The sequence below is a fragment of the Cervus canadensis genome, chromosome 21 (genome assembly GCF_019320065.1).
Source record: "Cervus canadensis isolate Bull #8, Minnesota chromosome 21, ASM1932006v1, whole genome shotgun sequence".
In the NCBI taxonomy this organism is placed as follows: domain Eukaryota; kingdom Metazoa; phylum Chordata; class Mammalia; order Artiodactyla; family Cervidae; genus Cervus; species Cervus canadensis.
Window position 1 is genome coordinate 59,476,997 of NC_057406.1, and position 60,948 is coordinate 59,537,944.

Consider the following 60,948-nt stretch of genomic DNA (forward strand, 5'->3'; position numbering starts at 1 on the left):
TTTGGAATCCAAGTAACAAAGGAACGAGCCTTTCTGTACCCCAAAGCAAAACTGTCTTTGAGGACACTTTCCAAATGCCCAGTAACTGTAAACTCCCTAAGCCCAGTGGTGTGGTGGCACTCAGCGGGGTGGGGGAGCTGGGGCAGCCAGAAGGGGGACGATCTGACCTGACCCGGACACTGCTCCCCCTACTCACATGTCCACACTTGGTCACATCTTTGTTTCTTCAGGAATAATAAGAATTTTCCAAGAGAAAAGGCCCATGCTGATGAAGAGAAACCAAGACAGAGCGTCAAAAGAAGGTAGCTGGGCTGGGCTGGGGGACCCTAGGCCAGTCCTGAAATGACAGAGCCTGTGAGATTCCAGCACCTGTTCTCTGAACCCTCCCCCACACACCTGCTCCCTCCCCCTCCACCCAGGGGGCAAGTTACCAGGGAAGCAGGACACAGTTGCTTGAGAAGAGCTAAGGAGCAGAGGGAGACCATGGCCTGGGCTGTGACCACTTATGACAGCGGCACAGAGGGTGTTTGAGGGCAGCTTGGAAGGGACAGGATACAAGCTGGGGCTCCAGCCTGGGCCTTTCCGGGGAGCTCTCCCCCCAGTCCATACCAACTCCCAGGGAAGCAAAAGGCTTCAGGAAAGGCCCACGGGTCAGGAGCCAGGGGGCCCACAGGGAACACGGATCCTAGGTGGGACTGCCGAATGCCTGAGTGTGGCCTCACTCATGGGGAAGAGCTCAGAGTCAGGGAGGCCAAGCTCCCTTAGAGCAACCCAGGCTGAATCCAGGGGCTGCCCAGAGGCCTGGGGTTGCAGCAGTTGGAGAGCAGAGGTCTGGAAAGAGAGCGGGAGGGGCTCTGTCTACTGGGGACACAGGGAGGCTGGGCTTGGAGCTGGGCTCCAGGCTCCCCGACTCGCCCTTCCCAAACCAAGCTTTGGCAGCTCAGCCTGACTCACTGGATGAAGCCTGAGCTTCATGCCTGTCCAGAGAGACAAGGTGCATCTCTTGATCCCTGAGAAGCAGCAGGGGTGGTTCAGAGCTGTGGAGAAAAGGGTAGCAGACAGCTGGAAGAGGCAGGCAGTCTGGAAGTTGGCCTTGGCAACTTTGGCCAGGAGAAAGGGTATTCCCACCATCCCAAACTTCTAAGGACAGAGAGCTGTTAGAGGCAGGCCTATGAGAAAGTGGGGTCCTTGACCACTCACTATAGTGTGTAACCCCCAGAAATCAGCTGAGACTGAAGTGATGCCCAATGCTCCTCCCACCTCTACAGTCTAGATCCAGTGATAATGGAGGCCAGGACACCAGGAGGGGAAGTGGGGGCACGTGGCAGTTGGGCTCCCACGTTCCTAGTGGGATGACACCACAAAGCCCCCAGCCGGCTAGGCTTGGGGCAGGGAAAGTGACCCTGAGTTCCCAGCTGGCCCATGTGCTGTCTGGGGGACATACTTCTTTTTTCCTTGACCATGGGCGAGGACTTGCCCATTTGATAGGCCCCCTTCCTTGTCCCTGTGTGTGAGGCTCTGGTGAGAAAGGGAAATGGGAACTGGCTACCAGAAACTGGAGGTGCTGGGATCCCAACTTGCAGAGGGAGGGGTCGACATTCAACAAAGACCTTGGTCCTATTGTTTTAAATAAGAAATTTATTGCAAATATAGAAATTGATTCTCTCCATACAGGAATCTCCGAGTTGAGGAAAACAATTTCGTGCCATTCAGTTTAAAACAGGAAATAGGGAGGAGGGAGAGGCAGATATAGGGAAGAGAAAATAAATGAAGTTACCCCTCCCCCCACCCCAAAAAGAAGAAAAGGAGAGTTCAGGCCCCGCCACGGGAAGAAAGGTCCACACACAGCTGGGGTTCACAGGTTCGTAGCCCGGGGCCAGGAGCCCAGCTCTGCAGGACCCAAACCAGGTGCCAAGCTGTGGGGTGGGATGGAGGGGCTGGTGGCCCCAGGGCCGGGGTTGGGGGGGGCAGAGGAAGCCAGGGGACAAGAGCGGACCCCCTCGGCCCTGCCCAGCCCTGTGCTTGTTTGGTGAGGGGCAGGTGAGGGAAGGGGAGGCTGACCAGACCCTCTCAAGCCCACCCCATTCCACCCCCTTTCCTCTCCCTACTTCTCGGCAGCAGTGATGCCCTTAATGGGGGACTCGGTGGCAGGCACGAGAACAAGGAGTCGAATACCGGTCCTGTCTTAAAGGTGGGAGGATAGACCAGGAGCACGGCAGCTCCTAGGACTGAGGAGGCTGTGTAGCAGAGGTCTCGGCAGAGAGGAGACCAGCCCTGACGTCAGGCAAGCCCGAACCTTCACTCTGGCCTGGCGGGCAAGCTTCAGGGGGGCTCCTTAAGCCCTGTGGGGCTCTGACACCCCCAGGCCTCCTCATGCCTGGACCACCCATCCACCACCTCAGAAAGAAGGCCCCCCACTCCCTCCTCAGGAATGTGGTGGGATGCTGCTGGCCTTGCAGGGCAGGGCCAGAGTAGTGGAGGTCACCGGAGGAGGTACGCGGGGGCGTCCAGCCCCTGCTAACAACCTTACTTCTCCCTCATCCCATGTCATCCTCCCCTGGCCAGCAGGCCAGTCCTCTGGCTCTGTCGTTCAGAGCTTGGCTCCCCTGCCCCGAGGACTCCCCCGGCCCCTGCCTCACTCTATTCTCCCAGTTTTTGATTCTCTGTGCAACGTCCATTCACTGGGGAGCACTTTGTGGCTGTCCCTTCACTGCATGTAAGCCCCTTATAAGCCGGGACCTGTCACTCTTGTCCCCCATGTCTGGCGCCTCTCCTGGCCTTAGTATGTTTTGAGACCCTAGAAGATTTCTTTCCTTTTCCTCCCTGTACTTCTGCTTCCCCATCTGTTAACATGTCCAGTCCAGGACAGGAGGGGTGCAGGTGGGCAACTCCTTGCTAGGAACCTCAGAGCCCTTCGGCCAGGCTCAGACTCTCCTCCCTGTGCCTCTCTGGGATTCTGCAGACCTCCTCTTCCCCAGGTGGGTCTTTCTACTCCAACCACCCCCCACCCCCACAGACAGTTCCTTCCCAGCCTGGACACAGGCCACCACCATCCTCCTGCTCTGTCCCCTAGGAGGGGTCGGGGCGAGGAGCCTCTGGGGGGCCAACACAGGCCCCTCCTGTGGAGAGGAGACAAGCCTGGGACCCCCGAGGAGGTGGCCACCCCAGACTAAGCTTTCTTCCTGCCAGACCCCCACTTTTCCCCTCTGGAAGGCCATTAGCTCCAGCAGAGGGGTCACTGTCCCTAGTGCATTCTCCAGGAGACCATGGGTGCCCCTTCCCAGGGACAGGTGCCAAGGAAGCTCCTGTGAAGGTTTATTCAGAGCCCAGCCAGCCTCCAGAAGGTCCAGGGTACAGCAACCCCACTCCACCAGGCCCCCCTGTCACCTGCTCCCTGGGACACCCCCCACCCTTTCCCTTCTCTCTTGGTTGCCTGCCCTCCTGACCGGCCCAGGCCATGAACCCGGGGCCCGCCGTGCTCATTGCCATTACAAACACAGGACCCCGGCCAGCCAGATTCCTGGACGTAAATGTTCACCGGTCTTTTGTGAATATTTTTCCCTGAACAGGACACAGGACATAGATGCAGAAAAGCCTCTGGGGTGAGCGACAGTGTGTGCCCCACTCCCCGGAGCTTTGGCCTGGCCTGGGCACCTAGGAGGTCATCTTATTCTGCTTCATAGACCTGTATGCCCTGGGCTGTGAACGTGGATTCACCTCCTGAAGTGGAAGACCCCGGCACCTAGGAGGTCATCTTAATCTGCATCATAGACCTGTATGCCCTGGGCTGTGAATATGGGTTCACCTCTTGGAGTGGAAGACCCTTGCAGTTAAGATGGGGACCTATCCTCTGAAGCCCCGCAAAGCCAGCCTATCTGAGGTTTTTATAGGTCATCTTCAACCAGGAATGACGGAGGATTTGAGGGGAGCTCTTGCTCCTGCTGCAGGATTCCTCCCTGTGGGCAGCACTGTCCCCAGGCCAACCTCAAGGGAGGGGAACCTCTTATGGGTTCTTCCCTCAGGGCCCCAAGCCCCCCACTTGTAGAGCCATCCATGAAGCCCCAAGCTCTTGGCCTCCTGTACTCAGCAATGTGACTGACTCTCCCAGCAAATCACCAGACCCCTCCCTTTTGGGGAGCTCCCACTTCTTCATCTGCAAAATGGGAGCAAGTGCAACAGAGGAGCAGTCCCCCCAGGTGGCCTTCCCTGGGGCTGCCCTTCCCTGGCCAGGAAAAGGCTGATGGGAGGAGGGGAGGCGGCACTTGTGGGCTGGCCTCGACGTCCAGAAAGACAGAAGGTGAGTCGGGGGTGGGGGGTGTTTTTGGTGGCACCTGTTTTGGGTCTTTTGCAGAGCGGGCCCCTCCCTGGGTTTCAAGAGCTGCTTGTCAGATCACAACAGAGGGAATGTGGGAATGGGAGCGCGGCGGGGAGGAAAGGCCAGGGAGTCTGGACAAACTGGCACATACACGACAGATGTTTGCTCAGAAAAATACAGTAAAATCGTCATGCAAATATAACAGGGAATCTGCTTTCTCACATCACTGCTTCTCTGCTTGCTTTTCTGTTTCATCAATCCGGTGTGAGGAGGGGTTGGGGCAGGTTTTGGGGAGTTGGGCGAGGTCTGCTCTGCATATCCATGCTGGCCCCCTCCCCTCCACTCCCCCAGGAGAACAGTCCTTTCTTTGCAAATGTCACCCCCAAAGTGAGCCCCAGGCTTGGTCCGTCTCCCAAGTGGGGCTCAGTTGAGCCCTAAGGCCTCTTTCCCCTCCACTGTCCTCCCCCAGGAAGGTCACTGGTGTCCACCACCCAGGGAATGGCACTAGCTTTCCTGGTCAGAATCCCCTCCACAGTATAGGTCTTGGTCCCATCCAGCACCCACCCTCACCCCACAGTCACACCCCCAAAACTCAAGAACCCAACTGAGTGACAGGCCGAAAGCAGGAGTGTGAGGAGAGCCCAGTGGGCTCCTTCCGCTCCTGAGGTGGGTGGGGCGCCAAGGGGCACATGGGCAGGTGGGCAAAGCTAGAGTCGTCTCACTCCCCACTGGCCCACCTCCCATCCACAGGTGCAGGGGAGCTGACTCTGGCCCCTCAGCACCCTGACAGTGTTCAAGACAGTCTCCAAGACAGTCTCAGGACCCCAGATCTGTCCCTTAGAGCTGACCCCAGGAAGCCCCTAGCTCGTGAGAAAGGCAGCCACCCCATCTGGCCCTGCCCTCCCTCACCGCCCTCTGCCACCCACAATGACAGAGAGAGAGCCCCCAGAAGCCCAACGGTCCCAACTGCCAGGCTCTGGGTTGCCATGGCGACAGAGGCAGGCCAGGGAGGGGGAGGGGCCCCAGGAACCCAGCCTGCTCCTTCCCAGGAGGGGTGCGGGGGGTGCTCACCATTTGTGCTTTGTTCGATGTTGGGTAGGGGTCAGCATGGGAGGAGCGGCCATTTCCATGGAAACATGGGGGCCTCTCAGGCCAGTGGGTAAGGTGGGGATAGGCAGCCAAGAGGGTGTAAGTGGAAAAGCCCCAGAAGGCCCTCCTTCCTCTGGGCAGGCTGAGATGCTGCCCGGAGAGCCAACAGCAGGGGTCTGGCAGGTGGGAGGCCAGGACGTAGGGGCAGAAGCAGGAAGGCCCCCAGTGGACTCCACCTCCCGGCTGCTCTCAGGTATCACAGCTCACCCCTGCCCTTCTGGGATGAGCAGGGGTCTTGGAGGCCCAGAGAGGCTGGGGGGCTGGGGTGTGGAGGCCTGCACCTGAGACGGCGAGGCCGCTGGCCCAGGCACTCTCCTCAGACCCCATCCACAGCTCCCAGGCTACTTGGAAGACACTTGAAGTGGGCTGGTGGGCCGTCCCATGCCTGCACCTCCCCTATGACCAGGACCTCCCACTTCTCCTGGGTGCTGGCATCAGGGGGCAGAGACCCCCCCACCAACAGCCACCCATGATGAATCACAGTTCCACGCCCTGGGGGCGTGGCCATAAGCCTTTCTAGAAAGGAAAAGCACCTGCCTGACCCCTCAGCTCCAGGAGACCACAGCTCTGGAACCGGGTAGTGGATGAGCAGAGGGTGAGGGCCCCAGAGGAGCCACCGGGGGAGTGGGGGACAGCACTGGGCTTGGAAACTGGGAGACTGCCTCTAACCTGCCACATGACCCTGGGGCTATCACTCCCTTCCTCTGGGCCTCGGTCTCCCCATCCATAAAGGGAGAAGACGATGCCCAATGTCCATCTGCTACTAAGTCTCCCAGTAACCTGTCCCCCATCTGGGGGGACCCCCTCCCTGCCCCAGGGGAGCTTGGGTCCATCTCCACCCCAGGCTCCTTTACCCCAAAACCTGTCCCTAGTCCCAGAGCCCCAGACCCCACACCCTCTTCTGGCTTCCTCGTCTGCCCCTCCCCCCGCCCCCAACCCGGCCCGCACACCCCGGCAGAGTCCCTGGGCAGCACAGTAAAGACGACTGGTTTCGGTATCAGTGTGTAAACTTTAAGGAGAACATGTCTTTGTTTTCCTGTCCGTTATTGTCGGGTGGTGGTTGTTCACAGTCAGGTGGTGGTCAGGTGTGTGCGTGGGTGCGTGCGTGCGGGTGTGCGTGTGCGTCCACTCCTCGGCCCCCAGCGCGCCCGGCCCGCCGCCCTGGCCCTTCCCCGCGTGCCCCTGGCCCTCCCCCTCCAACCTCACCGGGGTCGGGGGTGGGGAGAGGGTCACAGCTTCTGCTGGGCCGAGACCCCCTTCCAGTAATCGAGGATGTCATGCAGGTCCTCGTCCTTGGCGAACTGGACCTTCTTGCGCAGGGCGTGGCCGGCGGCCATGTACACCTCCTCCCGGTGGTGCTTCTTGTAGGGCCGGAAGCGCTCCCAGATCTTGTGCGTGCTCTCGGACGAGTACTCAGGGCTGGAGGAGTACCCTGAGTAGTAGTGTCTGGGGGAGAGCTGCGAGTAGGTGGAGTCCCGCTTGGTGCGGGCCAGCGGCTTGAGGAAGGACACGCGCTGGCTCAGGCTGTCGGTGCCCTCCTCGTAGTACAGGGCCGGGAAGCTGTGCCGGTGCTCGCTGCAGTGGTAGGCGGGCTTCACCTCCAGGTGGTGGACGCCGCCGCCACCGCCGCCGCTACTCCCGCTGCTGCTGGCCGGCACCAGCGGGAGCCGGTCCAGCGGGCTGTTGAGGGGGCTGCCCTTCTCGATGTACTTGGAGTCGCCCGTGGCCAGCCCCGGAGTGGCCGGATGATCCGGCACGTCCAGGCTGAAGACCTTGGCGCTCTTGATGGAGCCGCTGGAGGAGACGCTGCAGGTCTTACGAGCCACGGCGGCATCGGCGCTCAGCTGGCGCTGCAGCGGGTGATGGGAGCCCTCCTTATAGGGGGGCGAGAGGAAGCTGGGGCGCTCCAGCACCCCAGGAACAGGGGTGGCGGTGGAGGAGGTGGTGGAGGCTGCAGGGAGGGACTGGCACTCGAAGGCCATCTCGGGGTCCCCACCACCACTGCCACTCCCCAGGAAAGAGGCCGAATCCAGCTTGAGGGCATCGATGCAATTGTTAATGATCTGGTTGACCTTGTCCACCTCTTTGGCGATGGTGGAGATCTCAGCAGCGGAGCCCTGGCCGTTCTCCAGCTCAGGGAGGTCATCCTCTGGCCGCGCCAGGCCCTCGCTGCCCGTGCCCGTGCGCACCTCGATATAGTTGCCCTTGGTGGCCACCTTGGGCGTGTCCAACCCAGCCTCCAGCCCCTTGGAGGTGGTGGGCAGCTTCTCCCCGATCATGGAGGGGATGGAGGACATTCGGGACACGGGCAGCACGGGGGGCTCACCCAGCTTCTGGGTGGCGTGGACCACGGAGCCGGCGTCCACGTCAGCCCCGTAGCGCATCTCCAGGATGGTTTTCTTGACCTTGACCGACTTCTGCTTCTCCTCCTGCATGCGCCGCTTGCGCAGGCAGTAGTAGACGGCTCCCAGCACAATGACCATGCCGAAGAGGCAGCCCAGGATGGTCATGATGTAGTGGGTAGTGGTGGAGGTGCTGGGTGCCAGGTCGCCGGGCACTGGGTCCCTGGTGGTGAAGGTCAGGCAGGTGTGATTGAAGCGGCGGCTGTTTCGCAGTGAGGTCACGCAGAACGTGTACTCGGTGTGTGCCCGCAGCTTGTCCAGCGTCACGATCTCCTTCTTGTTCTTGAGTGTCATGACGTCGGAGAAGTAGCTGTTGTTGTATTGGACCAGCACGTACATCTTGCTATAGGGGTGCGGGATGATGACCACCAGCGTGGCTGAGGTGAAGGTGACCTGGTGCAGCTTGATGGCCGGCCCCGCCGACGCGTCCGTGGTGGATGAGGCCGGCGGCTCCACCGACAGGATCTCGTCGGGGCTGAAGCCTGAGTTCTCGTCAGGCTCCCTCTGGGTGTCGGTGGAATAGGGCGTGGGGTGGCTTGCAGGCCGGGCGGGCAGCGAGCCGTTTCGGCACTTGGCCTGGAGCACGGTGATGGCGTTGAGGCTGTGGTAGGGCCGGGGCACCAGCAGCGGGTAGCCAGCGAACTCACGCGGCGACTCACACTGCAGGCGGTCATAGTTCTTGGTGACATTGTTGAAGACCACGAGCCAGGCCAGGAAGCCGAAGAGGTCGCACTCGCAGTTGAAGGGGTTGCCGGCCAGCTCGCACACCATGAGGCTGGCCAGGCTGGCGAAGGTGGCGCCGTCGAGACGGCTGAGGCGGTTGGAGGACAGGTCAATGCTGATGAGGCTCGGGCACTCGGAGAAGGCGGCGGGCGTCACCACCTCGATGAGGTTGTGCTGCACGAAGAGGAACTGCAGGCGGCCCATGCCCCGCAGCATGCCCTCGGTCAGGTTGCTGAGCTTGTTGTAGCCCAGCTGCAGCACCTGCAGGCTCGACTGGCCCAGGAAGGCGCCGTCCTCTATGTAGGAGATCTCGTTCTTGGTGAGGTTGAGGTCGGTGAGGTTCCCGAAGCGGTTGAGCGAGGAGTAGAGCACGGCCTTGAGCTTGTTCTCGTTGAGCCGCAGGTCGTGCACCGTGCTGTTGATGTGCTGCGGGATGGTCTCGTAGGGTGGCTGGTTCTGGCTGCAGATGGCCAGCCACACGTACCCCTTGTCGCCCTCGATGAGCCAGCAGTCGGCGCGCACGGTTCCCGGCCGGCACACGCACAGCAGCGCGGCTGCGCACAGCCCCAGGCGCAGCATGGCTCCGGCCACGGCCCCCTCTCAGGCCTGGCTCAGGGTGGGGGGCCGGGGCGCCGGGGGGCCTAGTGGCCAGAGGTTGGGGCCAGCAGCACAGTCCTCCCTGGGGCTGCCACCATCTTTGGTGGGACCCCCAGCTCGGGGGCCCCAGGTGACGCGGGCACGGCCAGTGCCAACCGTCAGGGGGCCTTCTGGGGTGCTACCCACAGTCACCAGGCACCAGAGCCAGACCAAGGCCAGGGGGGGCTGCGGGCCCCACAGCCTGCTTCCCCGAGGTGCTCCTTTCCTGCCAGGAAGATGCCCAGGTTCTCGGGGCTTGACTTGCTCCGCCTCTTCCTCTTCCTCCTGGGACTCCGGGCTCAGAGTTTCAGACGATTCCCACAGGAGGCTGGAGACTGGGACTCTGAGGGGGGAGCACGAAAGACGGGGACAGGAAGGAAGGGACCCGTCTGTCACCTGGTTCCTGAAAGGCAGCACCGAGAGGGGGTGACGGATCAGTGTGAAGGCTCAGGGCAGCTCTCTAAGCTCCAGCACAGGCCCCCAGCCCCACTCCCACCCCCTCCCGGGGCGTCCTGTGCCAGCAGCACTCTGGGTCCCTGTTACGTAAAAGAAGGGAGGTGGCAGGGGGGCAAGAGGGGGAGGAGGGGGCCAGAGGACCTGGGAGGAGGGAGATCAAAGAAACAAGAGGGAGGGGTGAGGGGAGTGTCTGAAGCCAGGAGACAAAGAAGGGAGACTGGAGACTTAACAAGGCAGGTGCAGATACACATACACGCGTCAGCATCCTTGTGTCCACACTCGTCCACCTGCCTGCGCAATGACCCACATGCCCCCAGGTGAATCAGAACTGCATGGCAAGCTCACATATAGACAGGTGCACGCAACCACACACACACACTCACAAGCACACCTACAGTCTTGTGTACGACGACAGGCCCGTACACACATGGCCACGTACCCGAGCAGCCACCCTCCAATCCAGAAATGAATTAAGGAGCCCAGCAAAATGCCTCCTCTCCTCCATGCCCAAAGATAAATAATTCATTTGTTGTGTAACTGCTCTTGTTCCAAAAATAATTCCCTTGTCTCGGCTTCCATGGGGGAGGGGGAGCAGAGCAACATGGCTGCGAGCCCCCCAGGCAGGGGGTTGCACAGCGGCTGGGGTCTCCCGCAGTGGGAGGGCATGAGATGAGCTCTTCTTACAGCAAAAGCAGAGCCGAGGGAAAGAGAGGGCGAGTCTGGGAACCCAGACACACTCCCAATAGCCCCTCCTCAAAGTGCTTTCCAGTAGGGGGCACCCCCAACCCTGATCCTGCAGGGGGTGCCTCAGGCAGAAGTCAGAGGCATCTGGAATGCCCAGGCATCTCCTCAGTGGCTGGAGCGTTAGAGGCCCAGAGAGGGGCAGTGACCTGCCCAGAGTCACATACTGCAGCCTGGGTCATGGCCAGGATCAAGGTTCCTGAGCCAGCAGCAAATCAGGCCTGGAGCCCCATCCACCCTGCCCAATTAGTCAGATGGACTGCACCACCTCTTAAGTCTTGTCTCCACATCTGTAAATTGGGGACCAGGCCCCTGCCGGGCCTCTGATGGGGGGAGAAGTAAAGTGAGCCATGTTGCCCATGCTCGACTTGCAGGGGGTCAGGGGAGGCTGTGCAGGGCTCCTGGCCTGCAGACCCTCAATTTCGTGAATTTCAATCTAGGGGGGACCTGCCTGGTCTCCCAGCAAGCCAGACACGGCCCCGCACCCAGATCAGTCTCACACACCCAGTGCTCTCCTGACTGCGGGAAGAACTCTGCCCTCCCTCCCTCCAACCTAGGCACTGGCCAGGGATGTGAAGATTAAGCCAGAGAAACCCATGTTTGGATCAAGGAAGCCAAAGACTGTTCACAAGGGCCACCTCTGCCTCCCGCTCCTCCTCCCGGGAAACTCCAGGAAAGAGAGCGCTTTAAGAAGAAATGTGAAACCTTTGCTGTTAAAAGCAAAACCAATTTACAGCCCTGAGCCCCAGAGGGCTGGAACTGAGGAAAGGGAAGTGGAGAGGGAGAGAAGTCCCCAGAGCAGCACAGGCAGGCAGTTTTCATTGAGGTGGCAAGTGAACAGGACGTCCAGATGTCCCCTCGGATGGAAGGCGGATGCAGCATCAGAGGCTGTGATGATCACGGTCGCCACAGGGGGTCAGCCTCACACCTCCTCGACCCCCCCCACCCCCCCCCCCACCAGCCCCCACCACCAGTCCCTGGGCCAGCTCAGGCTGAGAGGCTGGATGGGGGCAGGGGAGGAGGTAACCACGAGGCTGCGGGTCAAAATGGGGGTCCCCAGGCAGCAGAGAGCATTTTTGTCCTTGGCTCTGCCAAGCACATTCTCAGGGCTGGAGTCAGGAGACCTGGGCTCCCTTCTGACGTGGCAGCTGGCTCCCAGGGGGCCTCAGGCCAGTCCTACCCCTTTGGGGCCCCAGTGCCCCTCCCCGCCAGGCAGGGAGGCTGACCGGGAGGAGGTTGACTTGCCAGGTCTGGCCTGTCAGAGGACCCTTCCTCTGCGCCTCCGCCGGCTGAGAACATCTAGGGACTGCATTTGTATGCAGGTGATGTGCAGGTGTGCGCTGGCTCAGAGCACCGGCTGTGCTGGCGTGTATGAGTAGACGGGTGTGCAGGCCGGCGTGTGCACACGCATGCCCGTGTGCACAGGTCATGTGCCCGCCTGGCCAGCTACAGGAGTGAACAGCGGAGTAAGAAGGGGCGATCTGCGAGTGGAGGGGTGGGAAGGGATGCATGTGGGGCATCTCATGGAAATGCAGGCTTCCGCCTGCCTTTATGTTGACATGTTAATAAGCATGTGTGTCCCACATGAGTGTGTGTGTATGTATGCACACGTGCGACTTTAGCCGCGTCAGCACCCCCCCCACCCCGCCCTCCGCCACCCTCAGATCTGAGTTGCTCAAAGCGGAACCCACTCAGGCAGACCTAGCAGCTAGCAGGCAGGCAAAGCTGGCCAGACTCTTGGAAATCCCAGGCCAAGCTGAGGGTGTGGGAAGAGGCAAAGGGGAGGGGAGGGGAGGGGAGTAGGCGAAGGGGCCCAGGCTTGAGAGAGGGCCGGGGCGGGGCGGGGGGCGCACTAGTCCCTTCCTGCCTCCTCCCTTCCCAAACAGTCCAAGGGGTACGGTGGCACCCGTGCCCCTCCCCTAGCCCCTCTGAGCTCTGCCCACCTCGGCCCTCAAGGTGACCCCGCCCTCTCTCCTGCTCCTCCCGGTGTCCAGCTCCCCCCACCCTCCCCCATGACTCAGAGTGGGAAGGAGGCTCCCCATCACCCCGTCCCATCTTCCCGTGTGCGTCAACCGCCTGTCCCCGTCCCCGGGCTGCCTGCCCACCACCCGTCGAGGCCTGACGCAGCCAGGGAGGGGGGACGGCAAGGCCGCTAAGGCGCTGACAGCAGCACTTGGCCCCCCGCCCGGCTGCACACCCACTCGAGGTGTGGGGAGGGGTGCGGTGCTGCCAGGCCTAGGGCTGAGCGTCCTGGGGGCCGGGCCTCCCTCTGCTCCCGCAGGAGTGATGCCCCAGCCCAGACACTACTGGGAGGAACCAGGACCCTATCCGCCCCCCCACCCCGCCCCGCCCCACACGCCAGGGGCTGGTGAGAGAGAGGAAGTGAGGAGCTGCAGACCAGAGGTGAGAGCTGAGGAGGAGGGAGAAGCCAAAATCTGGAGCCAGCTGAGCAGGGAGAGGCAGAGGAATAGAGATAAATGGAGAGGGAGCATGGGAGACGGAGGAATCGATCGGCAGAGAAGCTCGGCGAGATGACAAATGTGGGGGCTTCGAGGGAGGGCACATAGTCCAGCTGCCCACTCCGCCCACCCACCCAGGGGCCAGGGAGACAGATGAGCTCTGAAGCCACCAAGATGCTGTCTGTGACCAGCCCGAGGCATGAAGCGGCTGTTGGAAGCAGAGGTCTTTACTGCCCAGGAGGCAACTGGTGCAAAACCTGGGAGGGTGTGGCCACCCTGGGAAGCCAACGGTGGGCCAGTGGCCAGGCGCCAGGGCTTGTGCAGCAAGGAGTAGTGCTCCCAGCTGACCTGGACCCCTCCCCTAATGTCCCACCCTCGCCCCACTCCCATAGGTGTGGGGTATTGAGTGACCTCTGGCCAGAGAGGGGGGCAGACCAGCATCTCTGAGGGTTTCTGTCTCCTGCCACCACAGAGATGGAATGCGGCAAAGTTGGGGGGCAGCGTGCCATCGAGGGGTCCTGGGGACCCCAGTCTAGCAGGCTACACACTGCATGATGTCCGCTCTCATGTGGACACCCCTGCACAGAAGGAAGAGTCGGCGAGACCATGAGGGTCTGAGAGGAATTGATGAGGGGCCAGGGGTCTCTGTTTGGAGCTGGGCATGGCCTCAGGACATCCAATCACCCTGGGCAGAGCCCTCCCCTCTCTCCAGGGTTCAGCACCCACCCTCAAGTCACTGGTTGACCCTATTGGATTCTGCGCCCTCCTCCAGTGGCCAGGATTGAAGACCCCTCCATGGACTCGGAATCCTAGAGCCTCTGAGCAACCGGGACGAGGCGTCCTGGCTCTTCCCAACCCCAGTCACTGTCATGGGGAAGCTGAGGCCAGGACTGGGAAGGGCACATCCAGCTGGTGGCAGGTCTGCGCAGGACCCAGGGTTGCAGCGACAGACCCTGATACTCCAAGCTCGAATCCTCTCTGGGAGCTTACTCCCCCGACAGGGGCCCTGCCCCCCAGCTGCCCCAGGACGCTGGGCACGGGCGAGTTTCTCTGCCTGGGAAGTGGGTTTGAATGATCCCTCCCTGCAGGGCTGCAGGGCAAGCACGCTGCCTGGGGCAGAGCAGGTGGCCTCAGAGAATGTTAGCTACCATCCTTCATGAGGCTCTTCTCATGATTTCCTCAGAAGCCCATCAGGGTTCCCCTGGACTCAGGCTCCCTGAAGCCCTCGGTCACATCCCCCCAGACCCTTTCACTTCAGGCCGACCACCAAGCTCCCCAGTCAGAGGAGAGCCTTGACCTCTCCACCCCAGGCTGTGGGGCTGGGAGGGTTAGGGAGTCATTGGGCCACTCCTGCCTGGGCCGGGCAAGAGGATGGACAGGGTAAAGGCCTGTGTGTCCACAGGCTCAGGGCGGCTGGGGTGGGGAATGGGGGTGGGCGGAGGTCAGAAGGCAAGAGGTGGGGCCGCTGACTCTGAGACCCTGGGTCCTTGCCAGACCTCAGTTTTTCCACCTGTGTGGCAAGGTGAGTGTCTCCCATCTTGCAGGGCTCCCACAAAACCTGAGGACACAGTGGAGACAAACACTCTCTACGGGGCAGTAGGTCTGGTGAATGCACAGCTCCCGCCCATAACGTCACACCCTCATGGGTGTTGGTGGGGTCCCGGGAGCGGATGGGGGAGATGCCGTGCGTGTTGGACCTCCCAGGAGCAGGGCGTGAAGCTTAGCCAGGGAAATCTCATTTGCAGCAGCTGATCAGCCCTGGCACGGGCTTCTCCCTGAGCCGGCTGGCCAAGGCTCCCTGAGGTGCCACTGACACTGTCTGTGTCAATGCCATTACCCAGGATTAGGAGAACCGAGGACCCCTGGGGTCCAGCCAGAACTCAAGGGGCGGGCGGCCACCTCACCTCTGCTGGAAGCACAGCACCAAGCTAGGGGTCCCAGAGGTCGGCTGCCACCGCTCTGCCCTCAGGGACAAAGCCTGCCACCCCCTGGGAACTGGATACTGGGTCTTGTCACTGCCTCCACATCACCAGGGCTCCTGGGGCAGGCTGCTCTGGGCCTTGCTTCCTCACCTGTGAAATGGGATAATTATACCTTCGGCCCTGAACTACTGTCTGGTAAATGAACCATCAGGATTTCAGGTACAAAGGGCCCCAGCTGCAGGACAGAGAGGAAAAAAGAAAGCATGGATGTGGGAGGCAAAGGGTCCTGAGAGTGAATGCTGTGCTGTGTGACACAGGGCACTTTAATTAACCTCTTGGGGCTTCAGTCCCTTTCCCATAAGAGCTAAACAGACTCATCTGCATCTGATATTTCACATTCCCTGAATCTCGTATTAGCCCTGCATGGTTGGTGCTGTTGACTTCATCTAACAGATGAAACACCAAGGCCCCCTCCGTCCCCAACTTCCTCCAAAGAGCTGGGTCCATCACAGGGACTGGACCTGTGGGCCATCTTTTGGGTTTCCTGCCCCTTGAGTAGACACCTTCCTCCCGACCAGGAAAGCATGTGAGAGTGGACCAGCCATAAACCGAGAGAGAATTCAACATATCCATTCATCAGGAAGTACTTAGTCCAGGCCAGGTATGCTCCTCCAGTATCCCCAGGCACATGCCCATCTCAGGACCTTTGCACATGCTACTCTCTCTGCTTGGCGTGCCCTTCCCCCAATATCCACACAACCCACTACCTCACTTCATTCAGGTCTCTGCTCAACTGCTCTCCTCAACCTCGCCCTCCCTGATACCAAATCTGAGATGATTCACTTGCTTTGGTTCCTTCAGAGGCCTCAACAATACCAGACACGATTTAGCTCCTTATCATCCCCTCCCCGCCACCATCATAAAATCAAAGGAGGCTTTACCTTGTTCGAAACTGTAACCTCCATGCCTGGAACAGGGTCAGACATTTAGCAGGTGCCAGAACATGATGTGTGGAGTGACAGATCGGGGACAGGGACGAGGGACAGAAGGAGATCCTGGAGTTCCCCGACTCCACTGAGTCAGGACTTGAGCCATCAGCGGGAGGGGTTCCACTACTGATGAGGTGCTCGTGGTGTGCAAGAAACGTGCTGAGCCTTCTCTTTAGCCTCATGGCTCTGCTGATGCCTCCTATTTCTCAGATGAGGAAACAGGCTCAGAGAGGTGCCATCATCTGCCCTAGACCACATAGCCAGGAACTTGAACTGGCCTGAGCTCTTAGAACTACCAGACTTCCCAGGATCCCTGCAGATATGACTTCCCCTGATTTGCATACCTCCAGGGACAGGGATCTCAGCACCCATCTGAGGCTACTGACTCCCTTCTTGAACAGCTCTGACTGTTAGAGATTTCTTTATATTACAAAGCCAGACCTAGCTGCTATACCTCTGTCGACTCACTGGTCCCAGCCTGCCACTGGCCAGACACAGCCTATCTGGAGCCACTGCGGCCAAGAGTCCTCCTCAGAGGTCCTTCTGGTATTTGTTCAACTGTTATCTCATACTTCTGCCATCCGCATATCCAGCCTAAATGGCCTCAAGTCCTCTACTGCTCTCCCTACTCCATGGTGTCAAGTCCCACACCCTTGGGTCCAGCCGTGCTGGGTCATGCTTGCTGTCAGGGTCCCTCCTAAAAGGCGTCACCTAGAGCTAAGCCTCAGCACCAACATGGTTGGAGTGGTGACAAGCACCAGGGACCCTCTGCCTCACTCGCTTCGGCTCCATGCTTGTTAAAGCAGCGTGAACATGCACAGCAGTGTGTCCTCACCTTGTCCGAGATGTCAACCAAACCCCCAGGCCCCCTCGCACATCCTGCCAGGCTGCCCCGATGCCCTCAGAATGTCGTCAGGCAGCTCCGGGAAGTATCTGTTTTGGTTTCACCCGAGGTGCCGGGTTTCCGTCCACTCCCATTCAATCACGTCTTGTTAGTCTCAGGCCTCCGTGCCAGCTGCTCCACATCTCGGGGGAGCTGGCTCCTGCCCCCTGACGCCGTGGCACCCGCTCCCGGCTCCGTGCCCTGGTGCACCAGGGGAGCAGGATGTGCCGGCTGCATCCATATCACAGGGAATCAGGGAGCAGGCCCGCAGCTCAGCGCTGGGGCAGGGAGGGCACGCCGTCCAACCAGCCACACACTCGCCCACGCTCTTACACACCCACACAGCTTCACTGCACACCCTCTGTGTGCCTGTGATGTGTGTTATTGCAGACAGACTTGCTCTATCTTCACCGGGTTTCCAACTTACCCAGAAGAGCTTAGTAAGAACACGGCCATATCAACAGCATCAGTTACAGGGGTTAATTGGGTTGGCAAGGCCTCGATGCACTGTGCACCCATCTCCTAGAGGAGTAACCTCGGCCAGAGAAGGGGGCTGGGCCAGCTTGCTGTGCCGCGCAGTTACGACACTCGGAGGGCAGGCTCTCTGTGTCACCTTGGGCAGGTCAGCGCCTTGCCCCCTCTGGGCCTCAGTTTCCTCATCTGTTTATAGGGGGGACAGCTGAGTGCTTGTCTCTCTGGCTTTCTGGGGCCACCCCCAGCCTTCTGCAACTGATTACTGGGTCATCTCCCAAGAACCCCACTGGGGCCTGGGCTTCCCCTGCTCCCAGGGGTGTGGGATCTGTTGACACCAGTGCTGGGTCCAGACCTCCGTGGAAGGAGGTAGGCAGGAGGATGGAAGGGCTTTTGGGAAACCACCCAGCCTCCTGGTAGGAGAGGCCCTGACTCTGGTTCTATGGGCAAGTCTCCACATGGCCCACTCCCTGGTACCCACCCCCCGAACCTAAGCAACACACCATCCACCCCAGCCACCCCCAGGACTACTGTGTAGAGCATGTGACCCTCCCGCTCACAGCCAAGAATGACCTGTATTAAAAGTCTGTCTCCCAGTCCCACTGCAGGAGTCATCTCTGACTTTCCCAGAATCCTCCAGGCCATTCAAGGGACTGCCTCCTCCATCTGACCTGTGATTTCCCAACTGACACCTGCTTTCCCCCACCTGACCCTTGCCTCCCCACCTTGCCCCTCACCCCCACCTGGCCCCTGCCCTCCCCCCGCCCCGGCCCTGCCTTCCCACCTGGTCTCTGCCGCTCACCTGGCCCCTGCCTCCCCCCACACCTGACTTCTGCCACCCCCACCTGCTCCCTGCTGGCCCCTTGGCCTTGGCTCTGGCACACCCCAGGCCCCGCTCAGCTGCAGCCCCGGGCACTACTCACCAGTCTCCACTGGACCCGCTCTTTCACCAGTGCCTGCGCACGCACGGCTGCCTCTGCCTGCATGGCCTCCATTCATTCATTCAATAAACATTTATGGAGCACCTACTATGTACCAGGCGCTGGCTAGGCCCACCCTCCCGGCTCTGCTCCCTCTCCAGGGCCCCAGGGGGTGAATATTTCCCTGCTTTCCAACACCCTCAGGGCTGTCCTAGGGCAGACTGGCACGGCTGGAGCCCACGGGGAGAAGTGGAGGCTCCGGGTGGCAGAGAGCGCAGCCCCGGGGGGCAAAATGAAAGCAGAGTCCTGGGCTGACACGGGTAGGCTTAAACACTTCTCATGTGAACTCACTCAATCCTCTGCACAACCTCATGAGTCGTGCTGTTATTATTCCCACTTTACAGAGGAGGAAACTGAGGTTTCACAACTGCTACAGAGTGACTTTGACCCTCCATGGCACCAGGCTCTGGGTGGTCAAGGCATACTATGAGTTCCTGTTTCATCTGGACAATGGCTTAAAAAAATTTTTTTTTTTAAATTACTTGCCAATGTTGATAACTTGGGAGATTTTATTTTTAAAATCCCCACTTCTAGAATGACTGGCAAACCTGGAAGAACTGGCTGCCTACCTTCTACATCCCTGTGGAGATAGGGCAGATGGCACAAGCCTCCCTAGTTCTGTGGCTCTGGGACACTCTGAAGGCATAGATCTTTTTGTGGGGATGGCAGGTCTCTGATTACGAATCTGGGGCTCAAGAGTTCTGTAGTTCCTTGATCCTAAAAGTCTACTTGGCCTCTGTGTCACTGATGGTACAGGACTGCCCTGGCCCATCCACAACCCTTGCTCACCTCCAAGCAGGCCCACCGGAGTGGGGACCCCAAACCAGGAGGGCACCCCCACACAGCCCCCTGACCTGCCTGTCGCCCTGCGGGGTCCCTGGCTCTTCAACAATGCTGCTCGGTTTGCTGGGTCAAGTTGGGGGCTCCTGCTGGGGTTTGGGAGTAACGGGCTCCCAAATACAATTCCTACTCCATAAAATGTTGCCAGCCAAGACGGGCTGAGGCTCCCGCCAAGGCTGCTGTGGACACCAGGAGGTCTAAAGCCTTGGCTGCTCAATTCACAGCCAGAGCGGGTGCTGCGGCAAAGGGCTCCGGGGCTTCTAGAATGGCCCCTTGCTCCTGCCCCTCAACCAGAGCTCAGGTTCCGCTTGCTCTGCTCACCTGGGACTCCTGCCCACCCTCCCCACGGCCTCTCCCAGGCCACCACCTGGGCACATAGCCAGCCAGGGCCAGGCCCGTCCCAGGGTGACAGCCCATCACAATCCCAAACCAGGTGGTTGCATGGGGTCCCTCTCCTGGCCCTGAGATTGGCTTCTCTGCAGGGGTGGGGTGGGGGGGGGCGCTGGGTACGGCTTGCAGGGGCCTGCAGCTGTGGCATCAGAGAACAAGGAAGCTCTGTTTGGGCAGGAGGAGCCCTGGAAGTGCCCAGGGGAGGGCGACCCCATGGACTGCCGGCTGCACAGAAACCACAGCCCAGGACACGTGTCCACCAAGTCTGTGTGGCCAACCCATGGAGACCGGCCCTCCTTAGTGTTCTCCTGGAAGGACAGGCCACCTTCAACTCAAATCCCAGCCCTGCCACTGAACGAAGAGTGTGGCCCAGGCAAGCTATTTCTTTCCTCTGAGTCTCAGTCTCCTCTTCTGTAAAATGGGACGAGAAGGGCACGACCTCAGAGGGTGGGAGAACGAAAGCTTCAGAGCAGGTCTGGCACATAGTAAGTGCTCGCAGCTACCTCTAGAATGGTTAGGATGGCCTGGCTCACAGATGTGGCACAGTGCCTGGCACAAACAGGGTCCCTGTCACCCATCGCTGCAGCAGTGGCAGCGAGGAAGGGATGAGGCCTGGCCCTGGACAGTGTCTGCCTTCCTGCCTGTTCCTGCCCCCTCAGAGACCTGCTCCCACCCCTGCCTTTAGCCTGCTCCCCAGCCTCGGTTTCTCTCCCGTTGCCAAAGCACAATGGCTGTTATAATTAACGGATTATCTCAGTGCGACAGCTGTGGTCCTTTGAAAATTGGGTTGAATAACAAGATCCCGGCATATGGTAATTTCTTTTCATCCCCTGCTCCCTCTTTCTCTCTCCCTCGCTTCAGCCTTGTTATGCATGCAAATGTTTCTTCCCCTTTCCCTCCTTCCCAAACACCTCCTCCTCCTCGGTGGTCCCCTCCTCTTCGGGATGGCAGTGGGGGACAGACTACGGTTCTGCTTTCTGGTGACAGTCAGATGGGAACTGACCCTCCAGGGCCCCTCCCATGCTCCTGGCACTGGGCAGATTGCCTGACACATGTGACTCCTGTCATCTCCTGGGCAGACCTAAGTCCCTACACCCCGGGATTCCTCCTACCTGCCAGGCAACTCCCGCTTTGGGCTACTTTGCAGGGACCTTCCCTGAAGTCCTGGTCCCTACCCTCTGATCTTCCCAAATCCACTTTCCCACTCCTACTGCCCAGCATCTCCACCCCTCCCAAAGCTTCTGTTAGCAGCTTGGTACCAACCACCATCTCCCTCCCACTGCCTTCTGGACCCCTCCCTGGCATGTGAAACTCAACTGTCCTCACCCACGACTGGACTCACCTCCCACTGCCCGCCCACTCCCCGACCCCTGCTTCTCTCCCCTGTCCCTGAGCCAGCCAGGAGCATCCCCACTTGCCCACACCTGGATGGTCTTGGTGTATGTCCTCCCACTGCTCCTGTCCTGCTTCAGTCTCCTTCCTTGCCCCAAGTGAATTTCTCAATCTGCATGCTCAAGGGTCTCCCTGCCTCCACTCTTAGCGCCCCCTCCACCCAGCAGAGGAGGAGCATTCTAAAACATACATCAGAGCATGGTGCTCCCCTGCTCAAAAGCCTTCACCGGCTCCCTTACTGATCTGAGAAATTTCCAACAAGAATCATCTGAAGCCCAGCCTCTGGGGTCTTGCGGAGCTGGTTTCCTGCTTTCCTCTCCTGCCCTCCTGCTTCCCTCCACCAATCAAAATGGTCTGGCTGGGGTCCCTCCTGTGGGTTCCCACAGCACCCTGGGCTTCTTCCATCACAACCAGAATGAAAACTGCTGCTCTGACTCCTGAGCTGAGTTCTCCGAGTAAAGGTCTGATTCTCCACTAAAGCCCAACACTGGACACCCAGCAGGTTCTGAATAAACATGTATTGATGACTGAATGAAAGAGGCCTGCTGTCTCCCTTTATAGATAAGAAAACCGAGGCTCAGAGTAATAACTTGCCCAAGATCACACTGTTTGTGCAAGACAAAACCAGGATTTGAACCCAGGTCTGTGATTCTAATGCCAGTCTTTCCCACTCCCTGGGGGTGGGGGGAGGGCTGTGGGGGTCAGCTTCTGCACAGATCTCAGGGGATTTGAACCTCCCTCCAGCCTCAGCTGGGTGATAAGATGGGGCTCCCTGCCCATGCTGTCACTGCATTGACCTTGGACTCCTAGGGCCTCAGTCTGCTCATCTGTAAAGTGGGAAGGAGCCCTGCCTCACCCCCATCTCAGAGGATGTCTGTGGGGACAGAAGCTCAGGTCTTGGAGAAAGCCAGCCCTGCTAACATCTGAGGGTTCGCCCACCCCCAACCTCCAGACCCAACTGCACTGCTCTTGGCAGGCACTTCTATGAGCTTGGGGGTTCCTAGGATGGCTGGTGTCACACAGGACAAAAATGCCCCCCCCCCAAAAAAGTGAGAGCTAGTGGAAGAAGCACGGGAAAACTGAGGGTCAGATCATGACTTTGGGCAAAAACTTCCCTCTCTCAGCCTCAGTGTCTTCGTCTGTGAACGGGCCCAGTAATGCCCACTTTATGGGGTTGCCATGGGAACTGATGTGTAACGTGTCCAGCACACGCAGGCACCACCATGGTCACAGGTTCTACAGGAACGTGACGGTCAAGTGTACGCGGGAGAGGGGGCAGGCGAAGGGGGCAGCACAAGGCAGGCCACTCTCACTGACTCTCGGTCCTCAACAGCCCCCAGAACAGAGCTCACACCCCACCATGAAGCCGTGGGTCCCCCCTCCCTCTCTAGCTTCACACCCCACCACATCCCTTCTCAACCTACAGAGTTACAGGGATTCCCATCTGCGTGTCCCCTGGGCCTTACTTAGCTCAAGCTCTTCCTGACCCTGGGGTACCATTTCCACCTTCCCTACCCCCTTGCAGCCCAGGCTTCATGCCTCCTCTTCCAGGAAGCCTTCAGAGGTTTCTTCTCCACAGGAAGGGTGTGGGCCTCCCTACCGTGTCTTCCCCCGTGCCCTGATTCCACCCTCCTGGACCCCTGGAAGGATCCTAGAGATTGTCTCACCCCACCCCACCCCACCCCTTATTTTACAGATGGGGAAACTGAGGCACAGGCGAGGGACAGCAGCTCTCCAGGGATGTACTTGAACCCAAGTATCTGCTGCTACCGAACCTACAGGCAGCTTCTCTCCTGGAGCTGAGCTGTCCTTGCTCAGCCCTTGCTTGTCTTCTCCTCACCCCCCAGCCCAGAGCTACCTGAGGACGGGCCTCCATCTTCCTCTCTGCGCCCCCACCCCAGTGCCTAGCCTAAGGCCTGGCGCATAGTAGGCACTCAGTAAATGTCTGTTGAATTGAATTGCGCTCAGGGCGGCCAGTCGTCTCTGCTCTGTAAGAGAAGCATAGAGTTAGTGGAGCCGTTCCCATGGCGACGGGGATGGGAACCAAGCTGGTGGGGTAAGGGGGCAGCCTGCCCCAAGGACCCCGAGGGCCCTGGAAAGGAGAGGGTCTGGGAAGCTGGAACATTCAGACTTAGAGGAGTCCGAAATTCTGCTCCAACAGGCAGCACAGCCCTGACAAGTCGTACCGCCCCTGGGGCCTCAGTGGCCTCCTCTGGCCGTTGGATAGGACACTCCAGTCCCTAGGGGCTCTGAGGACGGCTTGTGATGAGGACCAGAAGAGATGTGAGGAGGGTACACAGTGACTCCCGCTCACACTGAGCCCTCAGTGCCTGGAACACCAAGTCAGGTGGGAATGATGGCCCATTCTACAGACGAGGAGACTGAGGCTCAGGGAGGCGGGGAGCCTTCTCCCCTGAGGCCACACAGCCCGCGTGCTTGATCCCATGCTGTACACACAGTCTCCCTGCAGAGAAGGGAGGAAAGCAAGGCATAATAAAAAAAAACCCCCAAAGACGCTGAACCCACCAAAAGGTGGCTGGAGCCCAGGCCTGGGCTGAAGAAAGAACTCCAGGCACAGGGCCCAGCATGAGCCCCATGGCTGTGAAGGTTCAAAGCCTTTCAGATCCAGAGGCTGCAAAGGCCTGGGCAGGCCCTGATGTTAATATAGATCAGCAGAGACTATAAATACTTGGCCAGGCCAGGTATTGCAGGGCCAAGCCCGCGGAGCAGCCCAGCAGGGGCTCAAACCCTGGCCCCCTCCTCCTTGAGCCTCCGTTTCCCCATCTGGCAAGAGCAGGCTACAACACAACCATGACGGCTCAGGTTCTTTATCCAACAACTTAGAGTTCCCTGACCCAGCCAGGCTGGCAGGGGGGCCTCGGGGCCCAGGCTAGAGTCCCAGGAGGAATGAAGAAGGATGCAAGAGAGGCTGCCCTGGTCTACCTGGGACAACCAAGGGAGGGCTTGGCTGGGCCTCTGCTCCCTGGCCTGGAGCCCGGGAGAGCCAGGGCAAGGGGCCTAGGATGCCAGCCATTCACTCCTTCACTTTCTCATTCATTCCAACAGCCATTCTCTGAGGATCTCCTGCTGGGGGAGCCGAGAATTCATTGCCAAAAGGCACAGCCTCAGGTAGATGCTCCAGTGAGGAAGACAGCAAGACTAACAAGCCCAGCAGGGTAGAGGCCGACCTCAGGCTCCGCGCCCCATCCCAGCCCGCGTCACCTGACACTAGATTCACACCTGCGTCTGCCTGGACCAATACCTCATCAAGGCCAAGGACAAGGAGGGCAGTCTCGCTCTTCTTGTAAATCCAGCGCCCAACCCGGCACCAGGAAGCACTCCATAAATATTCACAAAAGGACCGAAGAATGAATAAAATGTCATGGAGCTTAAAAGAAAGGGCGCCAATACATAAGGCCATGACATGGTGGGGGCGGGGGGTGGGGAGCAGGAAGGAGCCCACAAAATTAATACACAATTTGCCCACTTGGAGGATGGAGAAATGGAGACTGAAAGAGGCTAGGGGATGTGCCTAAGGACCTCAAAGCTACAAGCATGGCCCAGGACCCGCAGCTCCCCATATATAAGATAGGCTGGTGCATATAAACTCCAGGTACAGCTACTTCAAGCATAAGAGGGGTAAACATTTGCAGGGTCTGAGACTCCCCGAAACGCTGAGCACAGGTGAGGGTGCAGTATCCCATCTTTTCTCCAAAGCTTCAAAACAGCTCTGGGTGGCAGACAGACCCTCATGCCACAGACAGAAAAACTGGGGCTCTGGGAGAGGGTGCAGGATTCCCCAACCCCAGGCCCTTCTTGGTCAATACCTCAGTGGGACTCTCCTGCTGACTGGCAGTTCCACCTCCGTCGCCTCCGAAATTCACCAGCAAGGGGTGCAGACCTGGGCCCGGGCCTGAATCTGCCTCTGCTGACTGGGTGACTCAGGCAGGGACCAGCCCTCTTTGAGCCTCAGCTTTCCCAAGAGCCATCTCCTCTGCCCCATGCAGCTGCTTCAAGGAGCAGAGGAAAGAGCATGCGTGCACGATCAGTCACTTCAGTCGTCTCTGACTCTTTGCGACCCTGTGGACTGTACCCTCCAGGCTCTTCTGTCCATGGGATTCTCCAGGCAAGAATACTGGAGTGGGTTGCCATGCCCTCCTCCAGGGGATCTTCCCAACCCAGGGATCGAACCCTCATCTCTTATATCTTCTGCATTAGAAAGCAGGTTCTTTACCACTAGCGCCACCTGGGAAGCCACAGAGGAAAGATCAACCCCCTTACAAACTGTAAAGTGCTAGTGATATTGAAGGGAATTTAATCATTACTGTTATACTTTCCTTCCTCAACCACTCCTCTACCCTCCTTTCTAACAAGGCAATGACAGTTTTTATCAGATGCCCGCACTACGCCTGCCTCTGGTACTAAGGGGTTGTCATGAATTTCATCCCCAGGATCTTAGGAATCAGCTACTATTTTTATGCCCATTCTGCAGATGAGGACATGGAGGTTCAGAGAAGTGATGTGACTTTCTCAAGATCACACAGCAAGAAATGAGAGCACTTAGCCATGACCCTGAATATCTGCTTTCAAGTATCTGTATATTCAGCCCTTTGGAGCCACTAAAGTCCTCCAGTTCATTAATGCCCACCTGTTCCCTGGTTTATCCAACTTCCCAGATGTATGCAATATTCATATTTCCATCAGCAGCAGCTCACGCACCCCTCTCTGAGGCCTTCGGGAGCCCCATTAATCATTCAGACACACCTGCATATTCATTAACTTACGAATTAATACAGGGCCCCTTATTACTTCGGGCCTGCTGCCTGCATTAAAGATACTTCGACTTCATTCATTATTAAACTCCTCTGATAAATGATCACATCCTTCCTTCACAGAGTGGGGCAGCGCCCCGGCCCCCAAGCTAGTAGGTCTGCACCAGCTGCTGTGTGACCTTGAGTCAGGCCCTCACCTTCTCTGGGCCTGCCGCATGTTTACCTGGTAAAATGAGGCAAAGGACAGTCTCCAAACACTGCCCGGGCTTGTCAAGATTGGCCCTGTCCCACCTTCTGCAGGCTCCTTCAACCCTTCCCTGCACTTACAAGTCTTTCTTGGGCTCACACGACCCTTTGTTCTCCACAAAACAGGAGCCAGTTGTCCCTGTTGTTTTCCTGATCCTCTCCCACCAGTGGCCCCCATTCACATCTGGGCCTGAGCCTGGGCTTTGCAGCCAGCATCATGTATCCTGAGCTAAGCTGGCTTGGCAGACCAGAACATTTCCCAGATCACAGAGGCCAACTGACTCCCGTGGCCAGTAAGGGTGGACTGCGGCTGCCACACAAGACTGGTTCCTCTGTACACCGACCCTACTTAATGGGGGGGTGCAGGCAACACAGAATGGGCCCCCACTCCCTGGCATATGCCCTAATCGATCCCCTTATGCCTGGCACAGAGCAGAGCCCGTGAACAGAGCGTGAGGACACTGCCCTGCTGGCTGCACTGCCCTCCTGCTCCGCGCCTCGGGCGCCTCTGTGTGGGGCTGCTGGGCTGCCAACAGCAGAAGGGCCAGGCTGCCGCCTCATGCCGGTGTTGGGCCTGAGGACTTCATTCTCTGGCTGTGTGACTATGGGCCCATTACCAAACCTCTCTGTGCCTCGGCCGCATTATCTAAACCACACCTGACTCCACCCCCTGCCTCATCCCTCATCTCCAATCCATCGTGACACCTGCCCAGGCCACATACCTGAGTGTTCAAGTCACTGATGGCCCTTTCTAGAAGGCAGCACTGGCTCCCAGCAGCTCCAGGTGTCCCCTGGGTGCCTCCCCAGACCCTTAGCTCAGATGCCGGAGAGCCTCTCAAAATAGCCTGTTTATTGTGGACCCGCTGAGGACCCCTCTCTTAAAGCCCTTCCAGAATCTTCTGTGGCTCCAGGCTGAAGCTGGAAGTCCTTCTGAAGGTCAAGGCCCTATGAGGCCTAGCCCAACCTCCCACTCCAGCCCCCTCTCCTGCGTCTCCCCTCAAGGCAGCTCTCCCCTCTCCCATGGAGACTCTCCTGGCTCTTGTCTGACCCCCTTGATGGCATCTGTCCCTCCACGTCGCCCAGCCATCGAGCACAGGGTGTTCTCCACTGCAGCTCCAGCCCCCGGCACAGTCAGCCTGGCAGCTCTGTGGCCTGAACCAATGCCTCTGTCAAGTCCAGAGAGCAAGCCCATAGGGCTGCATCATGCCAACGAGGAACCCAGCAGACCGGGTGAAGGCCTTGCCACTCTTCATCTGCATGCAGACACAGCCCCCGCTTACACAGCCCCCTGTGACCTTGTCAACAGGGAGACAAGGTGAAGGTCATCAGACCTATTTCTCAAGTGAGAGGTTCAGAAAGAGAAAGTGGGCTCCCAGGTCACCCCTAGTCAGTGGCGGGGCTGGGGCCAAGCCTTACTGCCTGGGCTCCATGCACCGAGCACTAACTACATGCCAGACCTCAGTGAGGTTTTACACTAACTCATTCAAGCCTCTCCATAGCCCTGGGAGATGGGCACAATTATTATACCCATTTGAGAGATAAAGAAACTGAGGCCCAGAGCAGTGAAGCCACTCATCCAAGGGCACACAGCGAGGAAGTGAAATAGCCTGGGACACCCCGAGTTGTAGCTGTGGAGCTAGTCTGTCCCCCCAGCTCTGCTCAAATCCCCCCAGGCCTCTGATGCCAGGGATACCCTGGGTAAGAAGCATCTCCACCGTGGCTCCCTCACCAGCCCCGGCTCCATGGCAACAAGGACTTGAGACATGCCCTTCCCTTTCAAGCCCCAGATTCATCATCTGGAAGAGGGTGACAGACAGACCAGGGGCCCTTCACCAGCAGCGTATGATTCCCACGCCTAAGAGCCTACAACACACCAGGCCCCGGGCTGGCAAAACAGGTCTCTGGTCCACAGGGGATCACCAGGGGGTGAGGGACCCTGGGTGGGAGGGGGCAGGGGTCTCATTCACAGTTTGGGAGCAACAGGGTTCAGGTGCCTGCCTGTTGTCATCAAGAGTAACAGGAGGCCAGAAGAGAAGATGATGGTTAACTGAGGGGCTTGGCACCTCTGAAGACCTGCTGCCCAGGACCCAGGGGAACCGGGCATCCCCAGAAGGGACTGCACCCTGCCACCTAGACAGTCCATAGCTAATGAGCCCCTGCTGTGGGGCTGGACTAGGACTCCTGACACAAGGCAGAGGAAACAAAGATGGGCAAGGAAGTCTCTGGCCAGGAGGGAATTCGGGCAAGAGGAGACCCAGCACACACGCCCTGGGATCTTGGCTGTTTAAGAAAACCCTCCTGCAGATTATTGGGTTGGCCAAAATGTTCATTCACCAAGGGTTAACCCTGAATGAACGTTTTGGCCAATCCATATTTTGTACAATAGAGAAAGTGTTAGTTGCTCAGTCATGTCCAACTCTGTGACCCCACGGACTGTAGCCCACCAGGCTCCTCTGTCTATGTAATTCTCCAGGCAAGAATACTGGAGTGGGTTTGCCATTCCTCTCTCCAAGGGATGGTCCCAACCCAGGGATCAAACCCTGGTCTTCTGCATTATAGTCAGATGCTTTACCATCTGAGCCACCAGGAGGCGAACCAGCCTCTAATTTCTCTTAAGAGAGAATCTGAATTTTCATAGATTGGGGTTGCTAAAAGTGAGGTAACACCAGTGGATTTCTGGGTACTTCCTCACTACACTCCCAGTGTGAGTGCTGAGAGTGGGGACCATGGACAGGTCCCCTCTCTGCCCCAGGCCCCAACCTGGGGGTTCGGCACAAAAAAGGTGCTCAGTAATTCTGGCCAAACTGTTAATGCATCATTTCCAGGGCCCTGTATCAAAACTACTGTGTGTGGGGAACCCCCCCAGGTCACCTCCCTCATCCACTTTCAGGCCCTCTGGGGTATTGAGAGAAGGTCAGAGCTGGCAGCCCCCTCAGCACATCTGGGCTCCTGACATGTAACAGGTAAGGAAACTGAGTCCAGAGTGGGTGAGAGTCTTGCCCAAGACTGGCAGCCACATCCTTTCTCCTTCAGGCCCCTGCTTCCTGCCTCAGCTCCCCAGAGGTTGCTCTCCCTCCAGGCTCTGTCTTCACCCACCTATGTGTGCACCCCCCTCCAGGGTGACCTCGGGCATGCCTTTGGTCCCCCAGATCCTGAACTTTAGCTTGTCGGATGTCTCCCCAGGTGCCCTGAAAGGCCCCAGGCTCAGCCCCAGGTCATCCTCTCACCCAAGCCACTTCTGTGCACGTCTTCTCTTGGTCAAGGTCACCACCACCCGGCCTGCCTACCCAGACCACAGATCCCACCATCACAAACTCCTCATGCCCCTGCCAGAAAAGAATATTGAGACCAGCCACCAACTTCATTCTCGAAATGTCTCCCCGATGTGTCCTCCGCTCCACACCTCACCAGGGCCTGCCGCCATCATCACTCGCCCCCTTGCCCATCATGGCCCCGTTTTTCTCCAGCCCTTCCCTCATGGCGGCCAGGGGGAGTCTTACACAGGGCAGCCCTGACACTGTCTCTCTTCCTCAGAATCCTTCTGGGAGTTCCCTGCAGCCCCGAGGACAGGGGCCAAGTTCCTTCCTGGCATGTGAAGCTTCCACGAGGGGACTCCATACCTTCCCCACCTCCTGCCCCGGCCTCTGCTCACTTTCCTGGCCCAGCCCCTTGACTGACAAAGGCCCTTTCCTCTCCCTGCCACTTGCCACCAGCACTGTGAACCCCTACCAGCTTTAGCTCAGGCACCACCTCCTCCAGGAAGCCTGCGCTGAACTCTAACCCTGGCCTCACCATTCCACAGCATCCCCGGGCTCACAAGCTCCAGGTGGTGTCCCCCCGGACAGTCACCATTTCCCTTCCTGAGAGCCAAGGCAATACAGCGTGTCCCTTCAGTGCCATCAAGAGGCCTGGCACGGGGGAAGTACCTGGGGCATGAGGACTGAAAAAGCACAAGAATCACACGGCCCCAGGCATGTCCTTCCCAGCTGGCCTCTGTCCCTGTTCACCTGCTCCCCTCCCCACTCGCTGAGTGGACCTGTTTTTACTACTGATGACAACATGGCCTCCCAGCTCCTTATCATTATTATTATGACCACTCAGGCCTCAACCAGTGCTGTGGCTCCCGTGTTCACCATGGTCCCAGCCTGCTTGGGGCAGCATGGTCAGGCAGGGGCAGAGGAGCGGAGGAATGGAGAGAAGGTGGACAGAGCCCCTCCTGGGAGCCTCACTTGAGGCAGGGGGCTGACATAGCTGACCTTGAAGAAGACCCAGCAGCTCTTATCTGGGCACGCAGGGCCTCTGTTTACAGATGAGGAGACTGAGGCTCTGACCAAGGGCAAGCAGCTAATCTGGAGCCTCATGGCCGGTGAGGGTCAAGCCAGGGACTCGAACCTGCCCACCAGACTCCTGTCCACTCTCCTTGCACCAGATCTGGTAGCTCTCAAAGTCAAAGGAGGGGACTTGTTCACCCCGAGTCCAGGCATTCCAGGAGGCCACAGGCACTGAGGAGAGAGTGCTAAGACTGGGGTCCTGCACACCCTCAGTTCAGACACTTGCTCTGTACCTCTGTCAGCTGTGTGGCCTCAGAGAGCCTGAACAGCTTCTCTGAGCCGATTTCTCATCTGTCCCTGAGGATGGGAGGATGCCCTGCAGGCCTGCCATGAGTGCTAAAGGAGACAGAAATGACCACAGACAGAACTACAGAGAATCTCCTAGGCTGGGCTACAGGTAGATTAACTCCCCTAAGTGGCCCCACAAGAGGCAAATTCTTACAATATCCCCATTTTACAGACAACCAAATGAAGGCACAAGGATCTTCCCAAAGCCTTGCAGCTATAAGTGTGGAGCTGGGCATGCAGCGCTGGGCAGAGAATGATCAGCATGGGATGGGTCCTCACTAATGATATTCCTTTCCAGCTCAGACCTTCCCTTTAATCCTTCAAAGCCATCCTGAATAGACTGGCCTCTCCCATCTCCACTGAAACCACCTGCTGGGTCCTCCTTCCACCTTCACAGAGTGAACCCTCTCGCCCTCAGTGGCCCGGATCAAATACCACCTCTCCCCTGAGCCCTTCCTGAGCTCCACCACCCTCTGTCCTCTCCATTGCCAACTGCTAAAGTTCCCCGGACGGGTCCCGCGGCCTGGCAAACAGACACCTAGAAGACCTGCCTCTGCCCAGCCCCTGCACAGCTGCCTGAAGAAACTTCTTGAAGCATAGGCAGGTTCATGGAGCGCCTCTCTGCTCGGAAGCCTCTGGTGCCTCCCAGGCCCTTATCCCCACAGTCAAGATCGGGCTTGGTCCCATCTCTGCAACTCTGCCCACCAACACCCCTCCTGCAATGAGGCTACTGTCCGGAGACACAGCACCCCACTCTGCACACAAATGCCTCCACACACACATGCCTGTGCACACACACGCCTACGCACACGTGCCTCCCACACACATGCCTGCACACACACATGCCCGCGCACACACATGCCTACACATGCGTGCCTCCTACACACATGCCTGCACACACACATGCCTGCACACACACACATGCCCCCCCCCACATGCCTACACATGTGTGCCTCCCACACACATGCCTGCACACACACATGCCTACACATGTGTGCCTCCTACACAAATGCCTGCACACACACACACATGCACACACACATGCCTGTGCACACGTGCCTCCCACACACATACTTGCACATACGCATGCCTGCATATACATGCCTCCGCCACAACCTGCCTGACTCCTCCTACTTGGGACTCTCCCTCGAGCCCCCTTCTACTACACCAGCCTCCCACTCCTCAGCCTGACCCCAGAAGAGCACCTTGGAGAACTCCCCTCCCCAACTCCTCAGCTCTTCCCACTCCTTCCGTCCTGATCCGCCGCATCATCCGCAATACCATTTCTGAAAGCTGGTGGCAGGCTCTCTCTTGCTGGAAGGCTACACAGTTTGGACTCCTCTGGCCTGCCTGGAGCTCACAGGCCCTGCACAGACTCCTGCACGCTCCTTGCCCACTGCAAAGTCCTCACAGAGGAGATTCTTACCCTTCTCACCCAACACCTCTTGGCCTTTCCCCTTGAAATGGCCACAGCCTGTCATGTCCCGCTCCTACCTCCTGCCTGCTACTCCTCAGACTCAAAGCCACCTCCCACAGGAAGCCCTCCAGCCCACCCAGGCAGCAGTCAGCCTCATCTGCCTCCCGCTTGGCTCTGAGATTCCTAATGGCAGGGACTGTTCTCATTCACCCCCCCAATTCCCCAGAATCCTGCACGATGCTCAGCCCACACCAGACGCTGGAGAACTGTCTGCCGAATAAACACGCTGCTTCCCTCTTGAGCTCCTGGAGGCAAAGGGAACAAGTTCCATTAGCCAACCGTGACCAATGTGAATCCACCCGCTTCTCCCCACCTCCGCCAGCCTCCAGCGGCTCACATGAACTACTGCTGTGGCCCTCACCTTCTTTCCCGCCGCCACCCCCACCTACCTGCCGACTCCCATCAGGCCTGAAGAACCTCCACAGCCCTCCCTGACTTCCTGGCTTCACCTCTCTCCTCACTCATGTGCTCCAGCCCCAGGGAAGGCCACCTTACTCCTCTGGGTGAATGAAAGAATGAGAGTTTGCAGCTTCCTAACCCTCGACCCTCATTGTGCCTGTTTTTTGAGTGCAGCCTCTAAGACTCTGAAGGGCAGGACATGGCTCACTCTTCCCAAGATCCCCAATACCCAGCACAGAGCAGGAGTTCAAAAGTTTCCATGAACAAATAAATGAGGGACTTCCCTGGTGGTCCAGTGGTTAAGAATCCGCCTTATGATGCAGGGGCCTGGGTTTCAATCCCTGGTCAGGGAACTAAGATCCCACATGCCCAGAAGCAACTAAATCCATGCACAGCAACTACTAAAGCCTGAAGCCCATGCACCCTGGAGCCCACGCGCCACAACTAGAGAGTCTGTGCATTGCAACGAAGATCTCACGTGATGCAACTAAGATCTGACACAGCCAAATGAACAAACTCTGGTTGTTTAATCGCTCAGTCACGTCTGACTCTCTGAGACCCCAAGGACTACGGCACTCCAGGCTTCCCTGTCCATCACCAACTCCCGGAGCTTGCTCAAACTTATGTCCATCGTGTCGGTGATGCCATCAACCATCTGATCTTCTGTCACCCCCTTCTCCTCCTGCCCTCAATCTTTCCCAGCAACCAAAACAAATGAATGAGTGCTGGATTCAAATCCTGATGCTCCTGCCTGGGCCTGTTTCCTCATTGCAGTCCTTGACTTCCCTTCTCCAAGGCTGGGGGTGAGGGGAGCACAGGGGATGTGGGGATCAAAAGGTGGAGATCAAATGACAGCCGTGTCTGAAAGTGCTGTAAAACCACACATCACTACACGTCTGGAAGGGGCTTTTCATTCCAGAGCAGTGAAAACGAGGCTGAGGTTAAATATTTCTCGGACTCATTCATTTAGTACCATTTCTCAAGCCCTGGGGCAGGAGCAGGGCCTCCCAGGGCTCTGGACCCAGTGGTTCTGCCCTGAGGACATTCACAGCTCAAAAGCAGGAGTGCAGGAGACCAGGCATCTCAGGGAGAAGGTCAGGGAGCCATGGGGCTTCAAGACAAAGTGGCTGAGGCCCAGGAAGGGTTCCAGGAAGGCCTCCTAGAAAGGGCGTCTGCCAGTTCACAGATCATCCAGCTCCACCGGAAACAAAGGGACCCAAAGAGCCAGGTTAACTAGGAATACGGGCAGGCCAGCCCCACAAGCCAACGTCATCTCAGATGAGCATGTGCTGCTGCTACTGTCCCCATTTCACAGCTGAGAAAAATTGAGGCCCAGGGAGATGAAACCACATGTCTCAGGTCCCCCAGCTCTTGGGCAGCCAAGCTGGTGGTCTCTGGGCCTCCTGCACCTTCTGAGGTCCCTGGAGAGACCACAAACCATGTTTAGAACATTCAACCTCTGAACCAAGGGCCATGCCACTCTGATGGCATCCAGATCAGCTGCTTCTAGACACAGCAAGGACAGCCACAGCTGTTGGTGCCAGGCACACAGTGGGCCATCAGGAACCGGATCTGAAGAAACCCCAGAAAACAGCTACTTCCTGTGAGCTGAGGGGCAGCTGCCCTGGGGGGCTTGTGAGCATCCAGGTACCACACTGGGCCCAGGGAGCCCTTCCTTGAATGCATGCAAATGAATGGCATAAATTTCTACTTACTTAACTTCACAAATGCTAACAAGCTCATAAAAAATAAGTTATTCTTCCTCAGCTCCACAACACCCTGTGTTTGTTTAATTTTGTTTTTCCTCCTTCTCCCAGCCTCTTCTCCAACAGAAACGAAAAGCCACATCTTTGGGGGTTTCCCTGCCAAGTGGGTCTGCCCTTCCCCGTACCCCATTCTGCCCTCCAGATAGGAAACCAAAGTCCTGGGAATGGGCCCCGCTCCCTACCCCCACAGCTGTGTGATCTTGGGCTCTGACTTAACCTCTCTGATTTCACTGGCTCAGTTACCTAGTAGGAAGCACGCTTGCACTCAGCTGGCCTCTGGGTCAGCGTGAGGATCAAACATGGTAATCCTAGTGAAGTGCTGAGTCTGCTCCAGGCACAGAGCAAGCCCTCAATAAATGTCAGACCGTGTTATTATGTAAAAAAAAAAGTTAAATAGCTCCCTTCCAGTTAATCCATCTGTAGGGTTTGCCTTCTGGGGCCAACTGGCTGCCCATGGATCGGTTTTGTTGGTGGGCTCAGAGCTGATGCAAATCTGGGTTTGATGCTACAAGGCAGAGCCTTTACCACAGGCCCCATCACACTCTACTGCCTTCCTCAGCCCGGATGCTCACTTTTTGTGACGAAGCCCCCATGGGTATCTGAGTTAGCTACCCCTAGTTTATGCTTCTCAAAAGCTTTTCCAGTGGGTCATTGATCTCATCATTAGGCCCAACTCACAGATGAGGAAACAGACTCCCGGATGGGTAGCGACTTAGCCACAGTCCCTGAGGCGGGGGCTGCGGAACGGAGGAGAGTTCTCTCCCCAGTCCTGGCCTGTTTTCTCTCCAGAGCCCCTGCCTCACCATGCCAGCTTAAGAGCCATCTCCCTGGTGGCTTCCCTGGAAGAGCAAATGGCCTATTAGCCAGACGATGGCAAGCCTAGCAGAGCCCAGCACTGGGGCCTCCAAAAGATGGGGCCTGGGCGTCAGAGCTGCCCTTTCCTCTCAGGTTCCCTCTACAACATCTACCTTGAGTGCACTTCCAGGAACCGCCCTGGCCAGACAGTGCACCTCGTTTGCCCACACTGGCCCCCTTCTGCTGGCACAGAGTCTAAACAGCCATGGCCCTGGCCAGCTCCAATCAGTTATCACCAGCTCCAGCCCCATGAGCTCCCATTTTGCAGAAGAGAAAACTGAGGCCCAGGCAGGAGAAGAACATTCCCTATGGTTACAATGAGGGAGACTCAAGCCCTGGCTTTTGAAGACCTGGCTTGTCCCACCCTCCAGCCAGCATCAACTAGCAAGATCCAGAAAGCAGGGCCAACACTGGAAGGGCCAGCCCCTGAGACGCCAGCTACAACTGCCACCACTGTCCCCTACCCCTGCTGGCCTTGATTTTTCCATCTGCAGTGCGACGGGACACAGTTAGCCCGTCCCAGAGAGCAGAGAGGTAAGGCTGGGAGTCTCAACAACTCAACAGTGTGGCCATGATCACCATCCTCAACTTCCCCAAGAAGAAGGTGGGACCACTGTCCCATGTTCCTCACAACCCCTCTCACAGGGCACCCCCCGGCCTGCAGCCAGCAGAGGCACAGAAGCAACGAGTGGTTAGCACAGACTAAATATTAACACCACGCTGGGGGCTTTTCATACTCACTAGGTGGATGCTGTTATGCCCATTTTCCAGACAAGTGGAAGCACAGAGAAGCTAAGTAACTTGCTCAGGGTCACCCAGGAAGAGACAGTGCAGAGTGGACTGGTGGGCAGACCAACAGACAAAAGATGGAGAACACAACCCTGGCTGTTGGTGTCCAGTCAGCAAGATGCAGGCTTAGAGGATGCCAGGAAGGTCGGGATGGAGGAGGCAGAGCTGAGTCAGAACCTGCGGCCAGGGTAGGGGGCCCCATAGCTGCTGCCAGCTGTAGCTCTGACAGCTCCCGACCTGGACACCTGCTGCTGCAGTCCACACGCCCACTGCTAGTCTCAATGGTATCACCAGTTCAGGCCACTTTCATTCTTCCTTTCTTGCCAGTCTCTCAAATCCATTCCAGGGTACCCCTCCCCAGGTAGGTCGAGTCATAGCGTGGTTCCCAGTGGTTCAGGACCTTGCCCAAGCTCCCACCAAGCCAAAAGTGTCCTAGTGGGGACCTGAACCCAGCTCTTCGATACACCTATCCTCTCCCTCCTCGATTCTCCAAGGGCACAAGGGCACCACCAGCTGCTGCTGGGGAAGAGGTGGGGCCAGGGCCTTGAGGGGTGGGGCCGAGAGAGGCAGGGGCGGGGCCTAGGAGGTAGGGGCAGGCCGGAGAGGGAAGACTGGATCCCAGTTGCCTTGGCAACAGAACTAATTAATTCCAACTCTGGTTCCATCTGTGCCTTGGCTGGATGGGTGGTTTGGGCTCGCGGGTGTTTATTTTGAAGGAAGGGGAGAGAAGTGGGAGGAGCTGGGAGGCTGTGGTCTCGGGGGCTAGAGAGGGGCTGACACCCCCACAACGCTCACATATAGCATCTCCACCCCTAACAGAAAGAGACAGGTTCCGGCCTCCAGAGACAATCTCAGACCTCCCAGGGAGGCAGCGCTCATCCTAGCCCAAACACTGCCTGGCTCAAAGGGCAGACAGCAGTGCCTGCTGAATGCGCACACGTGCAGACACACATGGACACAGATGGGGGAGAACACAGGCTCCACAGCAAGAGACTTGGGTTCAGATGCCAGCTTAGCTTTCCGAGTCTCAGCTTCCCCATCTGCAAAATGGGCAACACTGCTCCCTGCAAAGGGCTCTTAGAATTAGAAGGATGTCCCCAGTGCAGGGGAGGGAATGTTCTACTGAGGGTGATCCTGGAGATCAAACTGCCTGCACAGAACCCAGAAGGTAGCACTTCTGAGAAACGGCAATGAAGCCAGGAGACAAGATCACGGCATAGGAGAAGGAGAGGGAGCCCAGAGGCAAGAGCCCTGTGGCTGGGCCAAGTTCAACAGGTCTCAGAAGCTAGGCTAAGGAACTTAGACTTAAGCCCCAGGACAATAGGGAACCAGTGACATGCTAGGGAGCCCAGGCCAACAGAAGAGTGAAGGATGAATTGGGCAAAATGAGAGCTGGCCTTTGAGGAGGCTGCTGCGATAATCTAGACTCATGATGGTGACTCGACGCAGATAAGGGGAGCAGGGAAGACAGGCAGTGAGATAATCAGAGTGCAGGACTTGGTGACCTGCAGGTTGGGAGGCCCGGGGTGAAGTTCAGAGATGACTTCCAGGTCCAGGTGGCTAGCTGAAGTGACTGGCTGAATGATGGCAATGCCCACACTGGAACAGGGAACTTCAGAGAAGGAGCTAATGGGCCAGAAGGCAGGAGGAGAAAGGAAGAGCCTGCATCAGACAAGCTGAGTTTTGGGGGCCAGAGGGACACCCCAAAAGACATGTCCAGTTAGCAGGTAGCCACACCCATTGCCGAACAGCCAGAGAAGGATGAGACCTGGGCATCCCCTGTACACGGCTGCTAAGAGGAACCAGGGAAGCAGAGGGATCGCCCAGAGACCAGGCAGGCAGGATCAGCCCTCAGGGATGGACACAGCTGGGAGCCGACACTCATGCTCGGGAGTCTACCGCACGGCTGCACCAAGACCCAGACCAACCAGGTTCAAATCCCGGACCCTTCACCTCACCAGCTGTGAGAGCCTGGGCAAGTCATTTCACCTCTCTGAGCCTCAACTTCCCCATCTGTAATATGGAAATAAAAGTAATACCTACCCCATAGAATATTATGAGGAGGGCCATCCCCCTGGACCCTTAGGCTGTGCCCCAGAGACACAGGCTCTCCAGGAACCAGCCCTTTCAGGGAGGGTAGAGGCCAGGACCTTTGCTGAGCATCTGCCAGGCCCAGGGCACCTCACAGGGGTTTTAGACCACACACAAGGGCCGCAATCAAGGAGGAAGGGTCTGGAGTCAGACGGCACCTGGCTAAATCCTGGGCCCCTACTTACTAACTGGGACCAGGAGAGGCCCCTCACCTCCCTGGACTTTGGCTTTTGAGACTGTGAAATGGGGTGATTAGGCTGTCTGCCACGGCTCCTGGGATCACTGTGAGCATGGAACGTGAAAACACGTAAAGCATTTGTCACCAGCCTGGCACCCAGAAAGCACTACATAAATCATCACTTAGTTGTCACCAATACAGCTGTTGTTACCGCTTTCCCCCACAACCCAAGAAGGTAGATGGCCTGGCCCCCATCTAACTGAGGAGAAGGACACAGGCCTCACCCACCATAGTGTCCAGGACCTGGACTGGCCACCATTTGGTCAGAGGATCCTCTCTCCCCCAGCCCAGGGCAGGGCCACATGAGACCTCCTGGGTGTGAACACTGCCCTGGCTGCTCCGAGCTGTGTGACCTTAGATTAGTCACCTCACCTCTCTGAGCCTTAGATTCTGAGCCTGAAGAAATGAGGGTCCCTTACCTGCACCATCATCTGAGGATTGAGCAAGGAAATACACAAAAGGCATCTAGCCGAGGGGATGTACACAGTAGGTGCTCAATAAAAGCAGCAGTTATGACTAATTTTTGGATGTGAAGACCTGAAGGAAGGAATGAATACAGAGGAGCTCTGACAGAGGGGTCCCAGGTGTGATGCCCTCCCAGGGGGTTGCAGCCTGGGCACCTACCCACAGGCACACCTGCCCTGGCATTCCTCCACCAGGCCACCCCAGTCGACCGTGCCCCCTATCCACCCCCACCCCCACCCCTGCCACCCCTGCAGTGAGCACATAGCCACACGTGCTCCCATCCAGCCCCGTGACCAACCCCGCAGTCCCTCCCCCTCCCCCGCTCTGCATCTGCTCAATTAGGGAAACTGGGGAGTGAAGAAAACAAAGACTTAATTTCTGAGCTAATCAGTCTGCCTCATACTAATTACCATCCTCCCGGGCATTAGGGCAGACTTCCCGGGGGGAGGCAGGGGTAGTCTGGTCCCCAGGAATGATACCCCTTCCCCCAAACCTAAGACAGCTTCAGTGTTGGGGTGCGGGGACCAGAAGACTTGGGCAGGTGGGCCTTCAAGGTGGGGCTGGAAGAAGGGGACACAGAGAACTCACTGGGTTCACAGCAGGGAATGTACCTTGTGTGGGGGGGGTCACTTGGACAGATCACACCTTCCCAGGGCCCCCTTCCAGGACCCCTGCCCCTTCCTGGGACAGCCTCAGGCTCTGGGAGAGGCCCCAGAGCAGGTGCCTCAGTAGGTGTCCAGCCCATGGCCTTGGCAGAGAGATGGACAGATGGACACTTTAAAGCTAAAAAGCTAGAAAATTGAGCAATGATCAGCGTGAAGCTTTTGAATCATGGCATAGAGTATGTGTGCATTTTGGTGTGTGTGTGTGTGTGTGTTGCATCTGTTTACGAATGCACAGAGGGCTCAGGATGGGAGCCAGGAGGCCTGGCTGCAGTTTCCAGCTTGACCCTGGGCAACTCTCCACCCCCTGCTGAAATTCAGACTCTCCCAGGAGACAGTGCTGGAGGGATCACTCCTAAGGTCACTTCTTCCTCACCCATTGTTTACTGAGCATCTACTGCGTATGCACCAGGCTCTGTGCTCGGGATACAGGCTCAGCTGTGACAAGGTCCTGTGCTCAGGGCTCCTGCTGTGGTGGACAAGCCGGGGAGTCAGATGTAAGTAGATCCACAGAGCGCAGGCTGGAGAAAAATCCCCTGCAGGGCATAGACCCTGCAGAATGAGAACCAGTGTGGCCAGGACAGGGCTACTGTGGGAAGGGATGCTGCTGCATTCCTTAGAAAAGGCCCTGCTCAGCAATGACTTCAGATAATCTGAACTGTCTGTGGGCCCCAGTACAAATCCCTTCTCTGTTCTGGGCCTCAGTTTCCCATTTGCAACAACGAGGGAGCAGGACCAGAGGGTCTCCAGGGTTCACCCCAGCCCTCACAGGAGAGGACGCGCCATTGTTTCTCCACAGTGGGTGTGTCTGTGTGTGTCCCAGCCCCGGGCGGGCCGGCTGCACCAGGTGGGAGGTGGCCCCAGTGATGAGAGGGACGGGCAGTACATCCCCTCAGACCCATCCTCTCCTAATCACAGGCTCCCAAGGGCACACACTCCCCTCTCCTGGCACAGGGCACCCCTTAAGCTGCCTCCCTCTCACCCTGTCATGGGGCCATCACAGCTGCTACCACATGCTGAGTACCCCCCACAGCGCATTGTATCAAATCCTCATAACAGCCCTGCCAAGTAGATACTGTTACCCTGTTTTACATATGGGGCAACTGAGGCTCGGCTAGGGCAAGTGCCTTACTCAGTAAATGATACACTAGACACTCAAATCTGGCCTGATCCCAAGTTGCCACAACTACGGGATGCCAAGACCACCTTCCTGGACCACTGCCAATGCTCAGACCAGGGGACCAGGCTGGCCTAGGAGTCAGTTCAAGCACTACCCTCTACAGACTACCATGGCATGCAACACAGCAAAGCAGTTGGGACAGCCCCAGAAGCCAGATGGCCCAGGCTCAAATCCCAGTCGCACCATTGACTCCCTGTGTGACCATGGGCAGAAGCCTTAACCTCTTGGGGCCTTGATTTCCCCATCTGTAAAATGGGGATAATGGTATTTTGCTGGATTGTTGTGAGTTTTTAACTTCTATAAAGTTCTTCAAACAGTGCCCGCACAAGGTAAATGTGTGTGCGCAGTCAGTCAGTCCTGTTCGACTCTGCGGTCCCATGGACTGTAGCCCACCAAGTTCCTCTGTCCATGAGATTTCCCAGGCAAGAATACTGGGGTGGGTTGCCATTTCCTCCTCCAAGGGATCTCCCCAACCCAGGGATCAAACCCGCATCTCTTCTGTCTCCTGCATGAGAACCTGCAAACGGGTTCTTTACCACTAGTGCTACCTGGGAAGCTCCAAATGTTATATGGATGTTGTTAAATAAAAGGAATAAATGACTCGCTTTGATTCCATGGGCAGCCTGAGGATTGGGTCCCACTGAGGGTTGGGGTAGAGCCGACACTCAAACCCTGGGCCCAGCTCTCTCCTGACAGCACTGAGGTGTCTCCAGCTCAGGCAAGAGAACAAAGAAGTTCTGGGACTGACCAGACTCAGGCCCCTGGGGATGAGAGTGCAGCTTGGGGGCCAAGCTTCTGGACCCTGTCCCCACCTCCCGAATCTCCTCCTTCTGGGGGCTGGAATTCACCCACCTGCCCCTGCCCCAGCTCCCACAGGCTTCAGGCACTCTTGTGGCTACGCAGGGGACCTGCCCAGCCAGGTCATAAAGCAGCTGCTCTTGGTCCTGGGACCCAGCAGGTGGGGATGGCAAGGGATGGCTTGGCCCCCAGCACTGCTACAGCCATCTTGATCTGGGCATCCTGCTCTGGGGACAGCCGGGGACTTCCTGGCTTGGGACCCCCACACCCCACTGCTCCCCAGGCTCCGGTGGGCCCCACAGGAAGGAAACCCATTCAGAATGGGGGTCCTGCCTAAAACCCTCAGTCCACAGTGGAGCACAGCCAGCCATACTCAGCCCTGGCAGCAGATCCCCACAAACGAGGGCACAGGGAAGCTGGCTGTCACAGGGCAGCTAGCTGGGTGAGAGAGGTGAGGATCTGAAGTCATGCACTATTAGTGAAAGTGGAAAAACTGTAATTGACCCAGTCACCCATAACATGGACAGCCATGTGAGGGGACCCCAGGCCAAGGTGGATCGGGATGGGTCCCGCTGTGCCTGAGGGGAGATGCCTGGAGCACGCAGTCACGGCCTCCTGAGTAGAGATGGCAAGTTGAACCCCACAGGCAAAAGGCTGGTGTTCAAGTGTCTGTAGGTGCCCGGAAACATGGCAAGGCCCCCAGTGATGCGGGGGCAGCAGCTGTCCCAGAGCATGTGCCAGGCCCCTAATTAGAAAGAGGGTGCACACACTCACATGCCCTTTTGCATGCACACACTCCAACACACTGCAAACACATGAAACCACTCCGGGCGTGTGTGCTCACACCCACACACACCCGGCTCTAGTCCATCCATCTCCCTCAGGTGGCTGAGGGAAGGATACGAAGGCTGCCCCAAACAGACAGGGGGGGGTCAGGCTGTTGGGGGTTGGTACAGGGCAGAGGGTGGGCAGATGCTGAAGAGCAGAGAGAGGCCGAGCTAAGAAAGTTCAGCCCAGGCCCTGGGTGACCCTGTTCCACCTGCAGTCATTTCAGCCTGGCCCAGAGGTGCCATGGAAAATGAAAGTGTCCAAGCTAGAAGTTGCCAGACCACGTTCTACCTTCAAGCCCGGCCACTCAGGGCAGGGTGACCCTGGGCCAGTACCTCTGTGGTCATCAGCCTGCCCGTGGGTGCAGGTGTTCATACAGAAGCTCTCGATGGAAACCTCCAGAGTTCCAGGGTCCTGATTTCCCATCAAATCCCACCTCCCAACGTTCCCAGGGTCCTCAGCATCTGCAGCTGCCTTGGAGACTCAGATTGTCTCCAAGGACAGCTTCCACCTCAAGCTCCTTCCCGAGTCCAGGACAGAATTTCTGGGTCAGCTGCCATCTCAACTAAGATGGGAATTCCATTTCCAAAGCCCCTCACCTGCCAGCAACCTCAGCACCAAATCAGTAAGCGGAAGAGGAGGAGGAGGATGGGAGGCAGTAGGTATCAACAGCGTTGGCATAGGACTGGATGGGTACTGCCTTTTAATCCTCATAAAAGCCTTTGATCCCATTTTACAGATGAAGACACTAAGGTTCAGAAAATGATCCGCCCAGAGCCAGGCAGCCAGCAAGCGGATGAATGAGCTGCGATGGAACCCACGCTGCCTACTCCAAAACTCATTATCTCTTTCCACAGCATCTTGCTCGGCAGGCACTGGGGAGAGTGGGAGGAGCCCCAGTGGCAGACACCCCCACATTTCCTGCCCTGGCATCCCAGGCTTTGGGATTCCACAAGCCACCGCCTGTCCTCAACAGCCTGAAAGGTGGTGGCTGGAATGGCTGTGAAGCCCTTGCCTGCCTGTTCCCAGGAAACCCAAGAAGCAGAGTTAGCATTTATTGAGTATCACTGTATGCCAGGCACAGGGCTAAGCACTTTATAGCATCAGCCTTATGAGGTGGTTACTATATTTATTTCCATTCTATAGGTGAGAATACTGAGGCACTTATGGGTAGAATCGGGGGGAGACCCAAAACCTGAACCCACATGCTTGACCACTGTGTCACCCCCTTTTACAGCACCAGAAGTTTCTCTGTTCTGACCTGCTGTCCCTAAGCCAGAACCCCAGAGTGTCTGGCAAATGCAAGAAAGGCCTTGCTCCCCCAGGCTCTGCTGAGCTCCAGGGCCCCTGAGCCACCATGGCCTGGGGTACCTGCTCAGCTCTGCCAACCCCTTTCTGTGATCTGTCTCCTACTAGGATGCTCAGGGTCCTTGGCTGGCCCCAACTCTACCCTCGAGGTCCAGAAAGAGTGAGGGACCAGGCAAAGTCACACAGTAAGTCAGAGGCAGGAAGGAGCCCTGTCTCCACCTAAGTGCTCAGCCTAGACTCTGCCCTCCCTCTTATGCCTGTAAAGATTGAAGCCGGGTTAGCGGAGCTGTGACCATGGGTGGAGGCAGAGGGTGGGGGAATGGGCTTTTGGCAGCTTCTGGAACTCTTTGCGCAACTCCCAACAGCCCTGTGGGCCTACTCTGTGCTCCTCCCTCCAGCCCCATTTCATTCCATCCCCTCCAGGAGCCCGGCAGTGTCCCCATTTCACAGACAAGCAAACTGAGACTCAGGCACACATGACCACTCAGAATCAGGACCTAACCCACCAGGCCTTGCTTCCAACCACAAAACAGGCCCTCTTGTAGGCTCCGCCTTGAATCCAACCCTTTCTCAGTCCTCAGGGACCACCTCTTCCAGGAAGTCTTCCCAGAATTCAGGGAGACTCTACTCAGTTGGACCATCCTCTCTTCCTGCACTCAGAAAGCAGATGGTTCCAGAAACACCCACAGTGCTTCCACCCTCAGACTGGGTCTCCTGAGAGTCAGGGCTGTGTCTCCCTCAGACAAGGATCCTGGTGGCTTGGCCTCTCCCCACCTCCCCTAAGACCTGAGGCTCCCAGAGGACAGGGCCACCACACTCTCCTTCCCTTAGACCAGGAGTCATGAGAGTGGGACTCCCACCCCCTCCTCCTGCACCTCCATTCACAGAGCCCCCAGCCCAAGGCTCTGCCCCAAGCAGGACCTCAGACCACGCCCACGCCCCCTCCTCTCACTCCCTCCTGGCACTCGTTCAGGCCTGGCCCGTACCAGGCAGGCTACCCCCTCCCCTGTCTTGTCCATGAATCCCACCTCTGTTGGGTACCACAGACCCCCCTTTCTCCTCCCCAAACAAATGGGGTCTTGAGTGAGACACTGGGATAACCACACACAAGGCTAGATCTATTCTCGGGATAAATGAGGCTGCCAGCACTCGGTGGGGGGGAGTTGGGTTGGTGGGAGCGGTCTGCCCATCCACAACCCCTTGAGGTCCAGACTCTGAAATCAGAGCCACTCTAAGCTCCCATCCTGGAGGGCTGAGACCAACAGCCCTCCCCAGGGAACCCCAGAGCAGACCCACCCCAGACACTTTCATCACTCTCTCCCCTCCTCCAACACAGAGGGAGGTTCCCCTCCTCCGAACCTAGGTTCAAATCCCTGCTCTTGTCCTGTGGACGACTTCCCCAAGCCTGAGTCTGGGCATTTGGAAAATGGGTATAACAAACCTGCTCGGCAGGTGCTGCTGCGACTGTGAAAGGGGATACATACAGGAATGGCCCTGGCGCATAGTAGGTGCTCAATTAAAACCTCCTCTCTCCTCTCTGATCTTCTCTCTCTTTTTCTAAGGGCAGTAGGGGTGGAGTGGGACTAGAGAGACCAGCCTGCTAGGGCAGAAAATGGCCTGTCCCAGGCACAGAAAAAGTCCCCTGTTCAGAACTCAAAACCTCAAACCCCTCAAGGGCTGACAGTGGGGCCTCCGGGGACTGGGGTGATTCAGCAGATGCTGTTTTCCCACCCTGAGGAGGGGACCATGGAGGCAAGTCTGCAAACCAAAGCTCAAAGCCCACTGCCTCCCAGAAGCCAGCTGAGATCAGCCAAGATAGTATCCCCATTTTATGGACAAGTAAACTGAGATACAAAGTGATTAATTTGCCTAAGGCCATACAGCTAGCGGGCAGCTGACCTGATCTCTTTTGACAATTCTGACTACCAAAATCTTTTCCTTCCAGCAGGAGTCTTCCCTACTTAAAGGCCTTTCTGTGATTCTGCCTCTGTGTTCGGAGTAAAGTCTAAACTCTATAGCCTAAAATGCAAAGCTCCCCACAGCAAGGAGGTGTGGTATGGCAGGAAAAGGACTTGATCCAGAATCAGCCCAATCTGGGGTCAAGTGCCAGGTCTGCTACCTACTTCCAGTTGTGTGTCCATGGGCAACTACCAACCTTCCCTAGAGCCACTTTCCTGTGTAAAATGGGGCTGATGAGATGACCCTCCAGGTAGCCGGCAGGCTACCCATCCATGCTGCCATCATGTATTTATTGAACGTCTACTATGTGCCAGGCCCCATTCAAGGCCCTAAGGACAGAGCAGGGAACAAGACAGAAAAAGCTCCTACCTTCATGGAGCTGATACTCTAAGACAGTAGGAGGGCAGATAATAAGTGCTCAGTAGCTCAGTCACATCAGACTCTACGACCCTTTGGACTGCCAGGCTTCTCTATCCATGGGATTTTTCAAGCCAGAATACTGCCTTCCTTCAGGGGTTCTTCCAGACCCAGGGATTGAACTCACATCTCCTGCGTCTCCTGCACTGCAGGAGGATTCTTTTACTGCTGAGCCATTGGAGAAGCCCCATGGATAATAAACAAATAAACAAAATAGCATAGGCTGCATTAGGGGTTATAAGGAAACAGAGAGAAAGAACCAGAACAATGAACAGAGTGGTAGGGGTTAGGGAGAGCTCCCTGAGGAGTCGACAATGAGCCAGAACAGGACACGGCCATACCACAAGCCTGAGGAGCAGCAGTGGGCATAGAAGGAACAGTCACTCCTGTAGAAGGAACAGCAAGTGCAAAGGCCAGGGAATTCAATGAGACCCGGAGCATGTGGGAAAATGCCTGGCAAGAAGCAGAACATTGGTAGACAGCAGGTTTCAGTATTACTGCTATGAACCCCTTAAGCTTCTTGAACCTTGCTTTCTTTCTGCTTCTGGAAAATGAGATGCCGTGTGGATTCAAGGGACTCCTAGATCTCTTCCACATATCTGAACTCATTTAACAGAACCCTTGTTCCATTATTATTCCTCCCATCTTGCAGGTGGGGAAACTGAGGCTCCCAAGATCCCACAGCCCATAAAGGGCAACATTAGGACATGAACCTGGGTCTTGTAATCCTCAGCTCTTGCCCCTGCCAGTCTTCTGTGGTCTCACTGCACTTAGAGCGCTCGGTTCCTCCTCCACCCCATCCGAAGACAGCTCTGACTGTTACAAAGTCTCTTGTGACTAACAAAGGTCTGTACCTGGTTGGGCCCACTTCTGTCATTTGGAGCCACCCAGGACCACTCCCTCCCCTCTTACCCAACTCAGTCTGAAAGGTGAAGAAGGCTGACAGGTTCTAGAAAGGGCAGCTGCACTTCAGGAAACACCTCCCTGTAGGTTTTAACTTCATTCCCCTGCCTCACATCGTCAAGGTGATCTAGCAATTCTAACTACGCCCATTACACAGATGAAGAAACTGAGGCCCAGAAAGGCAGAGAAAAGTTGCCAGGCCCACCTAGACAGTGGCAGAGGCAGGATCTGAACTCAGATCTCTGGCACTGGAAAGACATCCCACTGGTCACTTCCCAGACCCCTCAGATGTCCCTCTTTGTATATCCTTTTCGGTCCCTTGCCTGGCTTGTCCTCTGGTGGTGCCAAGAGGTTAACAGGACAGCCTTCCCCTGATACTTCCAGGGTACCACCAGCCAGGGGTGGCTGAGCTGGCTCAGAACCCTGGGCCCTGGGGAGGAAGCCAAGGGGCTGCGGTACCCCAGCACAGCTAGGGGTACAATGCCCACAAGACTAAAGTGTACGCCCAGGCCCCTGGAGCGAGCAGGCAGGGAGCACCTCACAGGGAGCACCAGACAGGGAGTCAGCTTCCATCCTGACTTGACAACCAGGCCCCGCCTCCTGCTTCCTTGATGTCAGGTCAGCACCTCCGTTGCTCAACAAGCACAGAGAAGGACAAAATGAGGCAGATCTCTGGTGAGAAGTCACCCTGTCCACCCCAGGCAAGTAAGAAAACCATTTTAAAGTCATTCTTTTTAAAGGAATTACGATAATGGTGGTAGCTACTACTTTCTGAGAGTCTGCTGCATGCCAGGAACCAGGACATCCCAGAAGTTATCTCAGGTGACAGCAACCCTGAGAGGCAGAAGCATCATCTCCATCTTACAGAAGGGGAAACTGAGGCACAGACTCAAACAGCCGTAAGCAACAGAGTCAGGATTTAAACTCTGTGCTCTTCCATGTTGCCTCCTAGTGACATTAAAATGGAATGTGTGCTTCTGGAGAATATCTGGGGACTGAGGGAAGAGAGACAACTCTGAATGGGGTGGGGAGGCTCTGGATGAAGGAGTTAGGCCTGAAAAGTTGGACCTTTGGGGAGGCAGGCAGCCAGGATCAAACCCCAGTTTCAGGGCATCTGTGCTGTGTGACCTTGGGCGAGTCTCTTCCCCTCTCTGATACCTCAAAGGCAAGCATCAGTGCTGGGCTTCCCAGAGCTCAGCAAACATGAAGGGTAGGGACAAAGTCATCTGGGGACAAGGAGGGAGGACGTGTCCAGATGAAGGATGAGTGAGGCCCTGAAGAGGGAGAGGGCTCAAGGAGCAGAGGCAGGAGCACTTGGCCATGAAGTGCGCAGGAGGCCTGGGCAAGAGGAGGCCATGGGAGAAGGGATGCCAGGGGTGCACTGGGGCCCCAGGCTGGTCTGGACAGGGCAGGGTGAGCAACGGGAGCGGAGAGCACAGCTCAGACTCACCCAGTGTGCCTCACTGCCCCCACCAAAGAGCCCTCCTTCAGCCTGTGCCAGCAACACCAAGACCAAAGCAGCAGCCCCTCCCCCATCGTCCCCTCCTCTGGTCCTCCATGGAGCACCCACCACCCCTACTCCCTCCCTCCACAAGCCCCCTCCAGAGCACCCAACACCAGCCCTCCCCTGGGGAACCCCAACACCTTGCCCAGCCACAGCCCCTCCACATGGGGACCACCGCATCTTAGAGACAACATCTCCCTCTCCTTAGCAACCACCAACACCAGGCCCAGACAGCCAGCCTCCTCCCTCTGTCTCCTCTCTCCATGGAGACCACAATGCCACAGAGGCAGCTCCCTTGCCACGGCAACCACCGTCACTCAGCGCCCCGCCTGGACAACAACTCCCTCCACGTGGCCACCACCAGCAGAGCCACGGTGACAGTGACAGCCTTGGCCTCTCCTCTCCGGGCCGCCACCAGCCCCAGCTGGGGCAGCTCCTGCCGGCTGCCCTGCCTGTGGCCTCCTAGTGTCAGACTGCTCTCCTGCCTCCTTCCAAGTTCAATGACACTGGATGCGGCCTAGTTCTGATGCTGCCGGTGCTTCTTTGCTCCCAGCTCACTCCCAGCCCCTCAATCCACCCCACATGGAAAGGCCCCCACCTGAGGCAGAAGAGGCCATGCTCTCCCAGGCCATCCCCTGGAAACCAGTCCTTCCACCCCCAGCTGGGCCACAGATGCCCCCGGGGCTCTGGGGCTCAGGCAGGCCCAGCTCAGGCTCTCAGCTGGGTTACAGGGCAGGAGTGGGGTCTCTGAGCCAGCAGGGGCTTCCTCCCCGCCCCTCCCCAGTGGGCTGCCCCAGCCCCTCCAAGGCCTGCGTTCTGCCAGCTGCCTCGCAGGCCCTGTGGAAGGGAAGCTGGGGAGGAGCAGAGTTGGGGGTGCCTGCAGCTGGGGGCAGGGGCAAGGGAATAGGAGGCAGAGGCCAGGCTACATCACGGGTTTTCAAGGCCAGGTCATGTGAGCCGTGATCACACACAGCCACACACTCACACACCGTGAGAAGGACCCTGTCCTTACCAGATCTCTGCAGGCGGAAGGAGCCCCTCTGACCAGCGAAGCTCTGTCCCTGGCCTGGTCTCAGGCAGGTCCCCACGGTAACAGCAGCGGCAGAGGCAGCAGTGGGGTCTCAGGTGCGGCGGCAGCTCCTCACCCAAGTCCTCTCCTTCTGTGAGGAGGAGGAGGAGGAGGCAAGGGGAGAAAGGGGAGGGAGGGAGAGGAGAGGAGGGGGGGACAGCAGGAGGGAGGGAGGAGGGAAAAATGCTGAAGTCTTGAAGGGTACACTCACTTCTTTCTTAGGTTTCCCATGGCAACCGAATATACCACAAATGAATATCAGTGTGAGAAGAGGGAGGGAAGGAGTGGAAGGAGATGGAGGCAGAGATGGAGAGAGATGGAGGCAGAGAGATGGGGCGATGAGAGCAGAGAGATGGAGACAGAAAGATGACGGGGCAGAGACAGGGAGGGGAAGGGGCTCGAGACCCAGACGGAGGGATGGGGACTCCCCACCCTACCCCACAAGGTGCAGGGGTGAGAGGAGGGGAGGGGCGGGGGCCACAAGGCTTCTTCCAATCTCTCCATGGCCCCTGGGCAGGAGGTGCAAACAACAGATGGGAGAGATTTTCTGGGAGCTGAAGGGCCCCCATTCCCACCCACCTCATCCCTTCCCATGTCCTTCACTCCTGGCTGGGCCCACAGCCTGGAGGGTCCTTCCAAATCATGGTCCCAGCCCCGCACCTCACTCCCCATCACAGACACACACCCAAGTGGGGATGGCCACACGCACCCCGCACTGACCTGATGGCCGGTACCCACGCACACCCCTCCAACCACACCACCCTCTTCTTAGTCACCCCAACACTGACTGGGCCCGCCCCCTTCTACAGCTGGGCCTCTTCCTCTCTACTGCAGGGAAGAAGCACCGCTCCCCTACCCCCAGCACATCTCTTGTTCGGAACTTTGCGAGGACCGGCACCCACCCGTGGCCCCCACCTGTGCTCTGCAGGCTGTGGTGTCTCTGCCCCACTGCTCACACACCCTTAGAGCAACGTACCTGCCTGACCTCCACCTGCAGAGACTCACAAACCCCCTGGCAGACATGCCGAATCTGCCCTCCATCTGCACGCACACGTGCACATGCATACAACTCACCCCGTCCCGCGGAGGCCCCTCTCTGCCTGGCCTCACACCTCATCAGCCCAGATGGTACTCCCGCCCTCCCCCGCAGGCAGGGGCTCACACCTCGGCCCCCTCGACACGGCCATTCACAAACATATTGTAGACCCACCGCGTGCTGACAGCCAGCGGCAGCAATGAAACAGAAACACACACTCGGCCAACTGCCCTCCCCCACCGTCCCCGCGATGCCTCAAATCCACCAGCCCCAGCCGGAGCGGATAAGGAAGCAGCCAGCTAGCTCCAGCTCCAGGTCCGGAGGGACACTCTCCCCCTAGCCACCGGGCTCACACTTGCCCCTGCACCCAGTGGCCAACAGGGATGGGACGCACCCTGTAGGGATGGGCTACACACTACAACCTCACACACACACCAGCACCCATGGGTCACACCCAGACAGCAACCAACCCCCCAGAATTTCACTCTCCCGCAGACACACGTGTACACACAGACCCTGAGGTACTGGACCCAGCTGCCCACAGAATCCAGACACGGGGGCGTCTGCCCTAACTTGGTGACTGGCACATGTGCCAACACACCTGAGTCCCTGCACAGACACAGGTCAACACACCCACAGAAACACACCAGCCCCTGCTCACTGCGGACCATACCCCATACACACCCAAAAGAACAAGCCTACAGGGGCCCCCGTAGGCACACACAGGCCAACACATACGTGCATCCCCAAGTTGCTCACACTGGGGGGCCACTCTGCACACGCATGAACACGCCTGCATCCCCGCCCATCTCTCCCAGGGCAGTTCACGGAGGCGCACCCCAGCCGGCCCACACCCACCTGACCCACACACCCCATCGAAAACACGGGGCCTCGGCGGGTCCTCCTCGGCCCCCTTTCCGTGGGCGCGGGCCGGTTTACGATCGCGCGCACCGCGCCGAGCCCAGAGGCCGTGAAATTGGCTTCGAGCGCCGGGAGATGCGGCTGCAAATTCTAAGCACAGGAAAGTAAGGCGGAAACCCGGCCAACCCGGCCGGGCCGGCGGCGCGGGGCTGGGGCTCCGCAGAGCGGCGGGCGGCCGGGATGGGACCCCGCGGGGTCCCGGCTGCCGCACTGGCGGCGGAGGGGGGGCGAAGACCGTGGGGGCTTTCCTCTCCCCGCCGTCCTCCTCCCCCGCTCCGTCCTCCTCCCCCGCCCCTCCAGCTGCTCCGGCTCCGGCCCAGCCGCCGCTCACGTGCCCAGTAGGGGGTCTGGGTACACCGCGTGGGCCAGCCTGGGGACTCGCCCCCTGGGCGGAGACACCCCGCCTCCCGCCAGACCCCGGACCTGCCTCGGCCAGAGTGCCCACCGGATGAACCGCCTCGGGCCGCCGCTACGCGACTCTGCGTCGCCGCCTCCTCCGGGACGCCTTCCTGGCTCTCCGCCCTCCTCCTCCCGGCAGCTCCGCTCCGCACTCCACCCCCGCCTCTGGCCCCTGCTCACAGGCACAGCCGCAGGCTCAGCTCCACCCGCGTCCTCGCACCAAAGGCGGGGAGACGGGAGGGCATCGCTCCTTCCAAGATGCTGGGGCAGGCCCGCTCCAGCCTCACTTCCTCCCCACCCCACCGCACTTCAGGCCTTTACCAGCAGTGAGGCCGTGAACCGTGACCCACACTCTGCCTCCATCTCTCTGTGCAACAGCGGGGATGCAGAGGGTCGTTCTGAGGGTTTGACGAAGGACTCCTTGAGCAGGCTTACAACAGCAGTCGGTGAGCACGAAGGTTATTAGTCAGTGTTAGTCAGTATGGGCCTGGATCTTAATGTTGTGTCACCCAAGGGAGGGCGCCTAGCTCCTCTGTGTTCAGGCCCACTTTGTAAATCGGATATGGCTTTGATGCCTACCAGATTGCGTTGGAGAGTCCGGAAGATCCCCTGGAATAGGCAGCAGCCTCCTCAGCTGCCATCCACTCTGCAAACAGGGTGAATTCATCTTCTGGAAATACACTAAAAATGCAGGTTCCTGGGCTCCCCATTGACCCTACTCTCTGCCAGCAGGGCCTGAGGATCTGCATCTAAGTAAGTACCCACAGACTCTGATCCTTTCTGACAGAAAGGATAATGCTGGATTTCTTAGCTCTGATTTTAGGGTTATTTAGGTTGTTGTGTGGTTGATCCCCAAACTTCATGTCCAGACTCATTGTCCCAAATTCCACTCCGGGCTTTCCTACCTCCAGACCTCAGCTCACATGGTCTCCACCTGGCATGCCCCCACCCTAGAGGCCAGCTGGACCTCTTCCACAATCCTCCAGCCAAAATTAAACAAGATAATAGACAGTGTTTTGCCCTGAGCCTGGCTCGTAGCGGGCGTGCAATCCTGGGGACTCTGCAGTGCCCAAAGCGGAAGCCATCCCCTCTCTGGCTCTGCTTCCAAGGCCTGCTCAGCACCAGTCCCTGGTCTGCCAGGTCACAGACTAACAGGAACCGCCCATCAAGCAAGCCCTACTGTGTGCAGGCCCCATGCCAGGCGCCTGACAGACAATCCAGGTGTCTCGTGTCTCCTCAGGACAGGAACTCATCTCTGGGGGTTCCTGTCTGAGTCCCAGACACAGCAGTTATACCTGAGGGAGACATCCTTGTAATAGTGTGTATGTGTGTGCATGTGAACTGAATACAAAATACATCAGCCCATTCTCAGTTGCTGGTAGATGAAAGAAAGCTGTTCAACAAGTACCTTTTGAGGGCATGCTAGTCTCTGCCTGTTTGGAGCTGACACTGTGAGAGAGGCAGACAGGAGACCTCCCCCCCACCCGCCCCAGGTAATGACAAGGGCAGGGAAGGGAGGATGGCAGGCAGGCTGACCCCACAGCCTGTGTCTTCCCCCAGATCCAAGGAGAACTGTAGGGGAAGAGAGGCAATAGAGACAGGCCAAGGAGGGAAACTGAGTCAGCCTTGAGGCTGGGCCCTTGGGAATGGCTCCCTGCTTGCCCAAGAGAGGTGGTGACCAGTGTACATACACACACACAGACACATGCACAAAAACATGCCCTGCTCCCCTCCCAGCCCCTCTATACACTCCAGCTGGGAGGTATGCTGCTCCCAGGTTCTTCTCATGCTTCCTCGGGCTCCCCTAGCCTGGCTCTAGAAAACAATTTCTGTGCATTTCAGGGAATGAAACTACAAGCTGAAAAGAGAGAAGGCTGGACACACACACACACACACACCCCAAGCCCCATTCCAGGGAACCAGGAATGAATAAAGGAGACAGATGGGAAGGGGGAGGGAAATCATCTAATTGACACCTACTATGTGCCAGACACAATGCTACATGCTTGTCATTCCCTTATGTAACCAACCCGAGTTAGGAATTCAGTACCACTACCCCCCCTGTACATTGAGAGACAGAACCTTCTGGAAGTGAATTCTCTTTCCCGGGATACACATCAAGGAGACAAAGAGGCAGAAAGAGGACCCTGAGCTCCTGCTCTTCCACAAGTCAGACAGAGGGAGGAGGAGTGGTCCAGGGGGCCCCGCTGAGGCTTCGACAGCCTCAGGCCTGAGGAAGATGGTGATCCTAGAGCAGCATCCCCTCCATTACCCAGGGGAGCCCCTAGGGAGCACCCACTGTGCGCCCAGCACTGTGCTAGGCACTGTGGGAGAATCTGGGAGCAAGGATCTGCCTTCCAGAATGTCACAGGTCAATACAGAGGGAGGGGGCGCAGGGGCTGAGACCCAGGAGCCTCACTGCTCTTCTGTCCCTGCAGCCACACCCACTGATTCCCTACAGCAGGGTCACTGCCCCAATTTCCAGACAAGCAAAGTGAGTCCCTGAGGGGTCCCTCAGAGAGAGGGGAACCCCGAGATGCCCCGGGTCCCCTAGCAAAAGGCTTTATCAGTTAATGGTTAACAATGCAAAGAGTACACTCATGGGTCTTCCAGTCCTGGTTCTGCTGCTGTGTGGCCCAGGGCTGGTCAGTAACCTGTCTGTTTCTTGTCTGGGAAATGAGGAATAATAACAGCTGTGCTGCAGAAGGCTTAGTGGGATTAAACAACGAGTACGCCTATAAAGAGCTTCCCACCAGGGCTGGCTCTCAGTACAGGCTCGATGAATATCAGCTAATATCATTATTATTATCACTATAATTATTGCTGTCAGCAGTACCATGCAGCCAGCGCCCTTCCCCTGGCACCCCAGGTGTAAGCTTGCTCAGGTGGCTCCCCAGTCCTCAGGGGCTCTTTAGGGCCTCCCTGGGGGCTATCTGCAGAGCTGGGGGTGGTGGGAAGGAGGGGATTCTATTACTCCAACCCTCCCAGACACCATCCCCAGTACTAGTGACAGTGCCTCTGCCCCAGGCGCTCACTGAGCCAGGAGAAGGTAAATTTAATAGAGGATTGGGCTGGGACAGCGGGAGGCAGAGGACTGAGTTAACCTGGACTATTAAAGCTTTCCCCAAAGAGGCCTGACTTGTTAAGGAGACTTGGGGTTCAAGGCAATCTGCTTCCTGGCTGTCGGGTCTGCACAGCGCGCTGTCACAGCAGTTTTGAAGCGGGGGACATGGGCGGGGGTGGCAGGATGGAGGGCCCGGCTTGGGGGCACTGGAGCTGAAGTGGTGAGAGAAGCTATGATGGGTACCATCCCGACTGCCCGAGGAGGTGCCACTCTCTCCCGCTCAGCAGTAAGCCTGGGAGGCAAGCAGCCACCACCTCGGAGACAGACGGGGAGGCTGATCCCTGCGTCACACACAGCCAGGACACAGCAGAGCTGTCCCTGGAACGAGGACTGCGTCCACAGCAGGCATCCCGCCAGACCTCAGGGGACAGGGAACCAGCCTGGGGAGCAGGCTCAGAGCCCCCGATGAGCACCCCAGGCCGACCCAACTACAGGAGGCTTGGCGCTGGATGCAGCAGCTCCTATCAGTCGGGCCACCTCAGAATCTCCTGGGGCGCCAGAACAAGCAGGCGCTGGACTGGAGTCAGGAGGCCTCTACCTCCGCCACTGAGCTCCCGGCCTTGGGCTCCTCACCCTGACACTTCCCACTCCTCGCCCCACTGCAGAGAGCTCCCTGTCCCTCTGTTAAATGCAGGTGCACTGCCCATCAAATGGGGTCTCCCCACACCCACCAGCAGGGGAGTTCTCACTGAGGAATGAAACAACAATAGCTTACTTTACTCTCTGGACCTCAGTTTGCTCATCTGTCAAATGGCCACACAATAGCCAGCCTGCCAGCCTCACAGGACTGCCATGAGGATTCAAGGAGAGAAAAGAAAGCTCTTGACAAAGTTCGACTTAAAGCAAAACAGGGGAACAGCTGCTCTAGGTGGGGCGGGGGGAGACAGAGGGCCAAGGGATGGGGCTCACTTCTACCATGTGCTGGACATCTGGCCCCCCGGAAGCTCACTGTCTCCTGTAATTCCCCCCTCAAGTCCCTGACCATCTCCCAGCTGACAGATGAGAACTGGAGGCCCAGAGAGATGACGGGAATGTCTATATCACAAAACACAGACCCGCAACATGGAGTGAGAACCAAAGGTCTCTGGCTCCCTCGCTGTGACTGTTTTCTGTTGTCACCTGCACTTACATGCACGCACACACACACACACACGTTCACCCACCAGAACACACTCACCTAAAGGTCTGTGCGGCCTGACTGGGATGGGGTGGAGAGCAGGGACTGGTGGGGTGCCAGGCAGAGGGGAGAGAGGGGAAATGGGTAGGGAGAGGCAGCAGAGATGTGCCATTGATGGGGCAGGCCTTGTGGAAATGGGTCCTACATCCACTCAGGAAATGGGGCTTCTTGGGAAGGGCTGCTCACCCCAAAGCTCCACCCCTCTCCCCTTCTCACCTCTCAAAACACAGGGATGTGACCCCGCGGAACCACACACCCTCACGGTGACACCTCCCTCACCTGCCCACTGACATCATCCTGGTCCTTGGGGGTGACCTCTCACACCGCTGTCCCAGTGACGTCACTGGCAACCTGGAGCTGACGTCACACCCAGAGATCCTCACTGACGTCACACAAACACACCCCCCTGAGACCCCCTTCAGTTACTCTGCTTCCTTCCTGCCCCGGGTTCGATGGCCCAGAGTTCCCACTGGTGTACACAGCTCACTCAGGACGGGCATTTACAGACAGCATCTGTGTGTGTGTGTGTGTGTGCGCGTGCGTGCAGGCACAGACCTTACTCTCCCCAGACACATGTTTACACATATATGTGGACCCACATGCCCTGCTGATGGCCTAGACATGACACGTCCCACAGGTGCCCACAGGCTCTGAGAACAGGTGTGTAAGCCAAGCACACACACATAGACACATGCAAATACTCTCCCCCCAGGCCGCTCCCCAGATGAAAATGTCCCTCCGTAACTAAATCTGGTAGCCTGGGGCAGGCAGCTTCCACCACATCCCTCCAGGTGCTGCCAGCACCCCCTCCTCCCCCCTTCTCTCCTCCGACAGCCTGGCCTGCTGACAGCAACAGCCGCAGCCCAGACACACACACACACACACACTCTCCTGTCCAACACCTGTGTCTCAGCAAGGGGATCCAAGTGTCCTCCAAAGGCAGGCACTGGGGTGGGAGGGGTCCAGGTGGAAGGGACATAGCAGGGAGCCCAGAGCTGCAGAAAGTGCCTTCAAGTACCACGTACCACGTTTCTCCAGAGCTGAACCCAGCAAGGGTCAGCACCACCATCCCAGTCATCTCCCTCCTTGGGCACGCCTGACACACCACAATCTGGCCGCCTCCATCCTGGACACAAGCTCCCCCAGCGCACACGTAGACAAACACACAGCCTCTCCCCTCCAAATATTCTGCTGGACCACAGAGAGAGAGAGAGAGAGAGTGTGTGTGTGTGTGTGTGTGTACAGACAGAGCGGAGTCCACCTCTGCACACAGCCTTGTGTGCGCACACAGAACACACATCCTTCCCCACGTGTACACATCATCTTACCAACCAACACACCCACCCCCTGCCCCCCTCTTCTGCCAGTTGCTGGAACACACACACACACACACACACACACACACACACACACACACACACCAGCATTGGCCCTGGCCCTGCCAGAGCTGCAGTCTGCCGATTTCTGCTGCCTTGCTGCTTGCCCCACACCAGCACCACCAGAGGAAGGGGCAAAGCCTTTGCAAAGGTCCCCACCCGCTGAGAGCCCCCACTCCCCAAAGCTGGTCCTCTTACCAAACCATCGCCCTCCTGCGGGGAAGGGGAGTAAAGCCCCACCCTAGCTCCCACCCCCCCACCTCAGCTGTCATCCAGCACCAATCAACTCCCCCTTACCAGCTAGAAGATGAATTCCTTGACCCCCGCACCACTCCCTGAAAGAGGGGTGCGAGGGCCCCCGAATCGCAAAGATGGGGGCAAAGAGGCGCGCCTTGGTGCTGGCTGGCACGACCGTCCACCATCAAACCTCTGCACCAGCCCCGAAACTGCTCACCTCCCCGACCGTCCTCCTCGTCCTCCCACCCCGCCTCCGTCCACCACCCCCAGTCCCGCACAGGGTGGTCCTCCCCCGAGGCGGGGGGCGTCTCACGGGGATCCCCGGACCCAGAAGGCGCCGGGGGTGGCTTTCCCCGTCTCATCCTCCACAGGCTGGGTCCTCCTCCAAGCCCCACCCCCATGCCGGAGCGGGTGTCCTCCGGCCCCAGCGCCCACTCCCACCGTCTGGGCCGGCCGCGGGCGCTCGGATCCGAAGGAATTCACTCACCTCCGGCCCCTGCCGGGCTCCGGGCCGAGCACCGCCTCCGATCGCGCCGGCTGCGGGGCCTGCGCAGGAGTGTGAGGGCGAGTGCGAGTGCGGGCGCGGGGCGATGCGCTCGGCGCCCGGCGGGCTCGGTGTGTGGCGTGTGTCTGTGGCGCGGCCGGTGTGTCTGTGAGCTGCCGCCGGGTGCGCGCAGCCCCCGCCGCCCGCCTCGCGCCTCTGCCTCGCCGGGGCCCGCTCCCGGGAGGGGGCTGGAGCGCAGCGTGCGTCAGGGGCCGCGGCCGCGGGCTGTCCGCCGCCCTCGCCGCCCGCGCCCGCGCCCTCCGCAGGCCTCGCCGCAGCGAGACCCCTCCCGCCCCCTCTCCAGGCTCGATGCCGCCGCGGACACACGCACGCTCACAGACACACGCCCGCCGGGCGGGGGCCGCGCCGGGCTCCGCAGCTGCCAGCCGCGGCCCAGCAGACGGCTAAGTCCTGAGCACGCCCTGGCCCCCGGCCCCGCTGACCCTGCGGGGACCCGGTCCCACCACCGCCCCCGGCGCATTCAACAGCTGGAGGCAAACTTACGGCGGGGCGAGCCTCCCTAGGTGCGCGGCGCCCCCCAGCGCCCGCCCGAAGACGCCTGCAGCCCCTGGACTCCCCCCTCCCCAGCAGTGGAGCCCCCTCACACCCATTCCCGATCGTCGGTCCTGTGCTCAATCCCTGGCAATTGGAGGAGTGTGGCTGCTGCGTCCCCATTTTACAGGCAAGACAACTGAGGCTTGAGGAGCGCAGGGAATCCCCCAAGGTCAGCAGCCAGCTTGGTAGCAGGGACAGTGCTACGAGACTCCAGGTCTCCCTGTCCTTGGGCCAGGACTCTGCGCGGCGCTCACTACCTTTCCCCAGCCCTCGCGAAGTATGGCCAGGGGCGCACTGGGCTCTGCTGCAGCCCAGAGATGCTTCCTAAGGCCTTCGAGCCCTAACCTCTCCCTAGCCACCGTCCCCCGCATAAACACGGAGAGAGGAGATGCAGGAAGAAGCTCTGGCATGCGGGGCCTATAACCCCCACCCTATACACACACACACACACAACTTGGGCACACAAGCACCCAGTGAGAAAACTTGGCTTATGTCCCTCCCGTGCAGAAAGAAACAGGCCCATTCTCAGCCCCTGGGGCCCGCAAACCTACTGGCTGAAGCCCTGCTCGGGACAGGCCTTATGCGTCTCAATCACTTTTATGGGGCCGTATGTGCCAATGCCAGTCCTCAAGTCGTGCACAGCAAAACGGGCTGCAGAAACTCCCAGAAGAAGCATCTCATCCAGGCCAGGAATGGAAGAGACTCTCTGGAAAAAGCCATTGCCTGAGCTGAATCAACGGATGAGTAGGAGTTGGTCAACTGAAGAAGGTGGGGGAGGATGTCCCAGACTGTGGGAACATCATATGCAAAGGCACAGGGGCATGAGATCACCTGTTGTGTGCCAGGAACTCCTCGGAGTTTAGGTGTTACTAGAGCATAAAGAATCTGTTCAGAAATTCCTCCATTGTGTCAACTGAGAACCGAAAAGCAGGTCCAGGATGAGGCAAGGAAGGCAGACAAGCTCTGAGAATTAGGCCACCGAGGTCACGGTTTCTCCAAGTAGGAGCAAACTGTTGGGCATCCCACTTCTGCCCTCCACAACTGCACTCCAAGCTGGCTGGCACACTCCTACCCACCCTTCAAGGCCCCTTGCTGCAGACCCAAAGAAGCCATTACGTTGTCTCTGCCCTCTAAACTGAGCTCTCCTAGAGGTCAGGGACCACATGGGCCATATGGCCCTGCACAGGGCCGGCGAGAAGCAGGGTCCCAGCCCAGAGTCCTTGCTAGAAGGAAGGACTCGCGCGCCGCACCGCCCACCTCGGGTGGACGCACAACAGCTTCTGCGCCCTCTGGTGGATCTAGGGAGCAACAGCAGAAAGCTCCCCCAATCTACCCCATGGCTGAGGCTCTGCGGTGCAGAGGCCTGCCAGAGGCGGGCGCTGGAGGAGGTCCACCAATTCTGCTCCGGCCCAAGAACCTCAGCAATAATTCCAAGGAATACGAGGCAGCAAAACAGCCTGTTCTGGTTCAGTTTGCGTGACTTTCCTAGTCCTCTGCCAAAGGACAAGGCACACCCCTCTCTGAGCCTCGTGCCCCCGTGTGTGCCAAGTGGCTTTGGTCGTTGTCTGACTGTGAGAGCCTATGGACTGTAGCCCACCAGGCCCCTCTGTCCATGGGATTCTCCAGGCAAGAATACTGAAACGGGTTGCCATGTCTTCCTCCAGAGGATCTTCCCCACCGAGGGATCGAACCCATGTCTCTTAGGTCTCCTGCAATGTCAGGCAGGTCCTTTACCACCAGCGCCCCCTGGGAAGCCCCTCTGAGCCTCAGTTTCCTCCTTTGTGATATGAGAGTAACAGAAGCAGCCCTGTCTCCTGCACAGTGCTGGGAGTCACCACGAGGGCACTCCCTTCCCTTTGGAACCTCCAAGTCTGGTGGATTAGCTCTGAGATTACTTTAAGCTCTGAGTCCATTCTAAGATTCTCCCTTCGGAGGTTTTTTCCTTAGCAGGCAGACATAAATTGGCAAGACTTTCAGGCTCTTGACTTAGTCACTGCCACCAGGTAGAAGATGGAATTGACCTAGGCTAACTAGGGTGGTTCACATGATCTGGACACCCAACTAAGCTTTCTCTAGACCAGCGCTATCCAATAGAACTTTCTGTGGCAGTGGAAAGGTTATATATCTGCATCATCCAATACAGTAACCACTAACCACAGGTGGCTATTGAGTGCTTGAAATTGTGGCTAGTGGGACTCAGGAACTGCATTTAAAATGTTTATTTTATTAATTTAGATTTAAATAGCCATATGTGGCTAGTGGCAAACCCTGTGGGTTAGCACAGGTCCAGAAGTACAACACCTTTCTCCCTACAATGGAGCCCAGACAGAGCTAACACACACACACACACACACACACACACAGGACCCTGAGTTCCCTGACCGGGCCTGGGGGTAGAGATGGATCCACTGCTTGCAATCTCTAGCTGGACAGGTGAGGTTGAGACAAATGCAGGCAGCAACAAATCCATCCCCATGGTCCTTGTC

General features: G+C 58.0%; 1 protein-coding gene across 12 annotated transcripts; it reads right to left on the bottom strand.

The window, feature by feature from the left end:
- Nucleotides 1-1,620: 1,620 nt before the first annotated feature.
- ELFN2 (extracellular leucine rich repeat and fibronectin type III domain containing 2) lies at nt 1,621-58,213 on the bottom strand. 12 transcript variants are annotated; one of them, XM_043441085.1, is made up of 3 exons: nt 57,851-58,213; nt 49,037-49,184; nt 1,621-9,628 (listed from the first exon to the last, which is right to left on the bottom strand). In XM_043441085.1, the coding sequence occupies exon 3, from the start codon at nt 9,166-9,168 to the stop codon at nt 6,694-6,696; it is 2,475 nt and encodes an 824-aa protein (XP_043297020.1). In that variant the 5' UTR covers nt 9,169-9,628; nt 49,037-49,184; nt 57,851-58,213; the 3' UTR covers nt 1,621-6,693. The 12 variants fall into 12 exon arrangements, 11 of the variants coding, with proteins under 11 accessions (XP_043297020.1, XP_043297022.1, XP_043297023.1 ...); XM_043441087.1 differs by lacking the exon at nt 57,851-58,213 and adding an exon at nt 57,424-57,556; XM_043441088.1 differs by lacking the exon at nt 57,851-58,213 and adding an exon at nt 50,988-51,198.
- Between the last annotated feature and the right edge of the window lie 2,735 nt (nt 58,214-60,948).

Bases quoted from the DNA above. Each gene is read 5' to 3' on its own strand.
- ELFN2 (XM_043441089.1), bottom strand. From the start codon at position 9,168: ATGCTGCGCCTGGGGCTGTGCGCAGCCGCGCTGCTGTGCGTGTGCCGG.